This window comes from Mixophyes fleayi, chromosome 4, assembly GCF_038048845.1.
Source record: "Mixophyes fleayi isolate aMixFle1 chromosome 4, aMixFle1.hap1, whole genome shotgun sequence".
Lineage (NCBI taxonomy): Eukaryota > Metazoa > Chordata > Amphibia > Anura > Limnodynastidae > Mixophyes > Mixophyes fleayi.
The window spans coordinates 154,798,982-154,871,070 of NC_134405.1; the positions used below are offsets into that span (position 1 = coordinate 154,798,982).

General features: G+C 39.8%; 1 protein-coding gene across 3 annotated transcripts; it reads right to left on the minus strand.

Annotated features, from left to right (window-relative positions):
• Positions 1-1,763: 1,763 nt before the first annotated feature.
• SEPHS1 (selenophosphate synthetase 1) lies at positions 1,764-41,241 on the minus strand. Of its 3 annotated transcripts, none has more exons than XM_075208660.1 (9): positions 41,173-41,241; positions 36,490-36,755; positions 26,546-26,649; positions 23,128-23,235; positions 20,788-20,942; positions 9,673-9,763; positions 7,388-7,487; positions 3,424-3,636; positions 1,764-3,168 (listed from the first exon to the last, which is right to left on the minus strand). In XM_075208660.1, the coding sequence occupies exons 2-9, from the start codon at positions 36,680-36,682 to the stop codon at positions 2,954-2,956; spliced, it is 1,179 nt and encodes a 392-aa protein (XP_075064761.1). In that variant the 5' UTR covers positions 36,683-36,755; positions 41,173-41,241; the 3' UTR covers positions 1,764-2,953. The 3 variants fall into 3 exon arrangements, with proteins under 3 accessions (XP_075064761.1, XP_075064759.1, XP_075064760.1); XM_075208658.1 differs by having other exon boundaries at positions 41,076-41,174; XM_075208659.1 differs by lacking the exon at positions 41,173-41,241 and adding an exon at positions 40,957-41,068.
• Between the last annotated feature and the right edge of the window lie 30,848 nt (positions 41,242-72,089).

The window sequence follows — 72,089 nt, forward strand, 5'->3', positions numbered from 1 at the left end:
ATCTCTCTTCTCCCATATGCCTCCAAATTACTTGAGCGGATTGTCTGCAGCCGCCTCACCAGACACTTCTCTGACAACTCCCTCCTTGACCCTCTCCAATCCGGCTACCGCCCCCTCCACTCCACTGAAACAGCCCTGGCTAAAGTTACTGATGATCTCCTATCAGCCAAATCCAAGGGTCACTACTCCATACTCATCCTCCTTGACCTCTCCGCAGCCTTCGACACCGTGGACCACCCCCTCCTACTGCAAACTCTTCTCTCACTCAGCCTCTCTGGCTCTGTCCATGCCTGGTTCACCTCATACCTTGCTAATTGCTCCTTCTCCGTATCCACGTCTGGTTCTTCCTCCACCCCCTCCCCTCTCCCTGTTGGAGTCCCTCAGGGCTCTGTTCTTGGCCCTTTACTCTTTTCGCTCTATACTTCCTCCCTTGGGGCTCTCATCTCCTCTTTCGGTCTTCAGTATCACCTATATGCTGATGATATTCAACTCTACATCTCTTCTCCTGATCTTTCCTCCTCCCTCCTCTATCGTGTAACTGACTGCCTCTCAGCCATCTCATCCTGGATGTCCTCTCGCTTTCTTAAAATTAACATCTCCAAAACCGAACTCATTGTCTTTCCCCCACCCAGGCTCCCTTCCCACCATGACCTCTCTATCATTGTTAACAACTCCACTATCTCTCTCTTTTGCCCCCCACATTCAATCCCTTGCCCAAGCCTGTCGCTTCCAACTCCGTAACATTGCCTGCATCCGTCCCTTCCGCTCTCAAGATGCCACCAAAACTATCATCCATGCTCTCATCATCTCCCGTCTCGACTACTGCAACCTCCTCCTTTCTGGCCTCCCCTGCTCCCACCTTGCCCCCCTCCGCTCTATACTCAATGCGGCTGCGAGACTCATCTTCCTCTCACGCCGCTCCTCCTCTGCCTCCCCTCTCTGTCTTTCCTTACACTGGCTCCTTCCCCTACAGAATCCTTTTCAAACTCCTCACCACCACTTACAAGGCTCTCTCCCACTCTACTGCCCCTTACATCTCTAACCTCCTCTCCATTCACACTCCCGCCCGCTCCCTGCGCTCGGCCAATGATCGCCGCCTCTCCTCCACTCTGATCACCTCTTCCCACTCTAGAATCCAAGACTTCTCCCGTGCTGCCCCCCTTCACTGGAACGACCTCCCTCGCTCCATTCGTCTCTCACCCAATCTGTGCTCCTTCAAGCGGGCACTTAAAACTCATCTGTTCCTTAAGGCCTACCAACCATCCACTTAACCTCTCACCTCTTCTGGTTCTCCCCTGCCCCCTTTCTCCCCGTTGCTTCACTGGCTCCCTTTTGTGCCTGACTTTGTTTACCCTCCCTTAGGATGTAAGCTCGAATGAGCAGGGCCCTCTTCCCTCCTGTCTCCATACCTGTTCTTCTGCTCCGTCTCTACTGTATCTGCCTGCCTGGAGTTTCTGAAGTACTGGTACTTTGTGTTTATTGTCCTGTACTGTTTTACCCTGTATAGTCTGTTTGTACCATGTACGGCGCTGCGGAAACCTTGTGGCGCCTAACAAATAAATGATAATAATAATAATAATTAACCAAGAAATACCAAGAAATGCCAGTTCTAACAAATACACATGGCTTAAAAATATATACCTGACATAAAAGTTTAAGTCAACAGCCTTTGTAACTTCACTGCTGTGAAATTCGCAGATAAATATCTTTAACTTATATTTCTAAAGATAGCAACAGATACCAGAAAAGAAAACAAGTACAGGTTGTACAAGAGCAATAAAAAAAATTAAATATTTATTTGAATAACAAGTTTGGAGTTTAAGCTGCAATGTTGGCAATGTCAATTTTCTTTTTTTATTAGATCACAAACTCATGCACCAAAATTAGAAAGGAAAGAGCTATTAACTACTTAACAGCTGCTGCTTTATAAAGAAAAAAAAATATATAAAGGCATGTAATCACTATACAAAATATAAAAATGTATGAAACACTATCAACCACAGAACAGAAAGGTTATTGATTATACTTAAAAAGTGTTTTGTATTTACGTGTGCGCACATTTATAATTACTGAATTGAAGTGACTTAGGCAATTTGTACATTTCTTTGCATGTGGTTTGCAATTATGTTGCACTTTAAACACATCTAACCACCTTGCAATTATCATGTGCTATTATTAAGAAAGAACATTTGTTATTAATATGGTAAATATCAGAATCAGAGAAAAAAAAAATCTTCTTATACAGAAGTGCTTTAAGCATAGTGCACCACTTAGACCCCTCAATGTAGTAGTAAAGCACTGACAAGGTCATGGAGGGCACTAAAGAACATAAAGAGAAGTGGAGGGTACAAGGCTATGAGAGCCCAAGCCTAAATAAGTCTAATCTAAAAAAAAGCAATCATGCACCCTCCTGCCAGGATCCACAGCCGATTTATTGCCTTGCCATAATACCTTCCAAAGGCATCCAACATTGTCAGACCAATAATGATAAATACACATATATAAATGAAGACACTAACTGCTTGTTGACACTACTAATGGCAATGTCTGTGCTGGATGAAAGCACCTTTTAAAAAAAAAAAGAGCCTATGCGGCAAGAGATAAGTGTCTATAGATTCAAAATGAATCAACAGTATCTGATAATTCTTCAACTTAGAAGATGCCTCATTATTGGGTGCATCTTCAGTTAATGTAACAGGAAGAAGGGAAAAAGAAAAAAGTTTTAAAAAACAAAAAAAATAAAATAATCAAAAACAAAATAAAAAGGCAATGGATTTTTACTTCTTAAATCGTCCCCATTCGCATAACTGACACACACGAAATGGGCAGACACAATGATATATATTTATATATATATATATATATTTTTTTCTTTACAATTATTTAAATTGTATGATGGTAAAGAATAAGGTCTATTTAAAAACAAAACAAAAAAAAGCTAGATTAGCCTAGATTAAGATGTGGCACCAGGCGTTGGGTTTACATTTTGAGTAGCCACCTGGGGAGCAACTTCTATGATTCGTGGCTTATCTATGATTCTAGCGGTGCGGTTGCCCTTTTCTACAATGCCAATAATCCATGCTTGATGGCCTTCTCCATACTTGGGGGACTTAATCTCAGCACAGAAACGTGCAGCCTGTTCTCGTGGCAGACAGATTAGAAGACCTCCTGCAAAGACAAGACATTGTAAATATTATAGCAGACTCATTATTATTAAAGCAAATTAAACATCCATAAATACATACTTTGGAAATATTTTCATTACAGAAAATTGTATATTTTCAATATTAACCATTGGTCCAAAGTTTGCTTTTTATGGTTCAGGTATTCCCTATACCTATTATTTTGGAGCTATTATAAATACATGATGGAAGATGAAGGGAGAATATTTGGATTACTAGAAAACCTATTTTAACAACTCACCTGACGTCTCAGGACAAGATCCATGCATAAGACCAAACATATTCCCACAAGCCTTGCTGACAGCAGCCATCTTGGCCAGCACAGGCAGGTTATGGATGACAAAGGAAACTTCATTCCGTTGCTGTTTGGCCAAGTTCTGTGCATGTCCTAAAATCCCGAACCCCGTTATATCAGTAGCAGCATGTGCATTAAACGTGTGCATGAGACCCGCAGCTAGTAAAAGAGAAAGCAAACAATCATTAAACTCTTGGTGATATTAATTAAGTTCATACTCGTTATATAGTAATTAATATTGACAAGCAATTTAATATATATATATATATATATATATATATATATATATATATATATATATATATATACTGTATATCCATGAATAATATTACAGTATGAATATGCAAACCCCTGCTTCATAATCAGTGATTGCAGAAAGAAAGAGGGGAGTATAGAACATAGTGGGACATGTAGTCTATCATAGAAGTGGGAAAATAACCCATGATGCACCATTCTAGTACGTCCACCATTTCCTCTACTGCAGGGATCAAAGATCATGAAAAGTATCAGTTAGCTCTCTCAAAATACATTTCTGAACAGTAGTTAATGCATGATCCCTCCACTTGACCAATAATCTCATGTGATAGCGGGGAAAAAAGTAAGGGTGGGAAATGCATGATGCATTATAAGATATATAATCCAACTCTTCTTTTGAAGACTGAAATTTCCATCATGCCCCAAGCTCAGTTTTCTCCCATACCATTTTGCTGAATAACCATTCAGTACTATGATCTCCTTCCTCTTCTAGAAGGCAGGAATGATAAGGCCAGGAAAAACTGGAGGCCTAATTGGAGAAAGGGGAGTACTTGGCCACTTCCCGTAATTCCAATTGGAAATGGAAAGCTGGGATTACAAATTTTTTTTTGGTTAAGTTAAAAACAAAATTATTTTTTGACTCTAAGATACAAACACATACACACACACACACACACACACACACACACACACACACACCATGACAGGTTGCCAAGTTCACAAATATACAGTGTGTAAAATGTATGAATAATAATGGGTGCATACACTGTGTCACTAAACACATATATGATGTGTGCCAGTATGTCTATATACATGATAATGATATATGGCATTGTTTACATGCATATTAAAGATGCATTATCACCTAATTTGGTGAATGTTTTTGTTTACCACTTTAAAATGGCTACATAATTTGTTGCATGTGTGAGGACCAATGAAAAGCCTCAATGGCAATGATTGAGACTTCTCATTTGTTCTATTTTTACTATCTAAGATTTCAGTGCAGTACCCCCTCCCCCCCACAAAAAAAAAAACACAAAACACAGTAGTTGAGGGTTCTCCAAAAGAAGATTGTTCTACTTTACAATTTCACAAATTGATCTCTTTTGTAGATTATGGAAGAGGAACCCGAAACCGTTACCAGCTAACTTATGACCCATGATCTACTCTTAACATACAAAATTATGTCTGATATTATGCTGCTTTTGTGAGGTCACTAAATCCTAATGTACCCATATGATGTACCCTCAGAAACACTGGTCTGACCCACACAAAGGATCTCTCATCCGTGTGTAGGTGCTGTGTACACTTTATAAAGGTTAGTATGCATACACCCATCACTCTAAAACAATACCAGATGGCAGTGCATAATTTGGTTAGAAGTGGGGATATTCGCTCTAATAAAATGCAATTAGCCTGATTTGGCCTGAAAATGATGGCGACTCCAGGTAATTATTTGATCAAATTATTATTGGCCATATAAGTAAATAGAGCTAGAAGGGGAGCGCTAGATTTGTGTGTGTGCAGTCATCTCCCCACTACGATAAAAGGCTGCCAAGATGCTGCTCAAACTGCTAGATCTCATCTGAATTGACCATATACATTTGCAGCCAACCTAGACACTGACCCTATTGCTCAGCCCATGAGTATGCATCATCTATGCAGGAGTTAAAAAAATCAACCATCCATTACAGCTAAGTTTATCTGCTTTAAAGACTTTTTGTTCTTTTTTTGCTTAACAGCCTATAAAATACAGAACCAGCTTTAGTCATTACCACAATCTAGTGCACTGATAAGATTAATAATCTACTTTATTGTACTATTTAACAAGACTAAAGGTCAACAATTATATGGATATTAATATAAAAACAAAACATGATTTAATACTTAAACCATTCTAAAGTGAAAAAAAACAAAACAAAAACATGGATAGAATAACAATCTAGCATCTTTAGAACACACTAGATTGCAGGTAATCCCCATTTTCAGACAGTGTTTTAAGCACACATTACAATTTGAAACTACTGCACCAAAAAAAATCCAGATTATTTCTAATTAACTGCTGTCTGTCTAAAATAAATATAAAAATCTATAAACACACACAATATAAAACAGGAAAGAAACAAAGCAACTAAATATGTGCTTTCAAAGTACTATATCAAGTATAGACAATATAAACATTACATGGACACCCTCTAAGTTCTATATTTTTATACAAAAGGCAGCGTATTGTAATGACTTATGAAAATAAGAATATTATTGTTTATTTTTGTGATCAGTAATCACTGTGTGCAGGAATGTAACATTTATACTGTAATTAAGACGGTCCTACTGAGGTCTCCATTTATTACAAATAGTCTCCTGCAGATTATAGACCACACTATCCGCTAGCTTGGGATGATACAGCACAATGAAAAGTAGGAAATTTAGTACATTTAGGGAGTGCCCATACAATCTTTCTGCTAGTGAAATGTAATACAGGAATGCAGACAATTTCTCACTAACAACCAATCTGACTATATCATTGCTGTATGTGCAACTCGGCATGGATCTCAATAGATATAATTTAGTATGGAACATAATGGAACTTTCATATGGACAAGTTCTTATTCCAACAATAAGAGTAAAAAGTAAACTTTTGTGCACACAAAATATTTATATAAATATATATAACTACATCTCTATGCATAGGTTTTACATAGAGGCTGTTCTTCTCATTGAAATTGCAACAAGTTTTAGAATTATTTACTATACCTCCATGCCTCTTACACATGGAGAAGGTGCAATGGAAAAGAGATGAGCACACCACAAATTGATACCTATATGTAAGCAAGGCTTTTGTGCTGCAGAGTTGTTTAAAAGCTGTTTTTCAGTTATAAGAAAGTATAAAAAAAAATACTTAATAACAATCATATAATTAATTGGAGAATACAAATGAAAGAAAAATCCCTTTGAATGGACATCTCATTTTAAATCTCCATTAAGGCATTCTCTAGAGGCACAATGTCCGAGTGTTTCGGGACAATAAGTATTTTCTTATATTTCCACATGATAATATATTAACTAAACTCTGTATCCAGTTTATGCATATAACTTTTCGTCAAAATGGCTGATCACATCTTTATATATCTGCAGGAAGGCAGTTTAAAAGAGCAAAATAAAGAACAATTGGTTATTCTCCTTAAATCATGATCTCTAAATGTTCCACGGACCAAAATGCAATGGAACAACAGGTATCAACATTTCATTGCACTTATGGCACATTTTGCAATACTTACAATAACATTTTAATGTTTTGTTTATTTTTACACTAAGCCTTTTTTATTGAAACATATTTCCTTAATTAACCCCTTCCAAGGCCACATTTCACCTCAGGTACCATATATGTATGACCCTTTCTAGGATATATATTAGTTAGACACTTAGTGGCATGTATAAATTAACACTGACACACACTATACATTATACACATATGCATTATTTTCTTGCCACTGATTCCTAGACTGCAGCATTTTAGCTGCAGTTTATTTGCAATGCAGATAATTATGGTGGACAGAGGATATAACTAAAGATAATAAAATAAATAAATGAGTAGTGTTTGCATGGATTCACCCATAGTGTGAAACAGTATAAGAATGTGCATAATGTGCAGTACCAGTTCGGTTTAGTCGAGCCATGTTCATCATTGCCTCCTGGTATGCCAACTCCACATCTTCTTGGGTGACCACCAGTTTTATTTTATTCCATTTTTCTGGCTGGTAGTGTTAAAATGACAAAAATTAGAAAGAAAAAAAAAACAATGTAGAGAAATCACAAGATTTTGTGCATGTTGTTAAATTTTGAATGTATAAATATTTTAACTTGGTCATGAGGAGAATTACAAAATATTTTCTCACCAAAACTCTGCTAATATCATTCAAAACAATGTACGTCTTACATTAGTTAAGCTAGTAATACACCAAATCCACTATTTTAGTATCCTGAACTTAGTTGGAACCCCTATTTAAATAAAAAAATTAAAAAAAAAATGTTCCTGTTTTTCTTTTAAAAAGATCCTTTAAAAAAGGACATATTTATATATGGCACATCATAACCAACAATGACTACCAACCTCCTACACAGTAAATGACACATTGCACAGAAAATACACCCCCTCCTCAAATACACACATTGCAAACCACATATTGCACAGAAATAACACCCTCCCCAGAAACTGCCAGTCACCTATTGCAGAGAACCCCCCTACTAATCAACTGAGAGCCATCTGTTACACATAGGAACCCTTCCTCCCCATCAACTCTCAGCCAACTGCTGAGAACCCCCTAATCAACTTCTGGACAGAGATCCCTTACCCCGCCAAGTTACAAATCCTCGTCTGCACCTACACATTACTATCTCAATATTCAGGGCTAATTCGGGACGGGCAATCACTCATTTGTAATGAACGTCTCTGGCAAGTAGGTGTAGGTGCCAGGGAGGAAGGTCGTCTATATAAGTTATACAGACATACCAGTGCTAAGGCATATATCCTGATGACTGGTGTGGTGCATTGTCAGTAGAGGTGATGGCTAGTGAGGCCATCACATCTGCTGTTAGTAGACAGTAGCCAGCATACAGATCCTTTAGATATGCACTTATATGTTGCACTGATCCAGAGATAGCATTGTTAGATTTGGGTCACTGCTGGAAAATGACTTTCAGCCAGAACACAAACCCAAATCCTGGATTTGGTACATACCTAGTTTAAACCAGCTAAGAGCGGTTATTAATACTACATGGACTAAACATAATACAAACTGCATAATATGTGGATACAAAGGACAGTCACATGTATACATGCAAACATCAACAGAACGATAGTTTAAAGGTAATGATTTGTTTATATTTCTATCTGTACATATCAAAGTTCCTGTTCATAACACTATTCAAATAACCCTCCAGGAAACCCCCTTGGTGTTTAAAATGCCTAATACAAATATTTATTTTAAACACTCAGCTGAAATGCAAATGTAAATATAAATATGGTTCTGTACATGATGCCTTTTAATATGGAATTAAGCCACTTCCTTTTCTAGTCATATTTAACAGGTTCGTTTGAAACTGCTTACATTCAACCGAGCCCTTCATGATCACTATTACAGATTACTGTTTGGAAGAGTTTATGAAGTGCTAAAAGATGTATGTCAAAATTAAGCACACATGCAGATGGTGTAAATGCCTGTCTTTTGAAGAACTCTACTCCTATTAGACTAATCACATCCCCTTTTTATTTTCAGGTTTCTTGGATACAAAAAAAAAAAAAGCGGGTTGTTGAAATGACGAGAGAATTCAGAAGAATCAATATTTTTTTTTTCCCCATTAATCAAGAGGCTCAGCATATAGGAAAGATACATTAATGTTAGCTTTTTTTGCACTAAAGTATTCCTCAAGTCCAAAAGCCATATTACAAAGATGGAAGAGCCTATATAAATGTGGTCCTATATTTTAGTTATAGTGGATTTCAATTGACAACAATGCCGTCCTTTTATTCTACAGCACCTTCAACAGTTTGTCATTACTCTCAAAGTAGTCATGCTTGCTTTGAACCCTAAATATTGTTAGCAAAAAAAGTAAATGCCATGTACGTTAACCATACCCTGACAGTACTACATGGTTGTAAACAAAAAGATATGAGAATATATAAGTGTCTGCACCACTTTGTGACCGTTTGGGTAGCATCTGGAATGTATGGTGACGTGTCACTTCACAGGCAAGGAGACCCACTACATCCATGTTATGCTCATCTTACATGGTTTAAACTTACCATTATATTCTCTAACCAGGAAAAAAAAAAAAAGACATTGACATTTTTCAGGTATAATAATTCAACAACTAAATTACACCAATATGAGAAAATGATTTACAGATGAAATGTGCAAGAATATGTAGCAATTTACTTACAATATCTAGCCATTGATGAACTGCTACTGCAACTTGGGTGCCTAAAGGCTTGGTCAATACAAGGACATCCCCAGGTACAGCGTTGTCGGGCCTGTATGGACACAAACACTTTGTATAACACAGCTAGACAAGCATTTATCACAGTAAAATGATTATTATGTATTGGTAAAAACAGACTGGCTTGAGATACACTTTGCTTAAAAATTAGTTTAATAATGCTAGAAATTTAATCTACATTTCTGCCATTTTGTGTTTGGCATTGTTAAAATGTATATAATATAATTGTGTTACTCCCAAAACTCCCAAAAGAAAAATGTCAAACATCTATAAAAAGTAAAAAACTAAAATAAGTATTTTAAAAACCAAAACAAAAAAGCTAATTTCAGGGACTCCACATTTATGCATGTTCTGGCATTGGAAAAACATACAGAGGCTACAGGTTAACAGGAAAACAAGTAAGGTTTCTGAGCTGTGCAAGTATTTTCATTTTCCAAGCAACTGTGTGTTTATGCAGAAATCGACATTGTTTAACACAGGGAAACATAATAAAAAAAAAAAATCAAGGTATAACCTATATGTTTTTCTCTTTGCGGATCATGTAAAAGCTTGTGATATTTTTTATTTATACTGCTTTATTTTGTTGAATTCTTATCGAAATGAGGAATTAGCAACATGAAGGTTTGAGGTCCATTGACAACAGAAAGTCTGATGCTCAATGAGCAGACACTGGCTCAGGAAGTGGAGACATGGGAGGTCCAGAACCCGTAGTAAGTACTTTGGTCACAGTTAAAAGAAGGGGTAGAGAGAAGAGTTTCAGGGATGTTAGCCCTGACCTGGCACACTAATATGCCAAATTGGCTGATATTGGGGATGTCAGCTCATGAGTAGCAATGCTGTTGGATCACTTACTTTCTCTAGCACCTGCTCCAGTAAATATAGGGATAGGAGTGCAGTGTAGGCCAGACAGGAACTGGTTGTAGGGGATTCAATTTAGGGCAGAACTAAAAATTATTTGCAGTCTACTGGGTGCTCAGATTCAGCATATAGTGGATACATGCATAGTATATACAGCATATAGTTAATATACTTTTGGAACGGACAGAGAAGAACCCAAAACAGTTATGGCACACAGCTATACCAATGACAAAAGTTAGTTTTTGGGAGGGCTTCAGGTTTCTGGAGGACTAATTTGATTTGTCTCTTAGCATAGGGATGAGCTGCACCTAACTGAGGAGGGTGGAGCTGTGCTATGGTAGGAGATGGTTTGAAGGTGTAGGGAATTTTAAACTAGAAATTGATGGAGCATGGTGGTGAAGACAGAAGCAGCGTGCAAGATTGTATAGACACCAAATAGGTGCTTAGAAGAGTCATTAAGAAAGTGCAAAAAATGAGTGGCAATAAAAAGAATCTAAAAAAAAATATGGTAACAGCAATCTAAAACATGAAAAGAAATCAAGCTATTTAAATTTCATCTAGATGCTCATGTTAGGTATCTGGCATATTGTTAATTAGATATATTGTAATACATACACATTGCCTGCCACAACATAAAAAAAGAAAGGCTAAACTCAAATAACAAAATAGTGTTAATTTCACAAAGAGATCCCAAGATATAACAGACAAGTAATGAAGCAAAAAAAAAATATTGATATTTTTCAAAATGAAACAAAGTAAATCTAGCTATTTAAATATATCTAATTGCCCTCATATTCAAGTGTCCAGAAATGTTTCATCTTCAGGAATTCTGCGTCAACTTTTTGGATATTCATTTGCTGAGTATAACTCAGTAAATGAGTTTACTGAAAATAACTCCTCGGAGATCTATCTCATCTAAAATGATTGGTTCTTCTATTACATTCTTTTGTTTTAATTTTTTTATTTGCAAAATATCATTTTCTACATTGATCTCCTCTAAATTTATCCAGATCTACAAAAAGTTTAAAGAGATCCGGTTTACAAGCAGGAGAATATTTCAATATTATTGGCTTATTGGATACACAGAGGTGTTTGTCTGTCAATAGGTTTTGAGTTCCACAGGAGAAAGCACAAGTAATACCTTTTTACCAATTAAATTAATGTAAAAACACAAAAGAGACCAGCAAAGGTACTAATAGTATAGTATGGTATGGTAAATAAAATAAACAAACATAAAAAGAGAGCAATCTTCCTTATTAGGTCTCTCAGACTCCACCTACTACTTTTAGCCAAGGGTCAGCATATTAGATATAGCATTTTATATAGAGGCGAAAACCAGGACTAAAAGTGCAGCAAAATCCAAAAGTAGCAAACATACAAAACATAAAATTAGATAAAAGCTTATCTGTACATCTGCTCTATATATAAGTACTAATAATAACAATCTCAAGCGCTGAGTATTTTAAGGCAATACAATAGATTGAATAAATATAAAACAAGCACCTAATTGCCTCCAGCAGCTGTCAATGATTCTGTGCACTCCTTAAAAGAAAAAAGAAACAAACACCACTATCTAAACACACAGCCTTGGAGATGTCATAGGTGGTAGGAAAAATAAACAGAATAAACTGAGAAGCCAAGTCTGTGGGGGAATGATAAAACTATATTTAATTTTTACACAGACTTAGCTTTTCAGTTTATTCTGTTCATTTTTCCTAGCACCTATGACATCTCCAGCGCTGTGTTTAGATATTCCTATAGGAGCATGCCTTTAAAAGGTTCTGAGGATGATATATTTCTTTTGTCTGAGGAGATACTAATCACAAATCCTGGGAATGGAGATAAACTTCCCTGGAACAGGTCCTAGGTAGGAGACCCCCTTACCTAATTGTTTCATCTGAAAATGACTTTCAACTATGTCTCCTGTTTTACTTGAACTCTTAACACTTTAATGTGGGCATACACACTGTGGCCATCTGATTTCAACCAAGGGTTCCCACAAAACAGGTGCTTTTAAAAATGAACCACAAATTTGTAACATAAAATGTCTGCATTCAGTATGTTCCATTATAACTTATATTCATCCATTCTATTCCATGCTCAAAGGACTCCAGAGCTGTACGGAACTACTATTTCAATCATCCAGAGCAACATCATGATTGCTAGACGCAAATATAACTAAACTTTGTTCCTTATCCCTAGCATAAACACCTGTGTGAAAAATACATGGTCACAGTGCACATGACCATATTAAAGTATGCAAGAGAAGTCCTTTTCAGATAAAACGCAGAGGTAAGGGATCCCATACTTCAGCACAAGACTGGATGCAGGAAAGCCCGACTGATTTCTGATTAGTATTTCTACAGGCAGGGGATATCTATCATCCCCAGAACTTTTAAAGGCATGCTACTATAAGAGCACATACGTGAATAGCCAGATAAGCTTTTATCTAACTTATGTTTTGCATATTTGTTACTTATTATATATTAAAGATGGTTTGCATTTCACTGTATTACTAGTCACATTTTTCTTCTGGATGTTGTATTTGTGTGTATAGGATATATATAATGCATCTGGAAGTGACAAGCTGACCATGTACCAAAATAAGTCAGAGTCTGAAAGATACATAAGGAAAATTGCTCTCTCTATTGCACTTCTAGTGTTTTTCCAACTAGATTTGATTGGAAAAGTCTTACCGATGTTTCCTCCTGGGAGACTCAAAACAATAACAAATAACCTTTAGTACATCAGAAAAACCCATTTTGTTTGTTTCTACCTATTTAGTAGTTGTTTACTACTTGAAGCGCACTTTCTTGTTCTTTGTTATTTCAGCATTCTCTGCAGTGTTTTACACTTTGGGCCTAGCACAGTAATAAGACAAAGATGTACTAAGAAACAGGCAAGCATGCCCTTTCCAAAGGCTTACATTCTATAGGAAAGTAGGCATTTGATACAGATTGCATACTGGTTAAGCCAGATAGCAATGGGAAAAAGTACTTGGTGAGTCTATATGACCCAGTCTCGCATTCATGTTTGTTTGTTTCGTGGTCAGTAGGTTGCTGGAGAAAATGTTTTAATTGCTCGTATATCAATCACAGCTTGTATTTTAAGCTTAGTAGGTAAGGTGCAAAGAACTTTTGGTTTAAGAGCAATACCAGACAGAAAGTCAAAGTACATTACAGAAAATTAGTGTGATCAATCATGCAAAAGAGTTGGTATACATACAGAAGAAATAAATATGATGTTAAAGAAGACCCATGAGTGTCTTTCTCCTTGTATTATTTTGCCTTTCTACGCAAACTATGGCAGGAAAATATGCCCCACAACATTACCAGAACCCTTAACTAATGGTAACAAGCATAGTGCTGTAGAATTTAGGGTGGCACCACACATGCTCTCAGCTGTTTGGTGAAGGTTGATTAATTAACTATGTCTCTTTCCTCCATTGAACTCACAAAACATGCATTGTCATACATCAAACTTGAAGTTACTTGGCTTTTTTTTTACCTTGCACTTTGAATTAAAAAGCACAGAGATCACGATCCTCAAGTATTTGTTTCCACCCACTGCTGCCTTTCTTTGATATTTTTCAATCCCCTGACATCACCTTAGACACAGTTGCTCGAGAAACATAAGCAAGTTGATCTGTCTGGGTAACCGTAGCTCCTGTCAAATGCAACCCAACAACCACCACTCTTTCAAAGTCACTTAGGTCTCCTCCTGCTAGTCATAAATAAAGGCAGCCAGGGCAGTTGAGATGTTAATAATTAATGCATTCACCTCCAGTGTATGGAAGCCCTTGCTTTGTGCCCCTCAATTGCCCAGATGTTTCTCATGGGTTTTTTTTCTGCCCACTAACTGTATGTGTGTATATCTCTCTTTCTCATATAGATAGATATTAGAGATATCGATAGAGATATCGATAGAGAGACATCTATCTACTGTAAAATTCAAACGTTTAGACACATCTACTCACAGCAGGGTTGTTCTTTATTTTTTACTATTTTACACATTTTAGAAGAAGAGTAAAACATCACCCAAACTATGAAATAACAAATGGAATTATGTAGTGACCATTTATTGGCTGCTTTTCTTTCACTCTCCAGTCCAGCTCATACCAAACCATCTCTATTGGGTTTGAGTCAGGTGACCGTATAGACCAGGTTATCTGATGCAGCACTCAATCACTCTCCATCATCATCACCAGAAATAGTTCCTACAGTCCTGGCTAAAATTTTTGAGAATGAAGCAAGTATTGGTTTTCACAAAGTGTGCTGCTTCCAAGTTTAGACCTTTTTGTCAGATGTTGCTATGGTATACTGAAGCAAAACTACAAGCATTTCATAATTATTGCCAATTACATTAAGTTTATGCAAAGAGTCAATATTTGCAGTATTGACCCTTCTTTTTGAATACCTCTGCAATTCACCCTGGCATGCTGTCAATCAACTTCTGGGCCACATAGTGACTGATGGCCACCCACTTGTCAGAATTTGTTGGCTTTTGTTAGTCCACCTGCCTCTTGAGGATTGACCACAAGTTCTCAATGGAATTGAGGTCTGGGGAGTTTTCTGGCCATGTACCCAAAATTTCAATGTTTTGATCCCCAGGCCACTTAGTTATCACTTTTGCCTTATAGCAAGGTGCTCTATCATGCTGGAAAAGGCATTATTTGTCACCTAACTGTTCTTGAATGGTTTGGAGAAGTTGCTCTTGGAGGATGCTTTGGTACCATTCTTTATTCATGGTTGTGTTCTTAGGCAAAATTGTGAGTGAGCCCACTCCCTTGGCTGAGGAGCAACCTCACACATGATTGGTCTCAGAATGCTTTACTGTTGGCATGACACAGGACTAACGGTATCGCTCACCTTTCCTTCTCCGTTTTTCCAGATGCCCCAAACAATCTGAAAGGGGATTCTTCAGAGAAAATTACTTTACCTTAAATACTCAGCAGTTCAATCCCTCTACTTTTTGTAGAATATCAGCGTGTCCCTGATGTTTTTCCCAGAGAGAAGTGGCTTCTTTGCTGGCCTTCTTGACACCAGGCCATCCTCCAAAAGTCTCTGCCTCACTGTGCGTGCAGATGCACTCACACCTGCATGTTGCCATTCCTGAGCAAGCTCTGCACTGGTGGTGCCCCAATCCTGCAACTGAATAAACTTTAGGAGACGGTCCTGGCGCTTGCTGGATGTTCTTGGGTGCCCTGAAACCTTTTTCACAACTATTGAACCTCTCTTCTTGAAGTTCTTGATGATCCGATAAATGGTTGATTTAGGTGCAAGCTTACTAGCTGCAATATCCTTGTCTGTGAAGCCCTTTTTATGCAAAGCAATGATGACTGCACATGTTTCCTTGCAGCTAGCCATGGTTAACAGAGAAAGAACAATTATTTCAAGCACCACCCTCCTTTTAAAGCTTCCAGTCTGTTATTCTAACAGAATCAGCATGACAGAGTGATCTCCAGCCTTGTCCTCGTCAACACTATCACCTGTGTTAACGAGAGAATGACTGACCTGATGTCAGCTGGACCTTTGTGGCATGGCTGAAATGCAGTGTAAATGTTGTTTTTGGTATAAAGTTAATTTGCCATGGCAAAGAGGGACTTTGAAATTAATTGCAATTCATCTGATCACTCTTCATGACATTCTGGAGTATATGCAAATTGCCATAATAAAAACTGAGGCAGCAGACTTTGTGAAAAATAATGTGTGCGTCATTCTCAAAACATTTGGCCATGACTGTACACAGCCTATAGATGTGTTTTAGGTCGTCATTGTCTTGTTGGAAACAAAAAGGGCATCCCAACTAAGCGCAAACCAGATGGGATAGTGTTGCTGCAGAGTGCTGGGGTGGCCATATTGGTTAAGAGTGCCTTCAATTCTAAATAAATTGCCAACAGTGTCAACAGCAAAGCAACCCTACACTATAACACTTCCTTCCCCATGCTTCTGGTGGGAATCACACATCCAGACATCAGCAGTTCACCTTCACTGTCTCTCACAAAAATATGGCAGTTTTTGGACAAAAGGACATATTTCCAGTGGTCTAATGTCTGCTGCCTATGTTCCTTGACTCAAGAAAGGGTCTTCTTATTTCTGTCCTTCAGTAGTGGTTTCTATGCAGCAATTCTACCATGAAGGTCTGATTCATGCAGTCTCCTCTGAACAGTGCATGCTTTGATGTGTCTACTGCTTGAACACAGGGAAGCATTTATTTGGACTGTCATCTGAGGAGCTCTCAAAGGACAATTTATGAGGCTGGTGACTAATAAACTTATCCTGCGTAGCATGGGTAACTCTTGGTCTACATTTGCTATAGTAAGCCTACGGAGAGCTTGTTTCATCATAACGCTTTATAGTTTTTGCCACTGCACTTCAAGAAAATTGCAGCAACTTTGAAAGTTTCTTCATTTACTGACCTTCATTTCTTAAAAGTAATGATGGACTGTAGCTTATCTTTGTAAAGAGGGCTCTTGCCATATTATGGACTACTACAACCAGAAAAAAATGTCCTTCTACCAAATAGGGCTATCTAAGTACCACCCAAAATTGTCAGAACATAACTGATTGGTATTAGGCATTAACAAAAAAAAGCAATTCCACAAATTAACTTTGAAAAAGCATAAAATTACATTGCACGTTTAAAATGATAATTTAATCATTGTGGTTCGACATTCTCCACTTTCATTTTGATAACAAAATCATACATAGCCATCAACTTCCTTAATTTATATTTGTCTAAGAAACTAATTTCAAGCATCTATGCATAAGCTTTTAGATCAAAATGTCTTTAAGATCATGAGAAACATACTTTCAATCAGGTGTGTCCAAACTTTTGAGTGGTACTGTATATAGATAGTTATATACCACCATTTGTAGTTTAAATACATTTCTAAAATGTTAATGTTTTACAAGTTCTGTTTAGAAAAGAGAAATTACAATTATATTTTCACAGCTATTTCCCCTCCTGCCCATGTTACATTCTACTGTCTTAGGTTACAGAGTTGGAAATTAGTAAGTTGAACGTTCTATTTTGGGGGCGACCAAGTAACATGTGACCCTACTGCATATTATATTTTCTTACTACTTTCATGTCACATAGGTCAGCTGATTCTAAAAAAAGAACAGTCAAGGTCATACTCATTTTGAAAATGTTAATCCTAGATGTTATTTTCAAGCCTTGCAAGAAGGGTTAGTGTGTAAATAAGTTCAGCAATATTCCTTAAAAGCCCAGGAAAACTTCTTAGACAGAAAGATATCCGGAATATTCCGAAAGGAACAAGTCATTGACACCCAGTGAGGCACTTTGCCGCGACAACACAAGCGATACTTAGGCTGCAACAAAAAGCCAAATGAACTATTGAACCAGCCATCTGATAAAATATTTACATTTTTACCTAGCCAGAAAATTCATGGACTAAGTATCCATTGAGGACCCACAATATGCCCCCCCACACTCCAAGACAGTTCTGCCTATTACACAAACTTATTCTACTCCATCTTTCAGCATATAAGCCTACCAGGCCTGGTCACAATCTCCAAAAAAAGTACAAACTAGGGAGAAAGAAGAATAATGTTATAATTACAACACCAGGGGGTAAATGTATTAAGCTGAGAGTTTTCTGGCAGGTTTGAAAAGTGGAGATGTTGCCTTTAGCAACCAATCAAATTCTAACTATCATTTTGTAGAATGTACTAAATAAATGATAGCTAGAATCTGATTGGTTTTTCAAACCCGCCGGAAAACTCTAAGCTTGATACATTTACCCCCAGAAAATGGTATTCATCTACATAATGCATGGTTAGGTACAGCGAAAGGCGCGCTGTGTCTGTACAACTTTGAATTGCCGGGATGAGTTAAGCTTTATTTCAACCACCAAGCTTTATCTATCTATCCAGCGCCCCAACCTGTGTCCCAGGACTATGTAGCCCATCGCATATACTATATTATCATCCAGGCAATACAAAAGTAAAAAAATCTAAAAAAAAAAAAAAACAAGAAAAAAAACAAACACATGCACAACTCAATTTAATATATAAATCTATATATCAGAAATAATCTGCCATCTAATCATTACCCATTATTCAACTACTACTTCAGTCTCTGATTCACAATATAAATCAACTGCTTTAACTACTCAGTTAATCAGTCTTTCTTCCAACACCTAAACTCTACTGCCCTCGTGTGTCTCACCATAAAACTGCAGAGGGTTCTGAATGAAAAGTAAACCATATGATTTTGTGATGCTATTGTAAGTTTTAATGAGATCCGCCTTTCTCAACAGAAGATTATTTGAATAATGAATGTTATTTTACAAAAGCAATATAGTTTAACCAAGGTGCAATGTACCAGGAAGTTTATTTGTAGTCTTACCACATATTTAATATTTCTGCTGAATGATTTATTATAGCAGGTGCATATATAGTTCTGGTGGAATGGTAAAGTTATGCCCTTATGGATTAGTAAAAAAAACAAACTAGAATTAGTATGATTAAGTTACAGCAAGCTACCCAGAAAGGAGATGTCAACTTGACAAGCAATATTATAATGTTTTTGGTTTGGCAACCTCAGTTTGCTATAGCCTGGGTTACAAATAACAAATATTTACACAAACACTATGACAGATTACCAACTATGCACTCCCTTATCTCTTAGGCATATATACCGACTGCATGCACGCACGCTTTATCAAGCTCAAAGAACATAATATTGACAAAATTCTAAGCAACTGTACATGTAGAGCTTGGCAACAAGCCAGGGAAACAACAAATTGCATCACACACATTCCTTATCCCTGGGAAATCAAGAGGGTAATGAGAAACTGGCAATTATTAGATGGGCACAACACAGACTCACTAATTTGAAAGACTTGCTGGGTGCATCTCATAAACCCCTTGGCACGCTGATGCTGAAGTGGTAGAAGAATATGGCTACCTCTCCCAACATCTATTTACAATTATACAAGCAACTCATTTACAAAACAACCCTTCCCACTCTTAGGCAAAATATTATAATGAATCTTTAAGACTCATCAATTCTGAATGGCCCATATTCTATATCAGCCATTTAAACAAAACTTAAACCAGAAATTAATCCGGAAGTAGATAATTCTGGTATTTTAGATAGGAAACATATTTCACTGAGATAGAGGCTTTATATTACAAGAAAAATGGCTTTTTACACAACCATCTGGTTAATATACTAAATGGACGGGGACAAAAAATGTAATTAAAAATGGATCAATGTTTTATTACTCGGAGCAGTATTCAGTTGCAATAACTAAAACAATTACTAGTTTGATGTTTCTTCGTTGAAGATTGTTAGCTTATTGTTACTGTACTGTTTAAAGCCATAATAAAAATGTTTTCATAAAAAAGGTTCTTCTGTAAAATGTAGATCTTTTCCAGACATTCATAAGGAAATGGTGTACTGATATTTATCAATTACAACATGTGCACTCGCTCCTTGGTTTTCTCTGCATGTAGCATGTATTTTAACACAATAACATCACCATAAGTTTGTGAAGGTGGAGATACACAATGCAAAGTATATACACACCTCTGTGCCACTGTGATGAACAGTAATGAAACTAAACTTCAGAAACAGTAAGAGACACTTGTACCCTGACTATGTAACAAATATTGAGATAAATATATTGCCATAAATTAAATCAAAATGGAACTAGTAGGGAGACGACAGATGACACCAGTGCGACACTTTAAAAGAATAATTCAACCCAAAACTCAATTTTGGATGGAATATCCCAAGTACAAACTGGTCCTGCACGCTTCCGCTAGCATGAAGTTGTCGGTAGAAAACATGCTGTCTGTCTTTTTAAAAAAATAAAAAATAAATAAATGGACTGGCAGTAAGAAGTACTATCTGATGCCCTTCCCTTGTTCCGGTCTTTTTCCCAGACAGGCAGTGTGTGTGTAGGCCACTGACAACACACTGCCAGCAGCAGCACTGAGCAGCAATCTGAGCACTGAAGGCAAGCAGAAATTATTTGGGAACCCTCAGCATTGCATCACAGTGGAGCCCCGGTAAGTGACCTTCTGGCACTAGATGTTCTTTCTAAACCTGTATTTTTCGTTTTGGGTGGAATTATACTTTAAGAATTAAAGTACTGACTTTCATGAAAGCTATATACCAAATAATGAGTTATATTCCTATAGCAATGTAATTCATTCAGTAACTCACATGATAAATTCATTAGGCTGACAGACCGTTGTGGCAACTCCTCCTAGAACTACCCAAGGGTTTAATACGGTCTGGCCTCCTGTCACTGAAGTCCCTGCTTCTTCTGCAGCATCCTTGAAGCCCTGGATGATAAGAGGCATCACCTTGTCTCTTTCCTATGATTAACAATTAAAATGTTATATGACAGTCATATTGATATGTGAACATTGTGTATGTTGGAATACATAGTATTGTTTCCCAGTTCTACATTCAGTTAATGAGCTGAAGAGAGATTGGAACACTATTACAAATGTGAAAACAATCTGCAGAATGACCAGCACTGCAATACTTGCCGATTATGTATTGGCCATTCTCCTGAAGAGGTTCCAAATACTAATAGCTTACAATAGCGTGACTTGTGCCAACATGCTGTTGACCACTTTGTTCCTTTTTGACTCTCTTTGTTTAAATGTTGTTATAGATAATACTTCAGGTAAGGAAAAAACTTTTCATGCAAAATTAAGTTACTGACGAGATTTGCAAATCTGGCTCACACAAAGGATTGAGACAGAGGGAAAGTAACCATTTGAATTAGTTCAATGTGCTATACTGTACACAACTCTTTAAAGCAGGCCTGGACAAAATTCTTTAAAGCCAGGAGCTAGGGACAAAAGATGTGCATACTGCATGCAAGAGCATGCATACAGATTCTGCACCTAAAAATTTTCACTCAACTCTAAATTAGACACATTGGGGCATATTCAATTGGCGGCGGAAACGCCGTAAATCTCGCGCTCTGCGCACTATTACTGTTATTACGGTATTTTTCTCAATGGATTTCTCACTGAGCCGCGAGCTGAAATCCAGCTAACTACTGCCGTAATAACGGTAGTAGTTTTAACGCCGCGGAAACCCGCGACAATTGAATATGCCCCAAAGTGTCGCTCTATTTAGTGTGTTTACAAATATAAATACACTAGTTTAGCCCGATCAACCTGTGGCTCTCCAAGTGTTATGAAAGTACGTGTCCCAGCGTGCCCTGCCACCTATCGATTGGCTATAGAGCAGGCTGGGGCTTGTAGCTTCACAACACATGGAGTGCCACAGCTTAGCCAGACATGCAGTAGTAGATATTAAACAGCAGTGGGCAAGAAGGTAAATGCTAGGATAAAGCATGTTTAAAGCAAAGGTTGTTAAAAAGGTGCAATTGTATAAGTAAGCAAATTCCTATACATTTAGAATCATGTATAATACTGGAGACATGATTGTCTGCACATATGCCTAGCAATGCTGACCCCATTCCACTGTGGAGTGTGCTTTGCAAAAGCTTCCTTAATTTCAATGTTTTTATTTTGTAGATTTCTTTTAAACAAGCAGCAATATCAAATGTAAGATTGGAACACGCTACATTTGTTCACTTATTTCAACAGAAAACTTTAGAGCAGATAACATTAGCATTCACTTTAACTGAAAGGTTCATGAGACCATAAACTAAAAAAATCAACTGGTTGAGAGAGGGGTGGCATCCACATGCCAAAAGAATGGAGAAAATCTAGAGTTGAAGGATTGATAATAGTCATTTCCAGTTTTAGTTAAATGTATATTGCTATAGCCAGTTTTTGAAACACTATGGGGGGAGATTAATTCCCCCCAAAGTACCGCCGTGTAAAAATTTTTACCGTTATTACGGTAATATTAACCCGGCTTTCTGCTCGCAGCAAAAGCCAGCGTTAAAATTAGTGTAATAACGGTATTTACGCGCACTATTACCGTAATAACGGTGTAGTGCGCAGGCCGCGTTACTTTTCCAAGTAACTCGACTAATTGAAATGCCCCCATGGGGTAGGGGGGGTTCATTTGGCCGCGTTACTTGAAAAAGTAACGCAGCCGGCGCACTACACGGTTATTATGGTAATAGTGAGCGTAAATACCGTTATTACGGTAGCTTTAACGACGGCTTTTTGCTCGCAGCTGCGAGAAGAAAGCCAAGTTGAACTTACCGTAATAACTTTAACGCGGCGGTACTTCGGGGGGAATTGAATTCCCCCCTGTGGTTTGATTAAAAAGTAATGGAGAGTAGCAAACACTAAGTTTAATGAGCAGCCAGCAATAAAGGGATAAATCACATGACAATATAACATCTGCATTACAAGTAGAGTGGTGTGCCATGGACATCACTGGACATCCCTCATTTATACTAGTTGTCAACTTTATTTAGGGTCTTTATAGAATAAAGTTTATTTTCGACTTTTCTTTTTTAACCATCAAACTTGGTAGACAAGTGAACTTTGCTAAATTAGCTTAGTATGGTTCTAATGTGATCTTTTTTTTATATGTGGCAAATATAATGAGAATACTTACCCGATCAGTCAATTTATTACTGACACCAAGCAGCATCAACATGTTGTCACATTCAGTTACCCCCATTGCATACAGGTCACTTAACACGTTTGCACAGGCTATCCGTCCCTAGGAAAAGAAACTCATTAAGCATAGTGTCTCATATTCCTCAAGCATGCCTAGAGCTGTTGGTGTATGGAAATAAAATATAAAAAATTATCTTGAAAGTTTAGGGTATGCATTCGAGTTCCTTATTACCATAGCATCTGTTTTTGGTTGTGAGCTTAAATATTTTGATCAAAACATTAATATATTGTATTTATTTTGTTTTAGAGATTACACATAATTATATTTTACATACATATCAAAGTTTAGGGAACCCTGGTCAAATTGCATGTTTTGTTGAATCTCTAAGTGAAAGTATTTAATGCGAGTACAATCTTAAACATGAAAATCTGCACGATTTAATGCACAACTACTGTTTGCAGAGTTTAACATCTTGGGGTATTTTATATATATAAAAAAAAGGAGTTCAATTGTAGTTTTTTTTGTTAGACCTTAAATTAAGCCAAGTGAAGCCAAATCCCAAAATTTGATAAATCTAACCTTTCTAATCTCTCATTGTGTCGGGCCTACTCAACAACTAATGGCTCCTATAAGATGATTGAGGACTTGAAAATAGAGATAAATAACGGTTACAAAGCAGTGGAAGGAAAAGATATCTAAACGTTTTCAGCTTGGAATTCTTAAACATAGTAATGAAATGGAAGTTAAAGAGAACCGTTGAAGTCAAAGCGAGATCTGGAAAACCCCCACCAAAAAGACTGGTAGAAATGCTTGTAAACTGGTCAGAGTTGCAATGATATGTGGATTCTGCAGCAAGTTTTAGCTCACGGAGTAGAGGTCCAGAGTAGCTGCATAAAAGGTCATTTCTGAAATATGCAAATCAAAAGTTGGATAAACCATACTTTTTTTTTTTTTTTAAACAAAGTGTTATGGAATGATGAAACAAATCCACAAGATATACATTTGGAGAAAAACATTAAACATTGCTTGGATTTACTATGTTCTTGGGTTGTGTGGCAGCCAATAGCTCAATATATTTTGTCCGTGTGAAAGAATAGATTCAACTAAATATCAACATGTTCCAGAAGCTCATGTCCCTGTGTCGGTGAAGAATACCTCAAAAACAACCATGAAGATGAAGGTATTGGATTTGTATTTACAGACACCCAGTCTTGAATATCATTAACAAAGAACTGTGTGTGTGTGTGGGTGTGGATCTCAAGCAGGGGCGGATTTAGAGTTCTACTTTACAGGGGGGAGGGCGCAATTGTGTCCCCGCCTCCTTTTTGACAGCTAAGCATGCCTGCGGCTTGCACACTGTGTGCAGGTCCGTTCGGCAGAAACAAGCAGGGAGAGTATGCTGCCTGGCCGCTCTGATTGTATTTAAAAACACAATCAAAGCAGTCGGACAGGACTCTCTAAGCTCTTGCTAGGGGGGATCAATTGCCCCAATCGCCCCCCTGGATCTGCTAGTGATCTCAAGCATACAGGATGACCTAAGAATATTTCTGAGCTATAAAAGTTCTGCTGCGAAGAGTTAGGAAATACTTCCTAAAGTTAGAAGAAAAAACTCTTAGCTGGCTATTAAACATTTTGGAAGCGGTGATTTCTGCAAAAGGAGTTGTTACTAAGCATTAACCCGACAGGGTGTCCAAACTCTTGTACATGCCACACTGGGGTCATGGGCTTGATTCCTGACCATGGTCTCATCTGTGTGGAGTTTGTATGTTCTCCCCGTGTTTTCGTGGGTTTCCTCCAGGTGCTCCGATTTCCTACCACACTCCAAAAATATACTAGTACGCTATTGGCTGCTATTAAACTGACCTTAGTCTCTCTTGGTCTGTGTGTGTATGTTAGGGAATTTAGACTGTAAGCTGCAATGGGACAGAGACTGATGTGAGCGAATTCCTATGTACAGCGCTGCAGAATTAGTGGTGCTATAAAAATAGATGATGATTCACCGGTTTATTGTTTTTGTGCACTTTGTTAAATAGTAACTGTGCAGAAATAGATCACGTATAAGCTCGTACCTTGTAGAGGTTGTGTTATTGTTTACTTTAGTGACACTAGCAATTTTCACAAGGGTACCCTAATTTTGCACACAATGTAATGTTTATAACCTGATTTTAAGAATCAGAATGAACTTCTTGAAGGGGTTTCCCCAAAAAATTTTAAAAACTACATGTCGTAGAGCTCTCGTTATTTAAAACAAGTGTAATGCATCATTCTAAATTGATCAAGTTTATAAAAAATAAAAATAAAATAAATAATATTTTTATAGGCTACAGGTTTTCCTGCTTATAGTTCATACTTCCATAGACAAAAGGTTTTCTATAGACAATTTCAGCATACACACTCCATTAAACCATAGCCAAACATTTCGTTTTTAATTATACAAGTTATATCAAGTAAATGCTGAAGCGTAAGATAGCAAAACAAATGTTTTTGAAGATGGCTATAGTTACCGTATTTCCCCATGTATAAGACGCTCCCATGTATAAGATGCACCTGTATAAATCATGTGAAAAAATTGAGGATAATGTTTATAGTCTTTTGCAGAGTAATTGGTGACTGCAAAAAACATTATCCTCAATTTTTTCACAGAATAATTGTAGAGCGGGTACTACAGAGAGGAGAGACGGAGTTCTAACGCTATTGTCAATTCTGCCTTACCCTGTCAGATGCTTCCTCTGTCCAGTAAAGTCTTCTTTCTTCTGTCCGTTCTGATACTGATGCTGGAAAGTCGCTTACCGTCCTATTCGCGATGACCGGATGTCCAATCAGGACAAAGTCCTGCTTGGACAAAACGCCAAATGCAGAAACCAGAAGTGTGCGTTCCAACTGCGGTTCACACACCACATCCGGTCATCGGGAAGAGGACGGTAAGCGACTTTCCAGCATCAGGATCAGGACAGAAGAAAGACTTTACCGGACAGAGGAAGCATCGGGCAGGGTAAGCGCTACTACCACTGTATAAGACGCACCCAGTTTTTAGACCCAAAATTTTGGGGGGAAAAGTGCGTCTTCTACATGGGGAAATACAGTATTTATTTTTTACTGTCTTTCTATTAGGAGAAATGAAATGCATAAACCGTAAATCAACAAAACTGGGTGGCCATGAGATTTATGGCCGGAAGCATTGTTTTAATCACTCTTCGATTGATGAGATGTTAAGAAATACCACACATGCTACACATGAGTGAACCCTATCTTTGAATATAGTTGTTGTTTAATTTACCCAGGTGATACGATTTCTCTTGTCCGCCACCCATCCTAAGAAATATATGTTCTCTAATTTTATAAATTTGCGACAATAATTATATTCTCTTTAAAACTTTTGAATAAGTACAGAGCAGATTATTTTACTACCTACCATCATATAAGGGTCATCTACAATGGGATAAATGTAGTCTGTAGTCTGAACAAGAGAAAGGCCACCATGTCTTAAGGGAATGACGCATGTGTCCATCCCAATACCTACAAACACAAAAGGAAGAGTAACAATAGTGCAAACAAAGCAGAAGAAAGACAACATGCTTATAATAAACAGAGCTCAAGGTGTCCACCTTTTTTTCATCGATCTACTGGACTAACCAATGTAAAATAAAATTTTGTCACTTGCACACTCCCAAAATATACCTTTTCATGCTCTTTAGGTCCCCCACTAATGTTGAGAATTTATCTCATTTATCTCTGGCGAGTATGTTAGGCTATTGTCACACACATGTGAATATGATGCCACTTTCTTTTGTAGATACCACCCCTCCCCCCCACGATGTGAATTCCTGCCTACCATTGGTTATTGTAATATGAAGAGTTGAACAACAACTACAACCCTGTAGCCATGCACCTACTCCAACAAAAAAGCATCTTTCACCTTTATTCCCTCTGTTTACGCCTACATATACCACCAACTACCAAAGAGGGATCCTGCACTAACAAGGAAGACTGAATTCTAGGATTACCGACATTTGACTCCTTTGCATTACTGCCTTTAGACATTTTAAACATCCACTAATGTTTATTTTTCATTGTTTCCAAATGCATTTTTTTAATTATATTTAATATTATAAGGAAACAGTTTCCTCATGTTAGATAATAGTCTTATAATAAATACAAATTAAATATTTTGATAATGTCTTCTAAACATATGATCAATGGTACTGCATGTTGTAAATTTCCCTTCACCCCTTTTCTTTTATTCTGTACCCCTTCCCATACACAGATGTTCAGTAAAACTTAAATAAAATACTATTTCCAAAAAAAAAAAAAAAAAAGTTTGATATTTCAAGGTTGCAATAAAAACTCTAGTGACTAAGGTGCAATGTGAATGAGACAGATATAATAATTTCTTTACTGAGGTATAATGAAGCTTTTCCACAGATATGAATACATTTTTCCCACCTATGTTACAGCTCACACGGATTCATGGATTATGTTTAATGTAAAAGAACCAGCCTTTGATGGCCAATCTGAAACACTTCCAAAGCCAGATGGTGAGGCCATATTACTATCGGAAGGGCCTCACATTACGCTTAATCTTAGTTATAAACAATAAATGTAGTCACAGAAAGATACACACATCTGTAATAACAGATCAGCAGGCATTTTAAACAAGTGTTACAAGCTATAACAAACATCTCACAATAAAGGAAGGAAGGAACTGGGGGTCCCGGGTAAAGGCTCGAAAGGCTGTCACTGATCTACATATTACACCCTCTTTACCTTTTCATTTTACCCATCCCCAAATTCCTAAAACAAAATGCTGAATATTTTCATTCCATAAATCAAGCAATAAATGTTTGAATCTATGACATTTTGATAAACATTTCATCTTGTTTGATTCAGCAACATTAGTCTAAAAATTCTGTTTCAGTATAATGACTAGTTTTTATCCAATCCTCAAATATTTTGTTCTTGGTAGTTGTGACCAACCTGAAACAAACGCACCACTGATTCTATAAAAAGAACTGCATTTTTACACTCTAAGTAAATGTTCAATTGCACAGAAGGTGTACATTTCTACCAACAGTTGAGCATATTACACTATATCATTGCCCTCCATTACAGCAAAATAGACCAGATTACAAGTATAGTGTATGTTCAGTAAAATAGAGTGCCTAAAGTAGTCTGTACTGTAGGATAAGGATATTGTAAGTCATATCTAGGTTCCACAACCATGTAAGACACAAAGCTGCAGTACGTCTATACAGGGCAGGGAATTTTGTAGCAACTTCTAATATCCCTCTAATCCAGACAGTACAGGGCACAGGTAGTATTAAAATTGTGTAAAATACAGGAAAAATAAAACTTCTTTAAACAAAACATGACTGAAAATGTGAGTAAATTGAGGCAAAATGAAGAGGAAAAATTATGGGGTATTTTAGTTTGTGTATTGAATGTTTTCAGTTTTTTTTTTTTATTTAATCAACACTAAGTAGCACCATTTGTACATATCAGATTATACCTGTAGCACAAACCCCATTATTTTAATTGGAGTGTGTGACACTAGCAGGATGAAAGCATATAGCAGTTTTGCTATTTAGTACATAACAGGCCAATTCCCATATTCCATATAAGTACAATTGACCGGAAAGTCAGACCAGTCAGTGAATGTAAAACACACAGATAAGAAGAGCATCTGATCAGCTGTTTGTCTAGAGATTACAAATTATATAAGAGAATAACATGCAAAATAAATGTATAATAGACAGACAAAAGATAATGTCTTACAGCTGCTACACTTCCCAATAACTAACTATGGCCTTATCTTTGTGGAGTCTGTATATTCTCCCCATGTTTGCGTGGGTTTCCTCCCATACTCCAAAAACATACTGCTAGGTTAATTGGCTGCTGACAAAATTAACACTTGTCTGTCTGTGTGTGTATTAGGGAATTTAGACCGTAATCTCCAATGGGACAAGGACTGATGTCAATAACAAATATTCTCTGCACAGCGCTGTGAAATTGGTGGCGCTATTCAAATAGTTGGTGATGTGATCCATTCATTCCATTCTCAGTCTCAACATTTTTAACACTATTCGCCAATCACAGCAGCACAGAATGAGAGTAGACTCAAAAAATAGGAAGAAAGTTATAGATCCTATCCCTGGGCTGCTGTGACCAGCATCAGACAGGCAATCAATGTTAACAGGAGAGGCAAAAGTCAACATAACTTTCACAGACAATAAGCTGCTCAGCAAATAGGAAGACACACAACTCCATGTTATTGAACAGTCTAGCTCAGCGGTTCCCAAAGTGTGCACTGTGGCTCCCTGGGGTGCCACGGAGCTGTCACAGGGGTGCTGGGGCCAGGGATGCTTGTGCATTGGTAAAAGAAGAAGAAGAAAAAAAAAAAAAAAAAAAAACCTTACCCCAATCCAGCGGCGCCAAATCATCATCATCCCTCCTCACTGACTGTCGGGCATGACGGTGTCAGTGAGGAGCAGCAACAGAGAGGAACAACAAGAAACAAGGCAGAAGAAAAAGAGGAAAGAAGGTATATAAAGGAACGGAGAGGAAACACATGGTGACATGGTGAAGGGGAGCAGTGTGACATGGTGAAGGGGCCTAAATACTTCTTATGTTATTTTGAGCTAACTACTTAAAAAATGGGACTAACCAGTAATTATTTTGGCTTAGGGGTGTCTTGGAAAAATTATGGAGACCCTAACAGAGCCTCGAACTGAGAAAGTATGGGACCCACCGGGCTGGCTTCCTGGGCTCCCATGCAGAAATATCAGATCACTAAGGAATGTTAAATTAGGCAGGAGAAATGGATCCTTATATAAGGGCATATGGCACCCTGGAAGTAATCCTTATGTTTCCCATATTCTGCCATTACATTTTACAGATGGACACAGATTCTAGCCATAGGTGTATAGTGCATACATTATCCTGCAGTGACTGTGGCTGCACCCACCTCTCAGTGGGAGCAGCCACTTTTTTTATTGTTTAGTTAGTAAACAAAAAACTGGATTGCAGAGTATCCTTCCAGCTTATAAGTAGAAAAATAATGCCACATAAATACCTATAGCAGAAATGAGTCAACCATGTTTTCCCTTCTGCAAGATGAAACAAATAATTAACTGATTTTGTCTAACCTCATCTTTATGCGAGTGGCCAGCAACAAAAGCAGAATTTTAAAATATCCATTTAATTAACAGGAATAAAAAGGTAATCTGAACACATTTTCTTTGTCTAAAGCAGGGAAAAGAACAGACATTTACATATAGCAACAAACTATGTTTTTCCATATAAACTAATAAACACACCAAGGAGGTCTTAAAATGGCAGCCAAATTAAGGTTCTTTCAGTACACCTTTGTCTCTGGGCAAATGTACATCTTGTATACGGATGAACAGGTTCTGTGATCTGCATCAGACTGCTCTAACCTCTTGGCATGAAGCCACACATATCCTGTTTCTTTGTCAGATTGCTTCTACAGGTAATCTTTACTTTGTTTGCACCACTGTGCAAATACCTCAGAGAAAAGGTCTGACCAGCACAAAGTGCCTGCATAGGCAGATGGCTCATCCATGTGATCGTTGCTGACAAAGCCAAACATGGCAAAACTGAAAGAAACAAAAGGGAAGCCCTCCAACAAAATTAAAAATAAGGAGGATTCCGACAGAACGAAAAATTCTAAAACAAAACATACAAAAAAACCTCTGCAATACTTAGTTTAAACCATCGAACTAGCACGCTCCAAGTTTTCCACATGGAAGGGTGCATATCTGTTATGAATACGTTTACAGACCATATATTAAATATTATATGGAACTAATGACTTTAGCTGATAGGGCTGAAACCATCAAACAGGCTGCCGATGCTACAGCCAAAAGAACAAGCCACTAATCCAGTGGTTCCCAAACTTTTGCAGTTCACGGCACCCTTAGAGTCTCCAAATTTTTTCAAGGCACCCCTCCAAAATAATTACTGAGCAGTCCCTTTTTAGAAGTAGTTGGGTCAAAAAATTGTAATAAGTATTTAGGTCACGACAGAAATACTTATTTTAGTTGTATGCAAAAATGCCCCTCTGCAACCAGGCACACTGCCCCCTCTGCATCCAGGCACACTGCCCTCTGTCACCCTCCTCTGCCCTCCGCCCCCCCTCCTCTGCCCTCCGCCAGGCGCCAGCTATCGAAAAAAGCAAGCAAACAGAAACTTACCAATCCGCGCGGCGCTAGGACCCTGCAGCCTCCTCTCTCGCGCAGCTGTCACTGACGTCGATATTCAGGAGGCTGCAGGGTCCTAGCGCCACACGGATTGGTAAGTTTCTGTTTGCTTTCTTTTTTTCTAGGGCTGGCCCGCGGTACCCCAGTGACAGCGCCGCGGCGCACACTTTGGGAACCACCGCACTAATCCTTAATGAATCATGGGCACAACATCAATTTACAGAACTCTTAAGAGAATAACCATCTTCTATGCTCAAGTTCAATAGCAATAAAAAGCATTAATAACAGGACAGACAACTTCTCAAATGTCTTTTTAATAAAAGATCTGTGAAAGATACTCTGAGGATTATATATCAGAAATTAGCAATTAATGACATTTATATTTTGGCCAAAAACAAACATTACAATTTTTCTTTAAAAACATATTTTACATAAAAATAGAAGGAAAAATTAATTCCTGACTATTATTACTCACATACTAACTTCTGAGTAGCAGACTATAATGAACCTGCTAATGGTCACATGACTTAATGCTTCCTCAACACAAACACTAAACTAGTGACCGCACAACCTGTCGTTTGCGCCCAAAAATGACTTGGACACGCTCTGTTGCATATTGTCCAGGTCTAAGCATGCGCAGAGTGATTTTTGCGAATAATACGCACAAAAGCGGCAGATACGTTCCCCAATGACTCAGGCCCACAATTATTTTTCCAGGGCTGTCTCTTGTTTCACAGTTGATATGATCACAAACCCTAGCAACCACACTAATGTACTTTTTAGATGTGGGGAGAGGGAACTGATGGACATACACACAAGAAATAAAATGAATGAAAAATAGGTACATTCATCTGAGGTAGAGTGATGTTTGGGAATATTTCAAAATATGGAAAGAAAGATTTCAAATAAGTACACTATCAAATTAAAAATGCATACTAATAGGTGGTTTAACGTCCATCTTTGGGACAACGCCAAGACCATGAGTCATTAAAACATTATGATAAAAGAATTTAGAATTTTAAGAAAGCTGAAGGGACACCTCCAAGTTGTATTAATGATCCATCTATTCTTCATAACTTTCAGTAAAAATAATGTTAGATTGCCCATTAAAACATATACAATATATGCTGAATGGACCTGTATACACACATTCCAATCAATGCCCCGTTAACATCCATCTTGACACGAAATGCAGCATGCAGAAGCATTCAATACTCCCTGAAAATATAACATGCTATGGAAATGCTTGTTTGGTGCGCTAGTCAGGACATGTTTCACCAACATCTGATCTCACTGAATGCTGAAGCTCTGAGATGACCTTTATTGCATATACTACTACTGCGCTTTATACGTTATATAAACTTTTCTTTTAATGCGAGCACAAATTGAATGTTTTGTCTGATGCATATGACTACCATACTTTTAAAATGCCCATGGTTACGAGGGCTTATGCTGCCAGATTCAGAATCTTACTAAGTCAGTTGATGAACAATACTCAAGTCATAAAATCAAAAGCTGTATATAGCAATTTTATTACACAAGGAATGTGATACATTAGATGACCCTATTTACTGAATAGCACACTAGGGTCTCAAAGCAACTATAGGATTTTGTCTTCTATAGAACAAAATTATCTGGCCAAATCTTGCCTTAGCCGCTAACAGCCTAGCTTCATCCGAACATAACCCACAATATGCTGAGAGAAGAGCTGCTGTTAAATGCAGCCCTGCAGCATAATTTAACACGCAGCTGCTAGGAGCGGGCAGTCATCGACACCCTGTGCACAAGAACCGTATGGCTATGACTTGGTTCACAAACGGCCAAGCGTTAAAACACTGATCAATAATAATCTCTGTGTTGCACAATGTAGAAGTAAGGCTTTCACTATGGGGAACCACAGAGACATTGCAATGACTTGAGTAGGACAGAAGAGATGTGATCCATACCTCTCTGGCTCCTCAGCATCAATGAACAGTTGCTAGCTACGCATGCCAGCTAGCATTAGGTCACAATAATATGCGATCTATCATTGTTAATGGGTAGGGGAGATACTAATAAAGTCCCTTCTGTACCTCTGTGGGCCCACAAGTAAATGTTTTATAAAATAAACCTGCCACCCACCGAGTTATTTTGTTCTTTAACCACATTACTACATCTTGCCTTGAATAAAATGCACATTACTAAAAACCATCAATGGGAACAATTATGGATACTTGATCACCACCCCCCCCAAATCAGTCTAAAATAAAGCGATTTGTTCCAATTTTCTAGCGTGCACAAAATGAATTAAGCAGTTATAAAACTCTAGACAAAGGACCAAGAACAAAAAATATACAGATATCCGCAATTAAATGGATGCATCACAAAAAGTGAAATTTGGTCTAGTCATTAAAGTCCTACATCAGGGAGTTAAACCAATGTGTTCTATTTCATAAATGCCTACACAAATACATGCCAAAACAGGCCAATATTTAAAAGCCAAATGTCATCAGGTTTGTCAGTCCCAATGCAAATATGCGTTTGTGTTGGAACTCTTAGCGCTCATCGGGGCCGGATTAAGACACTGTAGGCCCCTGGGCTAGGGGTACTGGGAGGCCCCCATTTTTCAAGTGATGTATGCCCAATAAGTTATTACTGGGCCCCCCCCCCCACTCCTTCGATAGTGGCCTTTTTGAAAACTAGTCTTCACTACCTCCAGACACTGTTAGTCTCTTAGTAGAACTTGTCATTCGTTTTCACACACATTAAAAAAACACTAACAAAAAGCCAGTAAGAAACTGGCCTGCCTCTGTGTTTTTATAAAACACAATTTTGATTAAATTAATATTGCATACTAAGGAATATCACTTACTATATTAATGTAATCAAATACAACATTTAGTCTTTATAATATAAACATGATATTGTTAGCACTTATAAAAAAAAGATTAATTTAATAAAAATTGTATTAGAAAACTTAAATTGGTACTTTAAAAAATAAAAACACAATTTTCATTACATTAATTGTATATTAAGGGATTTTGGTCAGGAACAACATATGCATGGCACACACACGACTGTACTTTATGATGTTTTTGCTTTCTTTATCAGTGCTCTGGGACCCTTCTTTGTTCCAATATCATTCTCTTTAACAAATACAACTTACTTTTCAGACATTTCAACAGGAACAGGTCTAGTTACTTCCTGCGTCACATTTTGTCTGCTGTCTGCCTCAAACAGCTGCGCAGGTAGATGCTGTTTCAAGTGGCAGGGGGTGGGAAGTACACACTGTTCCTACCAGGCGGCGGTGATTGGCAGCAGCAGTAATCAATTAGGGAGTTGCACAGTGACTCCCTAATTGGTTGCTTTTCCAGGTACCAGGGAGACAGAGAAAAAAAAAAGTCTCTGCAATAAGTTGTACATCTTCTGGAGTGTCCAAGCACCAACAGAGCTGGTGCCCATGCTGACCCCTACACTCCTCCCAAGAAAAAAAAAAAAAAAGACAGAGGAGCTGCAGCTTCTATATTGATCCAGCCCCGTCTGTAATGTACACACGTACAGTACAACTGGCTGCAGTATGCCAAAGTTTTGGTCCGTGGAGGGGGTGTTTTTAGAGAACTGGAAACTCCCCCCCCCCCCCCCCTAAGTGCGTACCTGCCTTCACTGACAGTGATCGCTGGCAGTATGAAAAAATATATTATATATACACATATATATTTATAACGCTGCCAGCAGATCTTAGGCCCCCCCCAGCTGCCTGAGGCCCCTGGGCTATAGCCTATAAAGCCCTGTGGTTAATCCGGCCCTGGGGCTCATTAACATTGACAATATCCCTGCACCTGTGGTACATTTGGTCTGTACTATGTTCAGATGTAAACAAGTGTGCAAGGGATATAGCTACCCTAGTATATAATTTCCATTTAAAGATATAACAGTATTTCTGCACAACTTAAATAACACTGCAGAATGTTAACAGAAAACTACTCAGTCAAGCCCTGTATTATTTTTTAAATATTCTTAATGGAATTTAACATAATTAAGGCAAAAAAGAGAAAAGCCCATGGTAAATATAGGTACAACCACCACAGTAAGGAAGCAAAATATCAAACAAACACAAACCATGTACGAGTAGAACATGGAACTACAACATGTTATTGGAAATGGTGTGACTCACTAACTTTCCTGACAGGCAAAGCAGACATGCCTGAATCAGAAGCCTACCATATAATACAACCACCAACAGAACACACCATTTCCTTCTAGCTTATCCATTAACCACTGTGTAAATAGGTACTTCTCTCATGCCTCTTAAAGCTTGTCTCAGTCATACCACATGTTGAATTTAAACCAAATAATTAGTTCAACCATTTTGTTGGTGCGATACATATGAACAATAAACAATTTGCCATTACCTGAAATAAAAGACTCAAGGCCCAATTTAGAATTTAAACAAAAATTGCAACGTCTGCTTACATGCAAATAATGGGTCTATACCCTTCCGCATCTTAAAATATGTGCAACTTAAAAATTCTAGCATATAGATTCGTCCAATGCAAAAATTCTGCCATCATCACCACCAACTCGGAAACTTACAACAGACCTATGGGACGCACAATCATATGCCTCCTAAAAGGTGTATCTTCAAGATACTCATAAGTCAAAATTGGACTCTTGGGCTTATGGTTGAATTGAGTCTCAGTGTGTCTACTGAACTTAACTTGCACATGATACCTGCACAAGTATTAGAAATGCTCAGCTCAAAATATGGGTGCAAGCTGCATACATGCATAGTGCAACAAGTTTTTTTACATGAACATCATTACATTTGCGCCATGTAAAAATCGGTCAACTCTAAAGCAGGCTCGTTGTGTGTTTTTCCTTGTATTCCTTCACAGACGTGTTCCCATACAAATCCAGGCAAGGGCTGTGTGCCACTACCTTTCATGACACAGGTACCAAAATTAGACTTTAAGCTTTGTTATAAAAGAAACAGGTGCCTGAAAAATTGTGAATACAGCTCTCTATAAAAATGAGTGCTATAAATAAATTATAGCTACATTTAACAGTATGTGAGAAAAAGGCGGCAATTACCTAAAGTATTTACGTAAATGTTACCAGAACGCTTTATGAAAAATAAGAAACAAGGCACATCAGCACTCACCCAGTCTCGGCATAACCGCCCCCAGAAACTGTTCATCTTCCTGGAAGTGATTCTCCTGCAAGGACTCCAACAGTTTTTGCAAAACATCTTGAGGAACCTTGCAACCGGTGCCTTTGAGCTCTGCAAAACGAGTCAGGCGGAAGCTTTTGTCAAGCTCATAACTCTCTGGATTGAAGGACTCCCGGACAGACATGTTTTGCAGTTAGATTGATTTCCCAGTTTGTGTTGTTAAATAAACAAGTCTATTGGCTCCTTTTTGCATGAACCTAGTCCGTGTAAAGAATAGAGAAAAAAAATGGTTTAAGTACCGATTTCTTTATAAGCTAACAATCCGGATCAATAAGGGGATCTCCACTTTAACCCCCCCCCCCATAATACATACATGTTCTGTGCGTACATTACAAAAAAAAAATAGGTGCTTCTAGTGATATACTTCCCTACTAACACCACACACTGCTCTTTCCACCGATATATTACAACATTGTTTAATATTGCACAAATGTGTGGTGCACACTCATTCCTATACCATGTAATGTGAGCAGTACGTACAGCACCTTTGTGCGAAATAGGACAACATGGTCAAGATGGAAGAGTTCAGTGTTGGTTAGAAAAAGAAAGGTCTCAAATTCGGATCCATAAAAAGCAAATGAGTGTAATCAGAAATATGGAACTCAAGTAAATGAGTAATAAAGTAATGAATACTATTTTGTTTTTTACCAGTTAAAATGTTACTATGAACCAACTAGCTCCTTGCATTTTATCTCAAATTGAATATTGTATTTAGGTTGATGATCATAATTAGCACAAAGGTTTCTAGAGAGAAAATAGTTTTAAAAGAATGAACATTAGTGTATCGGTAAATATTATTTTTTTTAATGCAATTGATTTGTCCAATTCCATTATCTACAGTGCAATCCTGTCTCATGTGTACAGATTGGTGGGGGTGGGCGATAAAGAGAATATTTGGACATCATACCATTGAGTCTGTTAATTTGGGATGACATTATAGGGTGCAGTCAAATGTCCAGCAATCTCCAGTGTCATCTTAAAGAAATCAGGAGTGGTACTCAAGTTATGGGCCCTCTCTCCCTATTAGCTTTCCAATACCTGATAACCCATTGAAATACCCATCTTTTTAATATGCACTGCAGACCATTTTAAGCCATGCTACTTACTGTTCTATTTTTAAACATACATTTTCATTAGAAGGTACAGCAAACCCTCACCTTAAGTACTATCATTTATACTTGAGGTTTAAACCAACTAAACAGCAGGACCATCTCCCAAAGTTCATTGGAATATGTGGCAAGCTCCTCCCTCCCAAAATTACTTTTCCACTTGTCAAAATCATACTTGATCATTGAGATCGAGAAGTTGACCCATCTTACAGCTCTGGGCCCAAAGCAACTGAACTAAAATTCCCCTATTATAATCCGCCTATTTTATTGGTCAATAATCACATAGCCAAATGTAATGGTTGATGGGGCTGTTACGTGAAAGACATTTATTTGGGCCAACCACCGAATGACTGGATCTGGCAACTGCATACGTACTTATGCCAAGTAAAGTCTTCACCCTAGAACCAAATCAAATGACTTCACACCATACATATTGCATTTTAGAGCACTGTAGAATAGACTTTATTGGACAATTGGCAAAGAGATCGCTTTAGTTTGATACTTATAGTACAAAAAAATATTTTATAATTTTTATTTTTTTTTACTATTGATTTATAACAAATATACAAGTTCTAATCAATAAAAGCTGCATTACCTAAGTCGGTGATGAGCAAACCTATGCAATTAGAGGGTCGCATGGTGCAGCCCTCTAAACTTCAAAACGCCCTCACATTACCCTTAAACTCCGTAATAACTTTATACATTAAATCAAAGAAATTGACACTTTTCTGTATTAACATATCAGCAGGCATTTTAATTAAGTGTTACAAGCTAATCTGAAAATAAAGCAGGAAGGAGCCAAGGGCCACAGGTGAAGGGATCTTCAATATTTTATTATTGGACAAGATGTCTAATTTTACACCATATTTATTAAAAAAAAAAAATAACTACTGTAGCATATAGCATACATCACACACCAGACAGGGCAAAGCAAAGTCAAAGAATTAGAATGTGGGGCAGACTCATACAGAGTAATGACAGCATTTATAATAAATTTATATGTAAATTTGTAAAATTGTCACAAGTTCTTATATGTTGCATATTTGTATTTTCACTTTGGTCTTACAATTACCAGCAGTATGGAATTAAAATTTAGTGCAGTATCTAGTAATAAATTGCATCCAAACATTCTGAATATGTCATCTCATGTCAGAAATGCCTCAAATTAGTTTTTGTCAGATTTCTGCTGTAAATCCTTTATGCCGTCTAATTTTCACAATCAATAATACATGCACATTAATATGGGTTGAGGAAACAGCTGCTGCAGTATTGCACTCTATTCAAATCTATCATATGATAGAATGATTTTGATGACATTCTACTGAAATTCAACACAAATGTCACACAAAATATCCAAGCAGGACCCCGTTCTATAAGATGCATAGATACATGACCCTTTGTGCATTAACATGCTGTCCTAAAAATGCACTGCCAAAAATAAAAAAGCACAAACTGTTTGAATAGCAATGCCAGCTAGACCCTCCCAATTTCTCGTACTGTAAGAAACAGATTAAGAGGCAAAAACAGAACAGAAAGAGGAGTATAAAGAATAATTCCATTTCTAAAAAAAGAGAATGGAAAGAATGCAAGATTGTATGTTGTTATGAGAAGAATACTGCTCATATCATGAGGATGAGGGTCTAGAATCAAAAACATTTCAGGCATTGCCATTAATGCAGCAAAACGCAAACAGGCCATTATTGTGCAAAGGCTTGCCTGTGTGGGCACCCGCAACAGCAGTGTTACCTGCAATACTTCTGGAAACTGTGCACACTGCCAGGTCTACTGAATCAAACGCAACTAGTCAATGACAAAGCAGATGCTACAATCCCTTACTAAACTATTTACCATTTTAAAACAGAGACACAGTACCATGCCAATATGAACATTTAGAGAAGAAAGAGTAATGGCAAACAGGCCATTATTGTGCAAAAGCTTGCCTGTGTGGGCACCCGCAACAGCAGTGTTACCTGCAATACTTCTGGAAACTGTGCACACTGCCAGGTCTACTGAATCAAACGCAACTAGTCAATGACAAAGCAGATGCTACAATCCCTTACTAAACTATTTACCATTTTAAAACAGACACAGTACCATGCCAATATGAACATTTAGAGAAGAAAGAGTATCACAGGTTTAGCATTAAGCATAGCAAAGGATACAGTCTTAGATGGCTATCCACATTGCAAAAAGACAGTCAACATGTGGGGGATCTGTAGAATTCACACTATTTTGTTATACCAACTAAATCCACCTATTTCAACTGCTCAATTCTCTGTCGAATTAATCACCCATTTTTCAGCTATAGTTCAATTAATGCTGTAGTAAACTACTCATACAAAAACAAAAAAAAAAAATTAAATATATAAGATTAGCACAGCTAATTCTATAAAATATATGAAATATTTTATTTTACAACATTTCTTGCCCCCAAATTAAACATCAATAGTAGATGTTCATTTCCTCAGTACTTGTGACCTTATGCTAACCCCAAACAAGGTTATCCCAGGTCAGAAGACCCATAAAAATAGACTGTCTATGACAACCACGAGTGATCTACATCCCAGGGCACGTCTATAGAGAAGATATTTAGAAAAGTTACAATAAAAGCACTATTGTAAACGCAACATTTCTTAAGGAATAAATATCAAGTCTAAATCACTTCAAAGCTCATTGGAGCAAGGCAAGGACAAAGGAAATAAAACATCTGGATACATCTACAAAGAAGGAAGCAAACGATTAATTACACTTTAAGGAATATGGCTATTAATCGAGCTGGTTATAGAAAGGGTTAAATGCAGTTAATACATGGAGACCAGACTTATAAGAGTGGTGACATAAAATGCTATTTTGCGGACTTATATGTAAATGATGGCGCTAAAGCTGCAATAGCTACAATATAAGTCTGCAAAATGTGGACTATGAATAAAGGGGATGTCACCCAATGAGCAGAGAACTTGCTGTGTCTGGCAGACACGCTTATAGAGATGCTGAGTGAACGCTGTGTCATGTTAGTAACATATGTGTGTACAAGGTGTGCACTGGCTCCTACAGATGCTGCATGCCGGGAGCCTGCATGCAGTATATACCATACACTTTATGGAGGAAGACAATATAGCGTATGCTCTATTCATTTGTTGTGGCTCTGGGCCCCAGGCCCCGGGCTGCTCCCTCCTCCCAACCCGTCTTAAAGGCGCAGGGAGACACCAGGTCGGCCGGACAGCCATGCCCCGTCTCCCAGGCCTTCGGTGCAGGCAGGCGGGAGAGAAGATGTCGGCAGTTAGCTTACATTAACCCCGCCGCTGCCAGTCCTTACGGCCCTTAAGGCGGCCCGGCCTGCTCCCCACCCTCGGCGGCTCACCAGCCGGACACACGGATCACGAGAGGCGGTGACGCGGCTCTACTCACCGGATCTATATTCTTATTTAACGGTTCCCCTTTAAGCGGCGGTGGCGGGCGCCCTCCCCTGTGATTCCTCCGCTCCTCCTCCCTCCCCCTCACTTACCGGCTCTCCATCCGCCTCCCTCCGCAGGCTCCCGCACACCCACAATGCACCGCGCGGCCTGAGCCCTGCACACAACACGCACACACTCACTTATGCTTTATTATAGCATTCAGCGTATAAAGGAGTGAATATAATGCTCGTAGGCGAAGGTGAATGGTACACGTGTATATATATATATATATATATATATATATATATTGTACACAGCAACCTTCATACATGCTTTACTTACCAGAGATCACCCACCAGCATTTCATACTATACATACGAAGAATCACACAGCTGTTAACAGTTACTACTTTCCAGGCAGATTTATAGATTTACAATTTTGTCCCTGATATACTTATGTCCCTATTTTTTAATACTAGCTAGTTGTATATTACTTGTTCTCATTGCAAATTTGCTATATATATATATATATATATATATATATATATACATACACACACACTGCGTAACATAAGTATTTTAGATACAATAAAATTATTTAACAGCCCCAATGGACAGTCCATATCAGGAAGGCAGTGCCCACAAATGTGTACTTAGAACCTATGTTTTTACAACACAATTACAGGTTTCCACTATCAAAACACCATACAAACATATACAGTTGTACTTATCTTCACTAAAACTGCTCTCTACTATAACTGTCTATGTTCCTTATTTTGTAACACACTCACTTCACATTGCAGCATACCATTGTAAGGCCAGACATCAAGATGCCAGGAATAAGAGCCATAGAACCAACTATTCATGATTTTCACATATATCAGCCCCCTTTCCCATTGAGTGAAAGATGCTTACTGGTACTCAGTTGTCCCCAGGACTTCTCACTTAGTAGAAGAGGCCTTCCATGCTCTGACTCTAGCACAAAAAGTATATTGAATACACCAATTGGCAATAAACAGAGGTACTCCCACAATTAACAGTGTCAAGGTTTAACTTAGAGATGGTCCTGTGCAAAAATGTAATCCAAGAGAGAGAGAGTGAGTCTGGAGCAGAGGTCACGGCAGGCTGCAGTCAGAAGAATAGCCAAAATCAAGTGCTAAGGTTAGGGCAAGCAGCGGTTAAAGAAGGGTCAATATCCTAGACAGTGGTTAGGGCAGGTGTTGGGATTCTGCTTCTGTTATCTGTTTCTATTGCTATTTCCCTGTGTGTGAGAGCTGTTTGCTTTCAATCAGTTTGAACTGCAATATACATGTGCTACCTGCATGTGTTAGGATTCTGGGGCCTGATTCATTAAGGATCTTAACTTGAGAAACTTCTTATTTCAGTCTCCTGGACAAAACCATGTTACAATGCAAGGGGTGCAAATTAGTATTCTGTTTTGCACATAAGTTAAATACTGACTGTTTTTTCACGTAGCACACATGTCTAGGAGACTGAAATAAGCAGTTTCTCAAGTTAATATCCTTAATGAATCAGGCCCCTGTTGTTTAATGTCAGGATGTATTTCTCTGTGTATGAGAGTTCTTTGTTTTCAGTTAGGCTGAACTGCATTGCAGGTTTGTTACCTGCATTATCCTGATTGGTTGCTTGCAGTATTTAAGGCCTGTCCTGACACTCCAACTTTGCCAGTGATAGCCTTCTACTTATAGCTGTAGTCCTGGTCCCTTTGCTGTATTATACTGTGACTGCTTTCTGGTTGAGCTCCACTCAATCCAATTGGAGTGGTAAGCATTTTCATTAACTTTTTTTTAACTTGAAAAGTTTTTTTATTGTGTTTATAAAGTAAAGCAAAACAGACACAACAATGTATACTGGATACAATCATTAATATCAGAAATTTGTACAATAAATATTGTTGACATATAGCAAAAACACCTTACAGAAATAAAAACATAATCCAGAAATAGATGGGGGGAAGGGGGTGGCTTGATTGGATACTAAGGGTCTTGGGGGTGCCGATGTTCTGTATAATATTCATATCACGGGAACCACTTGATCAAAGGGGAGGACACGGCAGAGGAATATTTGAAACCAATGGTTTAGCATTTTCATTAACTTTTGTACTGCTTCAAGTGTTATTGTGGTCAGCTGTTCTGAGGGACTCTGGGTCTGTCTCTGCATACTTTGGATACTCTGGACTTTGTTATACACTGTGACATACTGCTGAACCACGTCTGCTGATTTGAGTTAATCTCCTGTTCTGATATTTGGTCTTCCTATATCCTGCGTTTTTGCCTGTTGATAGTAGCGCCATCTGCATATGATTCTGAAATTGATAATCTGCACATGGGGCCTGATTCATTAAGGATCTTAACTCAAGAAGCTTCTTATTTTAGTCTCCTGGTCAAAACCATGTTACAATGCAAGGGGTGAAAATTAGTATTCTGTTATGCACATAAGTTAAATACTGACTGTTTTTTCATGTAGCACACAAATATCAACTTTAGATTTCAGTGTACAAATAAGCTATCAAGTATTTGTGTGCTACATGAAAAAACAGTCAGTATTTAACTTATGTGCAAAACAGAAACCTAATTTGCACCCCTTGCATTGTAACATGGTTTTGTCCACGAGACTGAAATAAGAAGTTTCTTGAGTTAAGATCCTTAATGAATCAGGCCCATGATTTTGAACCTGATAAATCTGCATATTCTTCTTAACCTGCATCTGATACTCTGCTCTGCATATACTGTTTCTTTTTTTTTATGTTTATTTATTACAGGTCAAAACAGTACAAGTCAAACAATAGTAGAACCATATCAAGAAATCTTATTTACAGACACAATCAACAGAAGTACGACTTTTAAAAGTAAACAATAAAAAGTAATCATGTATGTTATGACCTGTTAGAGGATAGTCACGGTAAAGGGCAGCGTGGCTAAGACCGTTAAAGAAAAAGGGAAGAATGAAGGACAAAGAAGGTTAATCAAAAGGGAAGCCATGTGAAAGAAGAGTAACCAACGTCCCGAAACCTTGTCGAAATACTTAGAGGAGTTCTTGAGAATACTAGTCTTGAATTCCATGTGTTGGATGTGCCAAATTCTGCTAATGATGGTTTGAAGGGTAGGAGGGATAGATTGTTTCCAGTCAGCAGCAAGTTGACAGGTGGCAGCTGAAACAAAGTGCCGAACAATATTATATTTTATGATGTGTAGCAAAGGGGACACCAAGGGGTAGGACGAAAAATTTAGGCTTTAGTAGAATAATGAGTTGGAAGACAGCAAAGATTAAGTTCTTGATTTCTAGCCAGAAACGTGTGAGCTTTGGGCAACACCACCATAAATGGAGGAACATTCCACCTAAAGAACAGCCTCGCCAACATCTTTCGGAGTAGTTAGAGAGCATCTTTTTAAGCCTTGTTGGACGTAATACCATCGGAACATAATCTACACATTCCTTTTTATTTTCACACAAATTGAACTGGAGGCGGCATTCTCCTGGATCTCAGCCTAGTTATTTTCATCCAGGCCTCTCCTAAAACCTGCGTATTAGAGAGAGAGCTCTGAATATATAGTAAAATCAGGCCAGCTGTGAATATCTGACACAGACGCAGCGTTTCGACAGTTGATATGGGTCGTAAGATAAGGTGGTGTCTAACTCTGCTATTGAAAATTCGCAACTGTAAATATTGCTAAAAAGTTTTTGCTGGGAATAAAAAAATTTAGATTGGATGGTGGAGAATAGGGGGAAAATATCATGAATCAGATAATTCAGAAATCTAATTCCACTCGCCTCTCATGGGCAGAACATGGATGGAACCAGACCAGGGGGAAATTCCAAAAAGTTAAAGAGTGGAATCACTGGGGAAGTTTGAGGGGACAAGCCATATGTTCGGGAAGCATAATCCCATACTGTCAAAGAGTAAGAAACAATGGGGTGAGACTAATCTCTCTTCGGGTGATGAGCCCGTGGCAGCCAGAGGAGGTAGGCAGAAGAGAGCAATCCCAGACTTTCAACCTCAAGGAGGACCCATACTCTCGAGGGGCAAGGGTTGCTCCACAAGATGCATTGAGCAATCTGAGCAGATCAATTAAAATTAGGAATGCCCAGTCCACCAACCTGGGAGGACCTCTGTAGAATCCAGAGCCATACCCGTGGGTGCTTACCCGCCTATATAATTCCTAAAATATAGTATTGTAGGAATTTAAAGACGGGGGAATGCGAATAGGGAGTTTCTGAAAGAGATATAAAAGTCTTAGAAGGATGTTATTTTAGTGGCATTGATTCGGCCTATGCAACAAATTAAGTGGTGGGACTATGTAGCAAGGTCTAACTTGATTTTGTCATAGTACGTAGGAGGAGGTTTGCTTGATAAAGCTGATGATAGCGTTTTGTTATGAACACTCCTAGGTACTTGATTTTTTGCAATTGCCGATTAAAAATGGAATATCTGTTTTAAATTTTGTCCGCTCTAGGAATATAAATGTCTAAGACTTCTGCATTCTCTGGGCTAATTTTATGTTCTGAGAAATGACCGTACAAATCAAGTTCAGCCAGAAGGGATTTGCCATAGTCAATAAAACATCATCCACATACAGAGCCAATTAGTGCTTCTTCGTGCCCACTCAACTACCGGATATCTCTCTGTTAGCTTGTATCCTGGCTTCTAATGGTCCTATGATGAGTTAAAATAAGCAGATAGAGGTCACGTACAATTGGTGATCCGCATGGTGGTCAGGTTAGACCATTAGTAGATATGAATGCAGAAAGGGTGGCAATATAATGCTGAAATCCCCCTCAAGAAATTACCAGAGAAGCCCACTGACCCAAGCATCCAATAAATGAACGGCCAGAATGTTTGGTCAAATGCTTTTTCGGCATCTAATGCCAGGATCAAGGAAGGTATTTTACCATCTTGAATGGAGTGCATCAGATTGATAGTCCTGGTGTTGCTTGGGGATAAATCCCACCTAGTCAGGATGGATAAAGGACAGCAGGAGGGGATTTAATCTGTTAGTCAATATTTTAGCAAAGAGCTTTAAATCAACGTTGAGAAAATGAATCGGCCTATAACTAGAGCATTGCGTATAATTTCTGGATTTCAGGAACACCGTTATTTTTGCTAAAGTGGTAGTTAAATCGAAGGAGGCCCCCTCTAATACTTTATTATAGAAAGCTATCAAATAAGGACAAGGACCTCTGCAAATTTCTTAGCATATTTGGCAATGAAGCCATTAGGACCAGGGGCGGATGAGCTCTTAATAGCTTTTATAGCTGCTAGGGTCTTGTCTTGTGTGATGTAAGAGGAGAGTTGAGGCGGGGTAAGTTTAAGAAGGAAAGGGCCAGCTAGATAGTTTCTAAATCCTCCAAGGTTAGGTCCTCTCGTGGTGGCCCAGGCAGGTTATATAAGGAAGCATAAAACTCCCGAAATTCAGTTACAAATTTAATGGGATCATAAGTGATAGATTTAGAGGGTTTTTTCTGGATTTTGTAAATCAGGCCAAGGGCTCGTTTTTGCCGTTGCTTTCGAGCTAACATAGAATCCACTTAAAGCCTTATCATAGAGGCACTGCTGAAGCTTCTGCATGTTAGAGGCTGCTCTATGAGAAAGTAGAGAATTTAACTAGCCCTTGAGAATCTTAATCTGGGAATGCCAGTTATTATGTTTGTGTTGATCCAATAATGCTCAGATTTGTTGTTCAAGGGAGGTCACCTGTGGTTGCTATTTGCTATTTGCTTTTGCTGAGGTGGCACTAATGAGTTGTCTACATACAGTGGCTTTATGGGCTTCCCATATGATTCCTGGTGCTATATCTGGTGACGAATTCTCTGTAAAATAATAAGAGATCGCCATTTTGGTTCCAGAGAAAGCTGTCGCATTCAGCAAGAGCGAGTGATCCAATCACCATCTACGTGGACGAGGGAATTGTCGGATTCCAGTGACACTACATACTACACGTCGACTTCGATGTCAGCCGTGGCACACTACAGCAACGCAATATCTTTAAACACTTTCCCGTAAAGCAGAACGTCACTGGCGTAAAACTCGCACCTCTAATGACTTCGTCACATATACTTCTATCTACCGCTCCTATCTAAATGCCCTGGACACTGCAAAACAAACATACTTCCAATCTCTTATCTATGCTCAGGCTTCCAACCCCAAACGCCTTTTTAAGACATTTAAAGCTCTTCTCAATCCTCCCACCCCAAACCCTCCGTCCACTATCAGTGCCCAGGATCTTGCTTCCTATTTCAAGGACAAGATTGATAAGATCAGACTAGAATTGGTATCCTCTTCCTCGACAAGCAATTGGCTCAATTCCTTCCCACCAACCTCTGACACCCTCTTCATTTGACCCCACAAATGAAGAGGAAATTTCTACTCTCTTCTTATCCTCCTACTCTACCTCCTGTCCTCTTGATCCTATTCCCTCACGAATTGGTAGATCCCTGTCTCCTGTGCTCATCTCACCTCTAACTAAAATCTGTAATCTCTCGCTCTCTACTGGCATCTTTCCGTCACTATACAAGCATGCAGTGATTACTCCTATTCTAAAAAAACAAGATTCCGACCCAAACTCTCTATCAAATTACCGTCCCATCTCTCAGCTGCCGTGCCCCTCCAAGCTTCTATAGAGACTTGCCTACACTCGCCTCACACGCTTCCTTTCCACAAACAACCTGTTGGATCCTCTTCAGTCTGGCTTTCGTTCTCAACACTCCACAGAGACTGCATTGACTAAGGTTGTCAATGATCTGATCACTGCTAAAAATAAACGCCATTACTCTCTCCTAATTCTCCTGGATCTCTCGGCTGCATTTGACACCGTTGATCCCTCTCTTCTCATACAAACGCTGCAATCCCTAGGGCTTCAAGACACTGTTCTATCCTGGTTCTCATCCTACCTTTCTAATCGCTCTTTCACTGTTAATTTCTCTGGAGCCACCTCTGCTCCGCTTCCTTTATCAATTGGAGTACCGCAAGGCTCAGTGCTAGGTCCTCTGCTGTTCTCTATCTATACCGCTTCTCTTGGAAATCTAATAAGTTCCTTTGGATTTCAGTATCATCTCTAAGCGGATGATACCCAAATTTATCTATCCTCTCCTGATCTCTCGACATCTGTGTTGTCCCGTGTAACTGACTGTCTTTCTGCCTTATCATCCTGGATGTCCTCTCGCCAACTCAAACTTAATCTTTCTAAAACAGAGTTAATAATATTCCCACCCACCAACCAAGAGCATACCTGACATTTCTATCTCTGTTGATAACATGACCATAAATCCCACCCCACAAACTCGCTGCCTGGTGTAATCCTTGACTCACACCTATCCTTTGTTCCCCACATTGACTCTATATCTAAATCATGTTACATTCATCTAAAAAACATTTCCAGAATTTGCACATATCTCACACAAGACACTGCAAAAACCTTAATCCATGCATTTATCATCTCCCGCATTGACTATTGCAATTCCCTCCTTACAGGCCTTCCCAAAAACAGACTCAACCCCTACAATCTATTTTGCATGCTGCGGCAAGATTGATTTTCCTTGCAAATTGTTATTCCTCTGTTGAATCACTCTGTATGTCTCTACACTGGTTGCCTGTTTTCTACCGAATCCAATATAAAATACTCTTACTAACCTACAAGGCCATCAACAAGGCTGCACCAACATACATCTCCTCTCTTGTCACAAAATATCTCCCAACTCGGCAACTCCGTTTTGCACAAGATCTGCGTCTCTCATCCACACTCATTGCATCCTCCCATTCCCGATTACAGGACTTTTTCCGGGCTGCACCCACTCTATGGAATTCTCTTCCTCGCACAATAAGACTCTCCTCTAGTCTACAAACTTTCAAGTGTTCTCTGAAAACCCACCTCTTCAGACAAGCTTATAATATTCCTGAACCACCCTCTTAACCTCACCACATTACCCTATTACCACTTGTTATACAACAACCCCTTGACCAACATTGTTGTGTGACAGGATCATTTAGCTTATGAGTCACTTTTACCTTTGCAGTCTGGCTGGGCCAACTGCAAATGTAGACTTAACCTCATGTGTCAAACTCCCATTGACCAATAGATTGTAAGCTTGCGAGCAGGGCCTTCTCACCTCTTTGTCTGTTTTACCCAGTTCATTTATTAGTTTACTATGTCTGTCCCCACTTGTAAAGCGCTACGGAATATGTTGGCGCTCTATAAATTGATGATGATGATTACCTCAAGAAGGATATAGACTTCTGCATGATCCATCCAAGAAAACTCAGTGATTCCAGCTTTTATGGTTAAAGCTGTCAATGAGTGGGAAACATGGACCATAGCTATGTGATAGTATATCTGATGTGGAGCCAAAAAATGAGTACAATCTCTCGATGTTGAATTTCTAAGGCGCCATGGAATCGTATAAATTGTGCTGTTTGAGTAAGGGGGATGGGATCAGTGAATCTGGAGAGTGTGGTATCTAGTTTTTGGGAGGGGGTAGCGCTTTATTTAAAGCTGGATTGAGTTATATTGACATCACCACCCACAGTAACATGCCCCTGTGCCAGCTGCTTTCATTTAGATAAACAACATATTTTTCCCTTCTACAGTCTCCCAGGACTATAGTATGCTTACAAAGGGAGTTGAGACCATTGAAATTAATAGACAGGAGTTTCAGAGCCATAACAATAAGGTTGGGTCATCTTCTGAGGGAGGAGTGATGAGAGTGCTTCCAATACAAAGAGTCTTAGTCCTCCTGAGAACACAGGAAGGAGGGGAGAGAGAATAAAGAGAAAGTAGCAACAAGGGAGGGAGGGGCAAAGCCAATTCGGACAAGAACCCTTAAACAAAGGAACTCTTAAGGGCTTCAGCTCTATGGTATATAAAACTTGTGAAACAATGTAACAATAGTACAGGGTGCATTGGTAGTAGGCAGGAGACATAAATGTAATACTGGTGGGATCTAGGGCCAATTAAAATTAACAAGGAACAAAAGTAAGGAGAGTAATGAGTTATAAACTGTCAGTGAGATAATAGAGAAAGCTATGCAGTATAGTAGGAAAGAGAAGAAAAAAGGGCAGAAGGACTACCGGTGCCAGGGAGGGTAAAAGGAAAGGTAACAGAAGAAGTAGGGAGGAGTGGGGAGAAGGAAGTGAAAAAAGGAAAAGACGTGGAGGAATGGGGAACTCTGTTAGTAGACATATTACATGTGTAGATTTAGAAATGAAAGAGGATGGGAAATAGAAAGAAGCACATGTAGACACAATGACATATCAAATCAAGGAGGTGTACTAAGTAGTATGAAGCACCAGTAAGTCACTTTGAACTGAACATTAAATTAAAAAAGGCAAAATGGGTTCTAACTAGATGGAGACTGAATGAATACTGAGTGCATCATTTGTAAAATGAAAACACATGACAGACTGAAAGCTAAGGATTGAAAATTCTTCCACAACATATTAAGAGGAAACAATTAAGTATAAGTGTACAGAGCAAGGACTGTTCAAGTAGTGACAGTGTAAAACCCAATTAGAAATATTTTAATGAACTGAAACCAAGAACAATGATGTCCATCATCCAGAGGGAGGCCTCAGATGGGGATGCAGAGGTATAAGTCAGCCATTGAAGAGAATAACGACTGTCTCACGGTGGTGTCGAATCACAATTACGCATCTGTTTACTCTCAAACATTCTGGTGCCGGAGTATGTGGGCGTTGGGGTTTCAGGAAATTGGTCTGGGAGAGAAGTGGTCCTGGTAGAATGTACAGTTTAGTGGGAAGATCTTGTCCTTGTTCCACAGAGTGCTCAGTGTTAGCTACAAAGTCTTGCATTTGAAAGTGGATGAGTGGTGATATCTGATGTGTTGTCACAGAATTTGAGTTATAGGCTGGAGATACTTTACTTTCTAAATAGTGGAGGGAGCTAGGTCTTGGAACAATTGTATGTTCATATTCTGAAAAGCTCATATTCTGTCTCTGGTCGGCAAATGTATCCTTGGTGCGATAGGAATGTAGACAGACAATAATGTTGCATGGAGATTGAGTAGAGGAAGGTCTAGCTCGAAGGGCCTAATGTGCCCTGTCCATGAGATAGTTTCACAAAGTTCTGGTAGGATATGCTTGAAGTGGTCTCTAGGTAAGGGTTGCAATTCTGAAGCAGAAATAGTTTCTGACACATTCCGAATTCTAAGGTTGTTGCGACAAGAACGGTTTTCTGAATCCTTTTCACTTTAAGAGCCCACACTTTGTGGTGTAATCACAACAGTAGTTTATCAAATACATATTGGGAGTGACAAAACTCATCCGTTTTAGATTCTAGCTCATCTGTTCTAGTGCCAAGTAAGGCTATTTCAGATTTAAAGTAATTGACAGCTTTGGAGACTTCTTGTTTAAATGCCATCTTCACATCCTCCAGAAAATTTGTCTGTGAGACCACTAGATGGCAGTGACATCCCATCAGCACAGGAACTGCATGGAAAAGCACATAGTGCTTGTCAGGTGCAGACACTGACTAAGGCTGGGCACACACTACTGAAATATTTTCCCAATGTGTTATCTATAATGAATTTACCATGACTGATTAAAAAAAAGTCGCGATCAGCATGCCAATTCTCGTCTACACACTATACACGTTTTAAAAAATTTACCCTCAGATCTGTGCTCTTCATCTGTCATAACCATCGCTGAAAAGATCATGACTCTGTAAACTCTATGGAGATCGTGAGTGCATACACACTGCTGAATTGGAACAACATTGCTCCATCATTGATTGACATATTTAGTTTGGATTAAAAATCAATTGAAAGGATATCATGTGCTTTAGAACGATAATTGCCCATCGTTGCAGTGTACACATTAATGCAATATCAGGCAGAACAGTCGTTTATTGGGTGATTGGCCCGATAGTTGGCTGAAAACCATGCAGTGTGTACCCAGCCTTAGTGAATGTGCAACAACGATGTACAGTGGAAACGTGGGTTGTTGCCTTGGTGGGGTACTGCAGGATGTCACAGTGAAATACCCTCTAGTCAATTTAGGAAGGGTGACCCGCTTCTCACTGGGTATAAAAGTATCCTCTATAAATAGGTATGCTGGGAATCATCTTCAGTAGCCAGCAGTAGATGAACATATGCAAAAAAACAGTTGGATCAGATTCCACCCTTGAGCACTTTATAGTGGAAGTGTGGGAGGGATCCCCCACCCCCTGATGCTCCCTGATGGATACACTGGCCTGACTCTCCTGTTGAACTGGCACAGGGCATGTTAAATCTACTTGGTTGAGTAGCAATGGTGACTATAGCACCCGGGAGCTCACTGAATCAAACGTTACCAGAAGCTGGAGTGAAGCCACTGAGCGGGTGCGTTGCACTGCACAGTGGTGATGACTTCAAGCTCTAAAGGGAGAGCAATGAGGAGTTGGCAGTATTCAGAGATCGACAAAGAGATGTCTCTCGGTGGTGTTGGGTCCAGAAAGGAAAAAGCTGCAGCAACACGATGGAAAAGTTGGTCATTGACCCTTGTGTAAATGTCCATCTCCGGTCGAGGAAGCGGGTGGGCCAATGCTCTGCGCTATTAGACTTCTTGTGATGGTGCAGAGGGGAAAAGAAAATCCAACCTGGAAAGGTATCGGAGGGAGCAAGTGGCATGGAGTGGAAGGCTGCAAGTTGTCAGCAGATGGTCTCGGGGACGGTCCGGCTCTAATACCCCATAAAAGCAAGCCTGGAGGTTTTCAGGGAGCTCGTGCAACATTTAAAGTCCAAACAGGCTTGAATAAGTCAGAAATGGGTTGAGAGGAAGGGAAAGATTCCGGAGCATGCGGTCTGATCGCAGTTGCTGTCAGGCCACTCCCCCCACATATACTCTTTCTTGATTATCAAGTGTGTTATAAAATAAATGCTGTAATTTTAAGTCACACAACTCGTAATTTCCGCTCCTAATAGCAGGCAGAGATCAAGGTTAGTCAAAAAGCCAGAAACGGGGTCAAAATCAGAAATACAAACACCTATACCAAAGAGCTGGAGTCTAGAATTCAGCGAGGCTGCAACTATAACCGGCAACAAGAGACTGCCAAGTCGGGCCCCCTCTAGAGATGATTTGCTGCTGTGCAATCCAACCTTCACACTGCACTGTCCAGTCAGCTGCTTGGAGATTCCCTTGTCATCCATCAGGAGAAATCATGGGATTGCAGTGGGACGCATCTGTGTCCACTGCTCCCTTACAATATACCCTCCTTGAGGGGCCACTAAAATGAGGTTTCTGCTGCACTAGCAATATGAACTTGAGGTGACCTAGAAGCCTCTTTTTGGGCAGAAACTAGTAGATACGTCCTGTACCAGCCAAGTAAGGACCTTTAGCTGGTATTTTCACAATAAAGGGCCAGTTATAATGTAAGGACAGACATCAAGATGCTCAAAATAAGAACTAGTCATGATTTCCACCTATAGTAGCCACCTTTCCCATAGAGTTGAAGGTACTCAATGGTACTCAGTTGCCCCCAGGACTTAGCACGTCGTAGTAGGGGCTTAGTTTACACTTTGACTGTAGCACAAAAGGTATATTGTAGACCAAAATGAGAAATAATGCTGGGGAGCAAACAGATGAACTCCTACATTTAAGAATGCCAAGGTGTAACTCACAGAGATGGTCTTGGTGCAAAAATGTAATCCAAGAGAGAGTCTGGAGCAGGGATCAAGGCAGTAAGGAAAATAGTGAAAATCCGGAGCCAAGGCCAGGGCAAACAGCGATCAAAGAAAGGTCAATATTCCAGGAATGGTCAGAGCAGGCAGAGATCAAGGGTAGTCAGAAAGCCAGAAACAGGGTCAAAACCTAAAATCCAAACAGGTATACTAAGCTGCTGGAGACTAGAATACAGAGTGGCTTCAACTATAATCGCCAACGAGAGACTGAGCTTTTAAAGAGCAGGGTGCCAATCAGAAGGCTGTTGCTGAGCTGGGCCCTCTCTACAGATGATTTGTTGTGCCATAAAGCACAGTAAGTTTGCTGCACAGTCTCAGTGATACAATAGATACACAAGATTTAAATCACAACTTTTATTGATTAATTATGAGTAAGATACATGGATTATGAGATTAGACCACAACTCAGGGAGCCCTTGGCAGTAATTGTTTCAGAGAGGCGATGGTCAATCAGAGCAGTATGGCACATTCACATCCAAGATTGAGGCTAAAATACATCAATAAGGTCCCAATATATAAACTAACTAACAAAATAGGCACTCAGCCAAGATTCTCTCAAGCAGGGTATGCTGAGAAAATGCAAAAACACAGAGGGCATGATTCATCAATGAACGTAACTGCCTATATATGCCATATTTTGCATTAAATTGCGCATGCCCGGAAACAGACTATACACCAGAGAAGCTTAATCTTCGAGCAAAAAGGACACTTATGACAGCATACGCTCCTACTCCTCCCCGTTTCGCCCATGAAATGGTAGACTGTCGGAAGTGTCATTTGTGCTCAAAGATTAATTGAATGTTCTTTCATTGATTGGCGTATAGTCTATTTTTGGAAATGTGCAATTCAATTTAACACAAAATATGGCACGCATTAGCATTTACATTCCTTAATGAATCAAGCCCAATAAGTGAACTTTTACCTTTCTCTAGTTAAACAATATGACTATTCATACTTTCTAGAGTGCAAGAATGTAACTGCTTACAAAAAAAGTAATGTAGTAGTAGTTTTGATTATGTAGACATACAGGGTGTGCAATGATAAGTTTGATAAGCCATCTATTTTCTATTTATGATGACGCTAGATTGTAGACATGCATATAATTCTTGGTTGTTTCTATAAACCATTTGTTAAGCGTGAAGTTGATTGATCTAGTACAAGAGAGCAGATCAGGCAAGGCAGAAAATTAATTTTTACATGTTTGTGTTTCTATTAAATTCACTAATATCCTTTCTTTTTTCGTTTACAAAATATAACTTTTTGTCATACCTATTTTCATATTCGCTGTGGTCATCAGAAAACTATCAAAAAGCTTCTTCAATTCTTTCAGTTGAGCATATTTAGGGTAGATTTTAGGGATGTGCACCGGCGACTTTTGAGGTCTCGTGTTTTGTGTTTTGGATCCGGATTTTCATTATTTTTGGGGTTCGGATTTGTCTCGCAAAACACTTGACGAAAGGTCTCGGTTCGGATTTAAGGTTTTGGATTCTGATTTTTTTTGGAAAAAACATAAAAAGTTTAAAAATCAAGTTTTTGGGCTTATTTTCACTCCTATGCTATTAGTAACCTCAATAACATTCAATAACAAGCATTTCCACTAATTTACAGTGTATTCTGAACACCTCACAATATAGTTATTAGTCCAAAACGTTGCAACGAGGTATCTTTCTGGACTGCGTAGAGGAGTAGGTCACCACAATATATATAATAAGAAAACCATCAACTTGTATGATTGGCACCAATAAATGTACCTGGACTGCGTAGAGGAGTGGGTCACCACAATATATATTAAAAACCCTGAACTTGTATGATTCGCACCAATAAATGTACCTGGACTGCGTAGAGGAGTGGGTCACCACAATATATATTAAAAACCCTGAACTTGTATGATTCGCACCAATAAATGTACCTGGACTGCGTAGAGGAGTGGGTCACCACAATATATATTAAAAACCCTGAACTTTTATGATTCGCACCAATAAATGTATCTGGACTGCGTAGAGGAGTGGGTCACCACAATATATATAATAAGAAAACCATCAACTTGTATGATTCGCACCAATAAATGTACCTGGACTGCGTAGAGGAGTGGGTCACCACAATATATATTAAAAACCCTGAACTTGTATGATTCGCACCAATAAATGTACCTGGACTGCGTAGAGGAGTGGGTCACCACAATATATATTAAAAACCCTGAACTTGTATGATTCGCACCAATAAATAGAAGCACAGAGCACAGGACACAGCACCACTGGACTGAACAGGACACGGCACAGGACCCAGCAGCACTACGGAACTCAGCAGGACAGAGCACAGGACACAGCACCACTGGACTGATACTGCAGAATGTGTGAACTTTGTAATATTGCAGTACCAATGGACTTATACTGCTGGATTGGTTTTGCAAATTTGGTTATAATTATATATATTTTTTTTAATTTTTAATTTTTTATTTTTTTTTCCTTTTTTTTTATTTTTTAAAAACTTGGGAATAATGGGGAAATAACTATGCACTTAGAAGCACAGAGCACAGGACACAGCACCACTGGACTGAACAGGACATGGCACAGGACCCAGCAGCACTACGGAACTCAGCAGGACAGAGCACAGGACACAGCACCACTGGACTGATACTGCAGAATGTGTGAACTTTGTAATATTGCAGTACCACTGGACTTTTACTGCTGAATGTGTGAACTTGGTAATATTGCAGTACCAATGGGCTTATACTGCAGGATTGGTTGTGCAAATTTTGTGGTAATTAAAAAAAATTAAATTAGTTTTTGGTATTTTTTTAAATAACTTTTTTTTATTTTTTTAAACACAGGGGAATATTGGGGAAATAACTATGCCCTTAGAAGCACAGAGCACAGGACACAGCACCACTGGACTGAACAGGACACAGCACAGGACCCAGCAGCACCACTGACCTCAGAAGGACAGAGCACAGCACACAGCACCACTGGACTGATACTGCAGAACACAGCACAGCACAGCACAGAACTAAACAGCACAGCACAGAACTAAACAGCACAGCACGAGATCTACCAGGACAGAGGACCACCTAACACACCCTCCCTCTACCCTGATCAATGCCCGAGTGAAGATGGCGGCGACTAGCGGGGAATTTATAGGATCCGAGTATCGCGAGATCCGACAACGGGATTATGAGTCAGAGCCTCAGTTTCAGATTTGAATTTGGCGCCAATACCCGGATCTGTCTTGGATCCGACTCGGATCGGCAACGTTCGGGTGGGCTCGGATTTCAGAAATCCGAGTGCGCTCATCTCTAGTAGATTTATGAAACCTTTTAAAAAGGAAATGTGGAAATGTTGCCCATAGCAACCAGATTCTTGCTATCATGTTCTAGAATGTGCTAAGTAACACCTCCACATTGGTAAAAAACAAGGATCTCTCCTGTTTGTTTTATCTGTCATCTGTGCAATTACTACGGCTATATGTAGGATTATTCCTGCAGTTCATTGATTCAGCTAGTTGCTAGGTAAAAAGTTACAATCTTCCTTCAGCTCTCAGTCTGACAGCTCAGCTGTTCAATCATTTACCACACTCATGCAGCTAATCATCCTGCAGTTTCTGATTGGTGCTGCTGCCTTTTTAATCCTCTTTCTGACTTCATACCAATGCTTATGATCATTTCTGTTTTACCTAGTATGCCTTGTACCCTGACCTGTTGTGTTATCAGTGTTTGACCCAGATTTGTTTAAAAGATTCTGCTGTCTTCTCCATTCCTGACTCTTGGCTTGTTAAATGGATCTGCATATATATCTCTACCTGCCCTGACCCCTGTCTTGTTTCTAGGAACTGCTGTCTTCTCTACTTCTGACTGTGACCTGTCTGTTATTTGCATTAACCCCTGCCTGTCTGTCAGTATGACACACTGCACCATGTGGTTGCTCACTACCTGCTACCATGTGCTGTCCACTCCACTGGTCAAGTGATATTCTGATTCTCAGTTTACTTTATGACACCATCAAGGTTGCTCACTACCTCCTACTGTGTTTTGTCCACTCCACCGGGCAATTGTAAATCACAAAGTAATTTGTGGGGGCAACAAAGTACTGTGGAACATGTCTTGTTCCTCAGAATGAACATTATTACACTGCCTTGAGAAAGCCCGCATGACGGGTGAAACGCGTTGGCTATTTACTTTCATTCTATTTTCATTAACTTTTATTGTAACAATACCAACGAGCTCGTTTGGAACATCCATAACAACAGACATCATTTATGCACGCGCGAACATTCTAATGAGCGTGATATCCACCTGCCGGCTGGAAAGATCAGTGAGAAAATCTCCTATGCTGACAACCACCAGCCAGACGATATTGGTTATTGGATATCAGCAAGGCATTGGCAAGACTACCTTTTAATATATCACAACCAGAGTGTGCAAATATCTCTTTGAGGAGTTCAGTAAGAGAATTGCATATATCGGACAATCTCTAGCCAGACGGAAACTATTACCGGATGCAAATATAGTACTGGCAAACTGTGCGGGTGAGTGAGATTCCACTTTTTCCTTCCCTTTTGTGGAGCATAATTAATTAAGAACACTACGTGCTGATATATGATTCTCTCTAAAGGAATATACACGCTACGCTATTATCAGATTTATACAGACACTTCTCTGGAACTCCCCACTACGATTTAATGAGTGACTCTCTTAAAAAGCAACAAGAGGTTGTAGATTTTAATCTAGCATTTTTGCATCCAGGTCATATATATTTTAATATTGTCTATTTGCATTCACTCTGGTAATTCCGGACTGTATGTTACATAACGGTTGCAGCTGTAAAGTCAGTCAACCTATTTGATCATTTTTCTACTTTTGTTTTGTCATACTGCTATTTTGTATACCAGTGCACTGGTTTTTGTGTGTTTTATATTATATCATTCATTTTCTTTATATATAAATACTTTTAACATAAACCAGAATCACCACTTCTATATTCCATATTTGTTTACTTTGCGCAAGTGTATGTGAATTTTTACCTCAGAATGGGGGCTGCTAAAGGTGAACATCTCGAGAAGCAGTTCTAGTAGTTGAGGATGTAGAAAATGAATCTGTAATTGAAAGGTACACTTTCTCACTGAGAAATTATGTTGAGACTATGGGGCTCATATAGAGTTGGACATACAGTACGTCTGTTTTATTTGTGTAAGATGCATTTGCTTATTGTGCACATGAACAAAAACATACGCATACATCTGAATTTGTTGTTGTTTTTTTCACATCTTACACCTGTAGTGGCAGAATGGGGAAGGGAAGTAAGGCCGAGCGTAGGCTGATTGAGGGCATTGTCACAGAATTGCAAATCAAGAGGACTTGGATACAGATACACCTGTAAGGAGGCATAGCTCTTGCGGGTTTTGGATGCATGGTATTAAAGTAATTCTATCATTTTCAAATAAGCATTGCCCAAGCGATTGTATTGTGTTTCCGAAGCACAAGCAATTTATTTAGCAAAAGCAATTTGTTTAGTAGTTCAATAAATAAGTACAATACAGTACAATATAGCCGATACATGATACCTATTAAAGATGTTACATTTAATCAGGAAAGTAAAAAACACCGAATATATTACATTTTCCTTATAGAGCTCCTCTTGGACAATGGAACACAGCCATGCTCACATGTAGCCACATTCAGAGAGAGAGGGGAACATCCCCCACCCTATTGTTACCATGATTTGACTCTGAATGACCAGTTCAAACTGACCCACATAAAAGTATTTAAGAGCATTAATCTCATATTGCTTGTATCTTGCGATCGCTAGATGCGATCGCTATTCCATCCACACCGGGTTAATGCTGGTGAAATAAGCTTTAATATGAGACCAATAATACGAGGAAAGAGAGGGATTCTACGATTCAACAACAGAAACGTAAAATTGAATCCTATTCTAGACCACCATCACATGATAGATATATTTAACAAAGAAGCTATGCCCATAGGGCTGCGGACGAGAAAGGTGATATTGATAATGGATATATCCACTCTTCACCATCTCGATATGAATCTAGATCCAAAAAAAGAAAGGATAGTTTTAGTCATTTGGGGGCTAGACCTAAACAAAGACGGGATCATATACAATATGATGATTTTTTAGAGAAAGAGGATCTAGGGAGGTACAATCCCAACAGAAATCGGTACGGGATCTTGGGATCCAGGACCCCGAAAAGGTCAAGAGAACAAGTGGAACGAGGGGAGGAAAAAGAGTCCAAAAGATACCAAGTAGATCCATAAACACTAAAGGGATCTTTAACCTTTCTAGTAAACCCCTCGATACCAATCAAATTAAACTTTTATCAAAAGGCCTTAAATTTGCTCCCAGTGCTGAACCCAATCTGTTTGATCTCTTCACAGAGTTAAACAGATATACTAGAGCCCTCTGTAGACAACGATACTTTGCGTCAAAAAATGTAGCTAAAAAAGGTTTAGAAGATAGTAACCCGATTTTTTTGAACTCTGGGGACCTTAATGGTGTAACAATTCTGAATGACCTATGGGAAGAAGGTAATTTGGAGAATCTAACTCAATCACCCAAAGTTCTATTTAATGTTGATAAACTTAATGGGCAGAAAGATTTTATTAAGTTCAAGAAGAAATCTGAATTCTTTCCCACTTGTCAAAAAAGTTTTCCCATTCAAGTCTTTATCGGAAGAATCTTGGTAAGAACAACTTATCCAAGGCTGAAAGGAAAGCATTAAAATGCCTACAGAACGACACCTCCCTTGTCATTAAACAAGCGGACAAGGGAGGAGGAGTCGTGATACTCGATAGATCTGACTATGTAAAGGAGGCTTTGCGTCAACTACATGACCCGGTTTTCTATAGTATCCTTAAATGTGATCCCACAAAACTATATCAGGAACAGTTGAGAATATTTGTAGACAATGGAATGATCGAAGGGAATATAACGAAAGATTAATTTGGCTTTTTGTTTCCTCAACACCCTGTGACCCCTATATTTTACTATCTGCCCAAGATTCATAAGTCCCTGGTTCTCCCTCCTGGGAGACACATTATCTCCGGATTAGGGTCACTAACATCCAACTTGTCTTTTTATGTGGACCCCTATTTACAAAAATATGTGATCGCCCAGAGAGCGTACATTAGGGACACTATGCACATCCTTCAATTGGTGAATAATATCAAGTGGAGACCAGGCCTGGCATTTCTAACTTTAGATGTCCAGGCCTTGTATACTCACATTCCACATAAGGAGGGGTTAAAGGTTATCGATGATGTTCTGAGAGATGATGCTGAATCACAGGCTGGGCATAATGAGTTTTTACTGGGTGCCATCGAATTTATTTTGTCACATAATTATTTTATGTTTGATTCTGATGTATATCTCCAGCTAATGGGGACGGCCATGGGGACCAGGTTTGCCCCGAGCTACGCCAATCGAAGAGCGTTACCTGTGGGGTGGGCCATTTGGGGCGAACCTGGTCCTCTATGGCCGTTTCATTGATGATTTGTTTATAGTGTGGGAAGGGGGTTTGGAGTTGGCACTGCAATTTGTGGACTTTTTAAATTCTAACTGTTTTAATTTAAAATTCACTCACCAATTTAGTTTGGTTGAGATTAATTTTCTAGACATTACTTTCTCTATTAGAGATGATTGTATTGTGTCTTCTAATTACAGTAAACCGGTTGATACAAATTCATATCTTCATTACGCGAGTGGGCATTATCGCCCCTGGATAGATAATATCCCTAAAGGTCAGATGCTTAGGATACGCCGCAATTGCACAGAGATTGAAGATTTTAGAAGTCAGGCAAGAATATTAGAAGATAATTTTTTAGAAAGAGGCTACCCTAAACTATTAGTTGAGACCGCTAAAGAGTATGCAATGACCAAGAATAGAGATGATCTATTAGTTCCTTATAGTGAATGTAAATGGAGAAAGAAGAAAGACTGGAAAGATGAAAGTCTTCCATTATTTGTATCCAAATATAATACAAAATCCTATAGGATTAAGAAAATTGTCACAGATAACTTTAAGATCCTACAACAGGATAATATCCTACGAAATTTTATAGGCAAAAAACCTAGAATGGTTTTTAAGAAAAATCTTAATTTGAAGAGCTTGTTGGCTCCGAGCTTCTTCAAATCTCAGTCTTCTGGACCCAATTTGTTGAGGACTTGGATCCCCCCGCGACCTAATGGTTGTTATAGATGCAACAAAAATACCTGCCTTACATGTAAATATATGTCCAATGGGACTAAAGAGATTATATCAACTGCCAATGGGACGGTACATCATATCTCACAATTTATTAATTGTGAGACATCATATGTTGTCTATGCACTGAAGTGCCCTTGTGGCCTTCAGTATGTAGGCAGAACTACCCGTCCTTTGAAAAATAGATTCAAAGAGCATCGCAATAACATAAATAAAGGACTCCATACACATGGGGCTAGATTTACTAAGCTGCGGGTTTGAAAAAGTGGGGATGTTGCCTATAGCAACCAATCAGATTCTAGCTTTCATTTATTTAGTACCTTCTACAAAATGACAGCTAGAATCTGATTGGTTGCTATAGGCAACATCCCCACTTTTTCAAACCCGCAGCTTAGTAAATCTAGCCCATGGAGTCTCTAGGCATTTTTCCGAAAAACACAAGAGCGAAGCCACAGGTATATCATTGATAGGGCTAGAGAAGTTTGAAGTCACCCCAAGAGGGGGAGATAGATATTCCAGTCTATGTAAAGGGGAAGCCTTGTGGATTTTCAAGCTCCAAACCTTATTCCCAGAAGGCCTCAATGAAACGATAGAGTTCAATGATTGGTATTCCTAGATTAGGGATCCACAACTATATGGGATTGGGGGAGGTTTTTTGTTAGAGTTGGAAACCCCTCATATCTGTCATCTTCCCAACATGACTGTTGGTTAGGGATTTGACCCATTCAGTTTCAATTTAGGGTTCTCCACAGTCATATTTATATTTCTATATGGAGGTTCATATGTCTTATTGTCACTCACCGGACTGTGAGTGCTTCTTCCCGGACTATTAGGAACCGTGGACGTCCTCTATCCTGAGGGACTGCGCATGCGCAGCCCTTTCCAAACCTTCAGTGTATGTTCCTTTAACTTAATTGGCAGATCAGGCAACCTCCCTATATTAAGCACCTGTGGTCAACACCACGTTGCCTGATCTTGGAGTCTCATTCCCCATGAGTCTCTGAAGGTGTTCCTGTGTTTCCTCGTTTATTCAGCCCAGCTGATTCCTGTGGTTTCCAAACCACTTCTACCTCTGTGGTTTCCAAACCACTTCTACTACTGTGGTTCCCATACCACTTCTACCATCTACTGTATCATCGTGACTGTGAGCTGATTCCTATCCGCTGCCTCCGTGCACTACAGTCTTCTAACCACTTCAACTCTACCTTGTATCATTGGGACTGTTAGCTGATGCCTATCCGCTGCCTCCGTGCACTACAGTCTTTCATTCACATCCACTCACCTGTTCATGATTGTGACTGCCAGCTGATTCCTATCCGCTGCCTCCGTGCACTACAGGCTTCAACCTGCAACTCGTCTGTGTTTCATCATCGTGACTGTTTGGCTGATTCCTATCCGCTGCCTCCGTGCACTACAGTCTTCAACCTGCAACTCGTCTGTGTTTCATCATCGTGACTGTTTAGCTGATTCCTATCCGCTGCCTCGGTGCGCTTCAGTCTTCAGTCCTTGTCAACTCTCCCGTGTTTCCTTGAGTCTGCTGCCACTATTGCTACCCGCTACTCTCCGTGATCAACTGTTCCAGTTCAACTCTGCTCTGGTGTCCCATCGTTACTGCACCTGCTGGTTGCTATTGGCTACCTCCGTGTTCCCGCAGAGACCCGCTGCTGTTACTTCTCAGCGCTACGCATCCATCTACTGCTGATCCGCTCTCCACGCCTTCCTGGGTTCCCTGCTGGTCTACCTACCTGTGCGCTGCACCTGCTAGACCACCGCTTCACCCATCCAGGGACTTTGCATCCTGCCGGCCTCCTGCCGTTCAGGTATCTCTGCACTTCTGTCTGACTGCCTTCTCCTGAACCACGGTATGCATACTTCCCATTGACTGTGCTGTGTATTGCATACCTTGCTGGACTGTGTTGGTTCTCCTCTGGAGTGTACTATCCGCTGAGTCTATTGCCATCATTGACTGTGTTATCTCATGCTGGATTACTTCAAGAGACTTTCTATATTGGCAGTGTTGTTCAGTCATTTATACATTTATATTGTGCATATTACTGTGGATCAAAGTCAAGGTGCCCGTGTATATATTGTGTTGCAGTCTCTCCCCGTGCACCTCCTCACATATATATTCAGTGGTACAACTTGCTAGTGGCAGACCACTGACCCCTGTTTCCAGTTTCACCTGCTCCAGTATCCTCTCACATAGCAGTGGTACAACTTGCTAACGCAGACCACTGACTCCCCGGATACCTCCATTTGGATTCCATTCCTTCACTCAGACAGCGGTACAACTTGCTATCCGCAGACCGCTGACTCTCATCACCTCCTCGTTTCTGTTGGACATTCCTCCTCACTATAGCAGCGGTACAACTTGCTACCGCAGACCACTGACTACCTTCACGTGTCCTTTGTCCATACAGTTCCTCGTGTATTACTACCTCCATATTGCCAGTGCTGCTAGTCATAGACTTTCCTGAGCATCTCATCATCTGCTATTTCCTGTTCCGTGATCACCCTGCTACCAGAGTACCATATTACCACCTATACTGCTCTGGTAAGCCTATCACCTGGTGATCCCTGGGTAAAGACTCCTAGTGCCCGTGACAGTAAGATCAGGCCATGACAGACCCAGATACGGAACCTACCGCTAAAGAGATGCTGCAGCATCTGGTCAGCCGTGTGGAGCAACAGGATGCTCGCCAACAGCTGTTACTTCAATGTTACCAATCATTAACCTCCCAAGGAACATCTGGACAGACTGTTACAGCTAATATTGAAGCTCCTGTGCTTTCCTCCGTTTCCCCAGTGCCATCCCAGGTGTCTACAGCTCCTACGCTTCACCTGCCTACTCCGTCAAAATATGACGGGGACCCCAAAACTTGTAGAGGTTTCCTTAACCAATGTTCAGTCCATTTTGAACTCCAACCTCAAAATTTTTCTACCCATCGTTCCAGAGTGGCCTATCTTATCTCATTGTTTTCGGGACAAGCCCTGGCTTGGGCCTCCCCCCTGTGGGAGAGAAACGATCCAATTCTACAAGATAGTGCCAAATTCATTTCCACGTTCCGAAGTGTGTTCGATGAACCAGGTCGTGTGACCTCCGCTGCTTCCAGCATTCTTCGTTTGCGACAAGGCTCCCATACAGTAGGACAGTATGTCATTCAATTTAGGATCTTAGCCTCTGAACTTCAGTGGAACACTGAAGCATTAGTTGCCGCCTTCTGGCAGGGGCTCTCCGATAAAATTAAAGATGCACTGACTACCCAAGAGCTTCCTTCGTCACTAGAAGATTTGATCTCTCTTTGCCATCGTGTAGATATGAGATTTCGTGAAAGAGAGTCTGAGAAAACAACAGCTGTCAAAGCACCTCTTCGTTTAAACCCTCAATTTCGTCCAGCTCCATCCTCTGTGATTCCCATGGAGATAGGACGTTCCAAATTATCTTCAGAGGAAAGGAAACGAAGAGTAAAGAATAGACTCTGTATCTATTGTGCTGATTCCACGCATATGCTCAGCTCTTGCCCTAAGAGATCGGGAAATGCCAGGCCCTAACTAGTTCTGGAGAGGTGAAGTTAGGGTCTCTGGAGTCCTCTCCATTGTCTATGAAATCTAAAGTCTGCGCTTTTGATGTTACGATTTCCTTTGCTACCAAATCCTTTGAGTCACAGGCATTGATTGATTCCGGAGCAGCAGGAAATTTCATTTCTAAATCACTAGTGAATCAATGGTCCCTACCAGTGATCACTTTAAAAACACCCATTACTGTGACGGCTATAGATGGATCACGCCTCATCAATGGTCTCATCACCCAGAGTACGTCTCCAGTAACCCTTCAGATTGGTGTACTACACCATGAAGAAATTTCGTTTTTAATTCTTCCAGTTACGACAAGTCCGATTGTCTTAGGCCTTCCATGGCTTCAGTGTCACTCTCCCCAGATTGACTGGCGCACCCCTCAAGTTACGTCTTGGGGGTCTGAATGTCACCATCGTTGTCTCTCTCAAGTTATTCCTCTTAAAGTACAGCGATCTTCCATCTCATCTTCCTCCCCGGGACTCCCTCCTCAGTATGCTTCATTTGCCGATGTGTTTGATAAAGCTCAGTCTGAACGTCTTCCTCCTCATCGTTCTTGGGATTGTCCGATCGACCTTCTACCTGGCAAGACTCCTCCCAGGGGTCGGGTCTATCCTCTCTCGTTACCTGAAACTCAAGCCACATCTGAGTACATACAGGAGAATCTCCAGCGTGGGTTCATTCGACCTTCCACCTCTCCCGCTGGAGCTGGGTTCTTCTTCGTCAAAAAGAAGGATGGATCATTACGCCCTTGTATAGATTTTCGTGGACTCAACGCCATTACTATCAAGAATCGGTATCCCATTCCGCTGATCACTGAGCTATTTGATCGCATCAAGGGAGCTCGGATATTTACTAAGTTGGATCTTCGTGGTGCTTACAATTTAATTAGAATCCGTTCCGGTGACGAATGGAAGACCGCGTTTAACACCAGAGATGGGCATTACGAATATTTAGTAATGCCCTTCGGGCTGTGTAATGCCCCCGCTGTTTTCCAGGGTTTCATCAATGAGATCTTTCGGGACTTATTATATGTATGTGTCGTTGTCTACCTAGACGACATATTGATCTTCTCACAGGACCTGCCTTCTCATCACCAACATGTGGCAGAGGTCCTCTCCAGACTACGGAAAAACTCGTTGTTCTGTAAATTGGAAAAATGTTCATTCGAGTTACCCCAGATTCCATTCTTGGGGTATATAGTTTCCGGAGTTGGCCTGAAGATGGATCCAGACAAAGTAAATGCTGTACTACATTGGCCTCAGCCAACTACTCTTCGTGCCATCCAGCGTTTTTTAGGTTTTGCCAATTACTATAGACGCTTCATTCAAGACTTTTCATCCATTGCATCTCCCATTGTGGCCCTAACTCGGAAAGGGGCTAATACTAAGCAATGGTCATCTGAGGCTCTCCAAGCCTTTCAAATCCTCAAAGAGGCCTTCTCATCTGCTCCCATTCTGCGACAGCCTGATGTGACACTCCCCTTCTTCCTAGAAGTAGATGCCTCTAATGTGGGCTTAGGAGCTATTCTCTCCCAACGCTCGGAGCAACAAAAATTACATCCTTGTGCCTTCTACTCTCGGGGTCTTCTGCCCGCAGAGAAAAATTATACTATCGGGGACAAGGAGTTGCTGGCCATCAAAGCTGCATTAGAGGAATGGAGATACTTGTTGGAAGGAGCTCGCCATCCGGTGACGATCTTCACGGATCATAAGAACTTGTCATATTTGCAATCTGCTCAATGCTTGAACCCTCGTCAAGCAAGATGGTCTCTTTTCTTTTCCCGTTTTGAATTAATTATAACCTTCAAACCAGCCGCTAAGAACAAGAAAGCTGACGCTCTATCTCGAGCTTTTGTGACGTCCTCTGATGTAGAAGAGGTTCCCAACCATGCTATTCTAGACCCCAAATGTATTTCTCTGGCTGCTTCATCCACCAAAATGCTACCATTTGGGAAGACCCTTGTGCCTCCTACTCTGAGGAGGAAAATCCTTTCGTGGTTCCATGCCTCTCGTTTTTCTGGACACGCCGGTGAACACAAGACCTTTGAGATTCTCTCTCGTAGTTACTGGTGGCCTTCAATGAGGAGAGACGTCAAAGAGTTTATTGCTTCCTGTGATTTATGTTCTCAGTTCAAATCCTCCCGCAGAACTCCAGCAGGGTTGCTGCGACCACTACCCATTCCGTCCAAGCCTTGGACCCATATTAGTATGGATTTCGTTACTGATTTGCCACCAAGTAAGAATCACAATACTATTTGGGTAGTGGTAGACAGATTTTCGAAGATGGCCCATTTCGTCCCTCTGTCCAGTTTACCTTCCTCGTCTACTCTGGCTGAACATTTCATTAAAGAAATCTTCCGCATCCATGGATGTCCGTCTGAGATTGTGTCGGATAGAGGAGTACAATTCGTTTCCAGATTCTGGCGGGCCCTTTGTAAAACCTTGGGCATACGATTAGCACTCTCATCGTCTTACCATCCGCAATCTAACGGACAAACGGAACGAGTCAATCAAGATCTTGAGACTTTTATTAGGATGTTCTCTTCAGCCAACCAAGACAACTGGGTAGAATTGCTCCCTTGGGCTGAATTCGCCCATAACAACATGTACCATGAGTCATCATCCAAAACTCCATTCTTTGTGGTCTACGGTCACCATCCGTCTTTTCCGGAATTTCCTGCCCTCCCGCCCACCCAAGTTCCTGCTGTGGAGACTGCTTGTCAAACCTTCAAAAATATCTGGTCTCAGGTCAAAACCTGTTTAAAGAAGACATCTAATAAATATAAGTCTTTCGCAGATAAGAAGAGGCGGGCTATTCCACCACTAAAAATTGGAGATCGTGTCTGGTTATCTACCAAAAATATTCGTTTGAAGGTTCCATCTATGAAATTCGCCCCTCGTTTTATTGGTCCATATAGGATCATTCAAGTTATCAATCCAGTATGTGTTAAACTTCTTCTTCCTAAGAATCTTCGGATTTCCAATGCCTTCCATGTGTCCTTGCTCAAACCTCTCATCATCAACCGTTTCTCGACTCCTCCCTCAGCACCGCAGCCAGTTCAAGTTCATCAGGAGGAGGATTTCGAGATTACTGAGGTATTGGATGCAAAAATTTCGCGAGGAGTCCTCCGTTTCCTCGTTCATTGGAAGGGCTTTGGTCCTGAAGAGCGTTCATGGATCAAAGCTGAAGATCTTAATGCTCCTGCCCTTCTGAAGAAGTTTTATTCCAAAAATCCGGACAAGCCCGGTTCCAGGCGTTCTGTGCCCACCTTTAAAAGGGGGGGTACTGTCACTCACCGGACTGTGAGTGCTTCTTCCCGGACTATTAGGAACCGTGGACGTCCTCTATCCTGAGGGACTGCGCATGCGCAGCCCTTTCCAAACCTTCAGTGTATGTTCCTTTAACTTAATTGGCAGATCAGGCAACCTCCCTATATTAAGCACCTGTGGTCAACACCACGTTGCCTGATCTTGGAGTCTCATTCCCCATGAGTCTCTGAAGGTGTTCCTGTGTTTCCTCGTTTATTCAGCCCAGCTGATTCCTGTGGTTTCCAAACCACTTCTACCTCTGTGGTTTCCAAACCACTTCTACTACTGTGGTTCCCATACCACTTCTACCATCTACTGTATCATCGTGACTGTGAGCTGATTCCTATCCGCTGCCTCCGTGCACTACAGTCTTCTAACCACTTCAACTCTACCTTGTATCATTGGGACTGTTAGCTGATGCCTATCCGCTGCCTCCGTGCACTACAGTCTTTCATTCACATCCACTCACCTGTTCATGATTGTGACTGCCAGCTGATTCCTATCCGCTGCCTCCGTGCACTACAGGCTTCAACCTGCAACTCGTCTGTGTTTCATCATCGTGACTGTTTGGCTGATTCCTATCCGCTGCCTCCGTGCACTACAGTCTTCAACCTGCAACTCGTCTGTGTTTCATCATCGTGACTGTTTAGCTGATTCCTATCCGCTGCCTCGGTGCGCTTCAGTCTTCAGTCCTTGTCAACTCTCCCGTGTTTCCTTGAGTCTGCTGCCACTATTGCTACCCGCTACTCTCCGTGATCAACTGTTCCAGTTCAACTCTGCTCTGGTGTCCCATCGTTACTGCACCTGCTGGTTGCTATTGGCTACCTCCGTGTTCCCGCAGAGACCCGCTGCTGTTACTTCTCAGCGCTACGCATCCATCTACTGCTGATCCGCTCTCCACGCCTTCCTGGGTTCCCTGCTGGTCTACCTACCTGTGCGCTGCACCTGCTAGACCACCGCTTCACCCATCCAGGGACTTTGCATCCTGCCGGCCTCCTGCCGTTCAGGTATCTCTGCACTTCTGTCTGACTGCCTTCTCCTGAACCACGGTATGCATACTTCCCATTGACTGTGCTGTGTATTGCATACCTTGCTGGACTGTGTTGGTTCTCCTCTGGAGTGTACTATCCGCTGAGTCTATTGCCATCATTGACTGTGTTATCTCATGCTGGATTACTTCAAGAGACTTTCTATATTGGCAGTGTTGTTCAGTCATTTATACATTTATATTGTGCATATTACTGTGGATCAAAGTCAAGGTGCCCGTGTATATATTGTGTTGCAGTCTCTCCCCGTGCACCTCCTCACATATATATTCAGTGGTACAACTTGCTAGTGGCAGACCACTGACCCCTGTTTCCAGTTTCACCTGCTCCAGTATCCTCTCACATAGCAGTGGTACAACTTGCTAACGCAGACCACTGACTCCCCGGATACCTCCATTTGGATTCCATTCCTTCACTCAGACAGCGGTACAACTTGCTATCCGCAGACCGCTGACTCTCATCACCTCCTCGTTTCTGTTGGACATTCCTCCTCACTATAGCAGCGGTACAACTTGCTACCGCAGACCACTGACTACCTTCACGTGTCCTTTGTCCATACAGTTCCTCGTGTATTACTACCTCCATATTGCCAGTGCTGCTAGTCATAGACTTTCCTGAGCATCTCATCATCTGCTATTTCCTGTTCCGTGATCACCCTGCTACCAGAGTACCATATTACCACCTATACTGCTCTGGTAAGCCTATCACCTGGTGATCCCTGGGTAAAGACTCCTAGTGCCCGTGACACTTATTTACACAATATATTTATTATTATTCTTTAGATTTTGTTTCATTCCATATATTTTCATTTCTTATATGTATTTTTATTATTTGTCATTTAATATGTTGTGTTTTAGTGTTCCATACATTTTTAGGTTCAGCTGCATTATCTATCTATAATCTCATCATTAAGAATGAGATCTCTGAAGGTAGTGATTTTTTTTTAATTTTTATTGTGAATATTAATGGTTTTAATATTATTTTGTATGTTCATTTAGATTAGATAAGCACTGCCTTTTTTGGACATCAGGTTCATCTACTTTATCTAATTAAGCCCACATGCTAAGGGCTATTAAAGGATCAATGATGGATCAATCGACACTGAAGCTTGAGAAAGTCCACAAGGGGTGGACGAAACGCGTTGCTGTGTTCCAAGTCACCAGCATATTGCTGCATACTCCTGTGACCAACTTTCACACTCACCTGATGAACGGAGATCCAGTCCGCTAAGATCGCTGATGTGTTATTATCCACGGACATACTAGGAAACCTTTCTGCGGTAGTGAGTTTCTACAGACTTTTTTTCAGGTGCGCACCTGTTTCATCTTCCGGATATCGGATTCCATTGCTGACATGTTGTCAGCGCAAGTACGGAGGCACCTATGCGGGACCACAATCCCTATGAAGATTTGTAAGTGTGCCCTGCATTTCTTGCGTTTTTAAATTTGATGTCTTTTTCCTCCAGTTTGACTGTCTCGTTGTACATCTATTGATCCATCATCTATTGCTGACACGCCGTTAGCGCAAGTACAGAGGTACCTTATGCGGGACCACGATCCCTATGAAGATATGTCATCTTCCTCCAGTTTGATTGTCTCACTGTTATTTTATTGATCCACCATATACTGCCCAGCTATACAGACCTATCATTGGGCATAATATATAGATCTTTTACACCGTTGGATCACATTGAAGTCAGTCTTAATTTCACTCATCTCATCATTGTTATAAGGCAGTGCTATCTTTCCGTCATCTCTCCATATGGTTCTGTCACGGGCACTAGGAGTTGCTTACCCGAGTTTCACCAGATGGAACTCTGCTAGAGAGGCGGGGTTATGGCACGCACCTCAAAGCAGGCAGGTGAATGATTGGAGCGACACAACAGCAGGAGAGTAGAGATAGTCTGAGGAAATCAGCGACTTGCAGCTATGGTTAGAGGAAAGTCAGCGACTTGGAGCAGTAAACTGGAGGCTGAAGATAATGTAGACACGAGGAGTGGACGTGGATAGGTGATGGTAGGTAGAGGAGGAGTCAGTGGTCTGCGTACAGCAAGTTGTACCACTGCAGTGATGGGAAGAATAGTACTGGTGCAGGTAGGAAGCAGGGTAGTCGGTGGTCTGCGTTCAACAAGTTGTACCACCTCTATGGTGAGGAGTCTGGTCCAGGTGTAGGTAGGTAATAGGAGAGTCAGTGG

What these genes read in the sequence shown, in the direction of transcription:
- SEPHS1 (XM_075208660.1), bottom strand. Translation starts at nt 36,682, where the DNA reads ATGTCTGTCCGGGAGTCCTTCAATCCAGAGAGTTATGAGCTTGACAAA. An exon ending in GGCGGTTATGCCGAGACTGG is followed by an intron (nt 26,650 to 36,489) that starts GTGAGTGCTGAT and finishes TTGTGTTTGTAG; the next exon opens with GTATTGGGATGGACACATGC. An exon ending in GTAATAAATTGACTGATCGG is followed by an intron (nt 20,943 to 23,127) that starts GTAAGTATTCTC and finishes TGTTAATCATAG; the next exon opens with GAAAGAGACAAGGTGATGCC.